This window comes from the organism of the source record quoted next, unplaced genomic scaffold (genome assembly GCF_019419815.1).
Source record: "Pyrus x bretschneideri cultivar Hongxiangsu unplaced genomic scaffold, Pyrus_bretschneideri_v1 Contig119, whole genome shotgun sequence".
Taxonomy (NCBI): domain Eukaryota; kingdom Viridiplantae; phylum Streptophyta; class Magnoliopsida; order Rosales; family Rosaceae; genus Pyrus; species Pyrus x bretschneideri.
The window spans coordinates 174,689-246,777 of record NW_025999412.1 but is presented as its reverse complement, the minus strand read 5'-3'; the positions used below and the strand labels follow the sequence as shown (position 1 = coordinate 246,777).

Genomic DNA, 72,089 nt, shown 5'->3' with positions numbered 1-72,089 from the left:
AGTCAACAACAAGAGCATTAGAAGATTAAAGTTACGCAAATCTGTTCACAATACAATATGGCCGACCTCTTCACCAAATCACTACTGAAGGTGACATTTCAAAAACTTGTTCAAGGAATTGGTATACGTAAACTTTCTGAGTTGTAACATTGCTAGTTCTTTTTGTGTCAAACTCAGGAGGAGTATCCTGAAGAATACTTACTTGATCGTAATGTTCTTTTCTCCCTACGATTAGGAGAATTTTTCCCACTGGGTTTTTGCTAGCTAACTTGGTCTTAATGAGGCACCCACCTTGGGTTGATCATATCCCTGATGACATCCTGTAGACGTTTCTTTTGACTTTGCATTGCTCAGACATTTTTCCTTAGACTATGAATTTTGTCCCTACTCGGGTTTTTTGCCATAGCCTTAGTTTTTTTTTTTTTTTTTTTTTTTTTGTGAGACTTACTTCTTTATGAAAGTTCCTACCTTATTAAGACTCCAAAATAATATAAGGAAAACTAATAAAAAAAGTTTCAATTATGAACTTTCCTAGTTTAAGTGTGATTGTGTAAATCATAGATTTGATTTGATTCTAGTTATTCTTTCCTATATGGACTTGTATTCCTTAGGGATGAAGGAATTCTTCTCCCTCTTATTACTATAAATAAAGGCACTACGTGAGAGGGAATAACACCCACATTCCCCTACAATTCTACAAACAAAATAATTTGTTGAGCTTCCAATTTTACCCTTAACATCGGTCAGGTTTGCTACTGCTAAGCTCTGCGCCCATGGAGGTCACCTCCACAGTCGGTGTGAATTCTATTCTCATTGAACTCTACGCCCTTCGAACTCCTGTCTCTTTTTCTCTCTCTTTCTTTCTCTCTCTTTCTCTCTCTCTCTCTCTCTCGCGTGTAAAAACTTCCCCCTTCTCATCTTCATCCTCCTCCATCTTCAAATCCTGAATCCTGGTGCTAGAATCGTCCTGGGTTTTCTCCACCTCCAGAATCCTGGCATGGAGGTGGGAAATTTCTTGATGGGCAGGGTCGATTTGGTAGAGTAGCCGTTTCTTCTCTTCTTGACAAGCGTTGTAGTGGCTGACGATTACCTCGACGACCCTGACGTTGGCTTTGGAGTCCTCTTTTAGCCAGGAAGTCAGGAAGCTAACCTGCTTTTCCACCAGCTATAGCTGCGCAGAGAGCTCACCCACTTGGCTAGCTATAGACCTCCTGGAAGTTGTCGGCAACTAAGGCCAGGAAAACGCCCAGGCTCAGGATATGGTAGGAGCATAATAGCTTCACCTTGAAATTTAGATTTTTATGAAAAAAAATGCAAGATATAAAAATTGCAAATGTCAAGAAATGATGGAATGTTCATTGGATTTGCCGTGATAGCCAAAGGTTGATGATGATAATAATAAAGGTACAAAATAGTAAAAGGCTTTGGTCAAATTTGGAGATTGGAAAATGATTAAGCCGCTATGGTTTCGTCTCAAATTTTGAAGTGGACACTTCATCTTCTTCATGGCACTTTCATCCTTTTCATGCCCTTCGTAACTAGAAATTTTTTATTCCGACAGGAACACGAGTGATAGACCTAGGCCTGGCAATTTCTGACACGACCTAATAACCCGACACGACACGACACGAAATTAATAGGTGTTTGGGTCGACACGATAACGAATCGGGTCGTTATCGAGTAACCCGATAAGCACCTGTTAAGATAACGGGTTGGTTCGGGTATACACGTGGGTAACACGATACACGATAAGCAGAATATTATTTTTATAATTTTATAACCCTAAAAAAATACTATAATAATTATATACATTAATTTTACAATTTTATACCCCTAAAAATTATAATAAATATATATATATATTAAATTAACTATAAAATTTATAATAATTATAATAATTATATATACTATAATAATTATACCCCCAAAATATTAAGTCTATCTATAATAATTATATATATATATATATATTAAATTTTATAAAAACTATAATAGTTATTAATTAATAATTTAATATGCATGATGCATTGCATGATTTTGCATCCATTGAAATTTGATGTGATTTCTTTCCATTCAAATTTCAATAATCAATTTCTTGCCGTTGCCAACTTGCCGCCCTTTTTGAAAAACAAAATGGAGGGAAAATGAAAATGTTAAGAAAAGTTGAAAATGAAACAAAAAAGTGAGGGAATTAGGGAAAGATGTTGGAGGGAAAAGTGAAAATGATAAGAAAAAATTGAAAAGGAAACAAAAAAGAGAGGGAAAAATGAAAATTAATAGAAGTGGTGAGAAATTTTTTTTTTTTTTAAGTTATTAACTTTTTATCAAACACATGACTGTCATGACATATCTCACTATTTTTGTAATGACACACGTGACACGTGATGTATGTACTATTCCGTGTACCAGTCAATTATAATTTATACGTACAAAATAAATAGATTTAAATCTACTTAATAAATATATATATATACACACACACACACACGGAACTTGATTGATGGCATACGAATTCTCCAAAACTAATTTCAACGATCCAAACCGTCAAAATTGTTTGTATATGCTTGGAGATCACATCAACAAAAAATCACAAAAAAAAAACATTCAGAGATCAAGTAACGGGACAAAGCTTTTCAACGGTTCTAAACGAAAAATCACGATTTAACGGTTATTTTAACTCCGATTTTGATGATTTTTTATAACTACACTCCTTGACCCTATATGAATACAATGAATGAATTCGATCTTCAATTTAAAATATTTACACAAGTGGATACCACAAAATCTTATGTTATACTTAATAAAAGTACAAATAAACTCTAAGTGTTAGTCAATCTATCGTTTTACGAATTCTCCAAAACTAATTTCAACGATCCAAACAGTCAAAATTGTTTGTATATGCCTGGAGATCACATCAGCAAAAAATCACAAAAAAAAAAACATTCAAAGATCAAGTAACGGGACAAAGCTTTTCAACGGTTATAAACGAAAAATCACAATTAACGGTTATTTTAACTCCGATTTTGATGATTTTTTATAACAACACTCCTTGACCCTATATGAATACAATGAATGAATTCGATCTTCAATTTAAAATATTTACACAAGTGGATACCACAAAATCTTATGTTATACTTAATGAAAGTATAAATAAACTCTAAGTGTTAGTCAATCTGTCGTTTTACGAATTCTCCAAAACTAATTTCAACGATCCAAACCGTCAAAATTGTTTGTATATGCTTGGAGATCATATCAGCAAAAAATCACAAAAAAAAAAAACATTCAGAGATCAAGTAACGGGACAAAGCTTTTCAACGGTTATAAACGAAAAATCACGATTTAACGGTTATTTTAACTCCGATTTTGATGATTTTTTATAACTACACTCCTTGACCCTATATGAATACAATGAATGAATTTGATCTTCAATTAAAATATTTACACAAGTGGATACCACAAAATCTTATGTTATACTTAATAAAAGTATAAATAAACTCTAAGTGTTAGTCAATCTATCGTTTTACGAATTCTCCAAAACTAATTTCAACGATCCAAACTGTCAAAATTGTTTGTATATGCTTGGAGATCACATCAGCAAAAAATCACAAAAAAAAAAACATTTAGAGATCAAGTAACGGGACAAAGCTTTTCAACGGTTATAAACGAAAAATCACGATTTAACGGTTATTTTAACTCCGATTTTGATGATTTTTTATAACTACACTCCTTGACCCTATATGAATACAATGAATGAATTCGATCTTCAATTTAAAATATTTACACAAGTGGATACCACAAAATCTTATGTTATACTTAATGAAAGTATAAATAAACTCTAAGTGTTAGTCAATCTATCGTTTTACGAATTCTCCAAAACTAATTTCAACGATCCAAACCGTCAAAATTGTTTGTATATGCTTGGAGATCACATCAGCAAAAAATCACAAAAAAAAAAACATTCAGAGATCAAGTAACGGGACAAAGCTTTTCAACGGTTATAGACGAAAAATCACGATTTAACGGTTATTTTAACTCAGATTTTGATGATTTTTTATAACTACACTCCTTGACCCTATATGAATACAATGAATAAATTTGATCTTCAATTTAAAATATTTACACAAGTGGATACCACAAAATCTTATGTTATACTTAATAAAAGTATAAATAAACTCTAAGTGTTAGTCAGTCTATCGTTTTACGAATTCTCCAAAACTAATTTCAACGATCCAAACCGTCATAATTGTTTGTATATGCTTGGAGATCACATCAGCAAAAAATCACAAAAAAAAAACATTCAGAGATCAAGTAAGGGGCAAAGCTTTTCAACGGTTATAAACGAAAAATCACGATTTAACGGTTATTTTAACTCCGATTTTGATGATTTTTTAGAACTACACTCCTTGACCCTATATGAATACAATGAATGAATTCGATCTTCAATTTAAAATATTTACACTAGTGGATGTGGATATCACAAAATCTTATGTTATAATTTATATACTTAATAAAAGTATGAATCAACTATAATAATAATAATTATATACATTAATTTAATAATTTTATATCCCTAAAAAGTAAAAACTATAATAATTATATAGATGCAGATGTAAATTGAATACAATTTCATGATGATCGATGTAAATTGAAGATTTTGTAAATGGAGGTGTAAACTTTTGAGAAAGACTTACAATCTTAAAAACAAAAACTCTTTATCCTTGCACATTTAATATTTGTAATATATTAGTAGTGTATGTATTATTTTTTTTATTAGGCTTTTATTTTGGAGTGTAGATATAGTACTTGAACGAGAAATGTTTTAATGTTTTGAAGTAATATTTATGTGGCAATGTGTGGTATGTGCAAATTTTTTAAAAATATATTTTTTTCTTAACGGGTCATAACGGGTCGACACAACCTGTTAAGGACCCGTTAAGATAACGGGTGTGACACGACACGACCCGTTAAGATAACAGGTGTTACACGAAAACGACACGAACACGATAGATACGACTCGTTTGCCAGGCCTAGATAGACCACGTATTTTTATAGAAGTGATGAAATTTTTTAATCTTTAAGTTATTAATTTTTTTAACACCCATATCACACTATTTATATAGTGACATGTAGTGTACCTTCCTGTGTAACGGTTAGGGGTGGGCAAAATACGAACTGTGGGTCGGGGCGGGTAATCAAGGTTTGGGACCGGTATTGGCCTGTTCCAAATGTTTAATAAGAGAAACAGGGCGAGGTGGGGTGGCGAGATGAAATTTTAAGGGTGGGCCAATTCCAGAAGTATAGAAAAACAGGTACCCAGACCGACCCATTTGTAACATTTTCCCATTCTTCTCTTATTTTCTCACACATTCTCGAAGACTCCCCTCTCCTCAGTCCTCCCTTTTGGATCTGTCGATTCTCAAACTCTTGCCTCACGATCTCTCTCCCCCCAGTCTCTCTCTCTCTTTCTCTTTCTGGACGCATTTGCTCCAATCTGCGCATCTTAGTCGGTTTTTGCTCCCTCCTGAACCAGAGATCACCCATAACATTGATAGCAGATATCAAGGATGGAGCAAAACCCAGGCCCTGTATTGAATTTCTGATGTATTTTTATATTATGTAACATTTACAAGGTTTAAGCAAGTATATATGAAAGGGACGGGAGCAGCTGGAAAACAACCTCTAATAAGTCCTTAAATCACTCCTACAAGGACTACCAACTATTTACAATAACAAGTAAACACAATCCCTTAATTCTAGGCTAAAGCAAGCTAGAAACAATATCTTGAATAAAACCCTAGCTTTTAGCCGAGAGTTCTACATTGAACAAAAGATGTGACTTGATTGATTTGTTGCAGTTGGACCACTAAGCCTTAGTTGCTCCCTGCTCCTTATTAGTCAATCTTCCAACACTCCCCCTCAAGCTGGATTAAAAGGGTTCCTTGAGCCAAGCTTGGACAGAATGCATAGAAACTGAACCGTAGGGTGAGACTTAGTAAAGATATCAGCCAATTGATCATGACTGCGAGTGTAATGGGTGGCGATCCTTGGATTGGACCTGGGATCAAACATAGTGACAGTCCACTTCAATATGCTTCGTTTTCTCATGGAAAACAGGATTAGAAGCAATATGCATGGCGGCTTGATTGTCACAGAACAAAGGCATGGGTGCATTGCTTGGAAACCTTAGATCAGAAAGAAGGCTTTTCAGCCAAACAAGTTCATAAGCAGTGGAAGCCATGGCACTATATTCATCTTCTGTGTTGGATCGAGCTACAACACTTTGCTTTTTGCTTCGCCATGTTACCAAATTGCCACCTACAAATGTGTAGAAGCCTATAGTTGACTTGCGATCAAGGGAATTTCCTGCCTAATCAGCATCTGTATAACCCATGATGGCAGTGCTATCATTCTTTTTCGTAAAGGGCCATCTACCAATAGACCTTTTAAGATACCGAAGAATTCTTTTCACAATATGCATGTGTCCTAATGTAAGAGCATGCATAAATTGACTGACAATACTCATAGCGTAAGAAATATCAGGACGCGTTATTATGAGGTAGATGAGTTTGCCTACCAACCTTTGATATTCAGTGACATTGCAAAGGAGCTTACTGTGATCATGGAGACAAAATTTACTATACAAAGGAGTGCGGGCAGGCTTGCAATCCAGTAAGTTAGATTCCTTCAAAAGATCAAGGATGTATTTCCTTTGATTGAGAAAGAGACCTTTCGATAATGTTGCAAGTTCAATACTGAGAAAATATTTGAGAGTTCCCAGGTCCTTGATTGCAAATTTGCTTTGAAGAGCAAACTTGAGAGAGTGAACTTCTTCAATATTGTCACCTGTCACTATAAGATCATGAACATAGATTAACACAATCAACTTCCTAACTAAACCAACACGGATAAAAAGTAAGGAATCAGCACTGCTCATTTGAAAACCAAATGCTTTAAGAACCGAGCTTAGTTTTGCATACCAAGCACGTGAAGATTGTTTCAATCCATAAATGGATTTGTGCAGTCTACAAACCATGTCAGGGTCATGAGATTGAGGGTGACCAGGTGGTAGTTTCATGTACACTTCCTCCTCTAACTCACCATGTAAGAAGGCGTTTTTCACATCCATTTGATACAGAGGCCAAGATTGGTTCACAGCAACTGATAATAGGACCCTTACAGTGTTCATTTTGGCAACTGGAGTAAAGGTTTCCTTGTAATCCAAGCCATATGTCTGAGTGAAGCCACGAGCTACGAAACAAGCCTTGTGTCTTTCAATGGTCCCATCTATGTTGAACTTGGTTTTGTACACCCAACGACTGCCCACAGCTTTCTTTCCCTTGGGAAGGCTAACAATGCTTTAGGTTTTATTGTCATGAAGTGCATGTAGTTCATCCCTCATTGCATCTTTCCAAGTTGCAAGTTCATTTGCTTCTTGAAATGTTTGAAGGTCATGAGTGTTGTCCAAGCTGCTAAGAAAAGAAGTATGAGATGGTGAAAAAAACTGATATGAGACAAAATCTGTGAGAGGATACCTAGAGGTGAAGGTGACATAGTCATGTAAGCGAAGTGGAGGTTGTCTATTGATGCGAGAATTATACGCACACAAATTAAACCCTCTTTTTGTCAATTGTAGTATAAGTATAAGTAGGGATCGTTCTGGACCGGGGATTAGGAGGGATTGTTAACCACTTGGATTTGACTTCAAAAACGTAAAAACAATATAAAACACTAAACTAGACTCAAAGAATGTGAAAGTAAACGTTAAAACACTAAGACAAACCAAAAGACTCAAAATGCTTTAAAAACACAAACTAAAATGATTTCTAACTAAATTGAACAATAAAGTAAAAGGGAATTGAGTTTTGGACGGAATTAAACTAAATGAACAAATTGCAATTAAAACATAATGTAAATATGAAATTGATGAAGTGGAATGAATGGATGCTAGCCAAGGGGTTCATCTCCACACATGTTACACTTGCATAATAAAAAGATTTGTAATTGCTTTTCAATAAACCATGAATTCTCAACGCCCCGGGTTAATTAGGTCCGCTTAAATTAACCGTCAAGTTTTCCTTAAGTTAATGAATTGGATGATTGCATACGACAACCCAAAGCATTCCTCACAAGTTCCCTACATGAATTGCATAATAGAGATACAAGCAAGAATCATTAAGCAACATGAAAACTATAAGTGTTGACGAGACATTCGTTACTATGATTGCATGAAACTTATGCCAAGAATTTGTTTAACGCGATTGTTTATAAGCAACCTCCACTACTTGTGAATATAAGTTCATAACTATTACGTGAAACTCACTTATATTCTAGCGTTAAATTCATGCATGAAAATTAAGCGTTCATTCTTAATAAACATACATAAATAGGATATCAATCAAATAGTTAAACAAATTGAATTCACAACTTATGAAACGTAATTAAAAGTAATCAAATCATATTGCAAGCATAAACATATATTTCGAATCACCCCCTAGCTAAGGGGGGTTTAGTTCCTCATAACTTTGAAATCAAAGAAACACCTAAACATTCCAACAACTCAAAACTTTGAATTGTATGAACGTTTAAGCACTCTTTTCTTCCATTTCTCATACGTACAAAACAAAGAGAATTAAAATGAAACTTTGAAATCAAAGAAACACCTAAACATTCCAACAACTCAAAACTTGAATTGTATGAACGTTTAGGCACTCTTCTCTTCCTCGTTGTTGTAGCACAAGGTTTAAGGATAGGTTGGTTGGGGGGATGGAAGTGTTGGGGAATTATGGAAATGGATGAGGATTGGTGGAAATGGAAGATGGTTTTTGGATTCTAAGGGAGAAAGGAATGTGTTTGTGGTGTGTTGTTGTGTTGTGAATGAGATGATTCTTGAATGAATGAATGCAAGGGTATTTATAGGAGGAGTGGAGATGTATATGGCTATTTGTTTAAGGTGTTTGTGGTTGCAATGATGAAGAATTGCATGTGGAAATAAAAGGGAAAATGTGATGAAATGATGAAGTAGGAAGGTGGAAATGCATGTGAGATGTTGGAAAGGAAATGGGAATATGAGTAGGCCATGGCATGGGAGTTGTTTTGTTGGTGTAAATGTGCCATGGTTGCAATGATGAAGAATAAAGGGTGCATGTGGGGTGGAATTGAATGAATGCAAAGTGAATGAATAATGAAATGAGTTAAAGAGGGAGAATGTGGTGAAATGATGAAGTAGGAAGGTGGAAATGCATGTGACTTGTTTGTGGAATAAAGAATGAATGGTGGAATGATGAAGAGTTGCATAAAGAATGCATGTAGGGTTAGCTAGGTTGGCTTTGTTTGGGTGCATGTGTGTTAATGGTGGTTTTGCATGTGAATTGATGGATTGTTTTTGATGGAATGGATGGTTCTTTGCATGGCTTTTGAAGTGATTGTGGGCTTTGGAATTGGAAGGAAATGCATGGCCTTGGGGTTGGTTTAAGAGAGAATGGGCTAGGCCCTTTGTTTTATGTCCAAAATGAATACAAGGCCTTCAAATTCGTCCAACACTTTGGCTCCAATCATGTGCTATCCATTCCAAGCCCAATTTTGCTCCAAAATGCTCCAAAATGCATCTTTTTGCTTCCTTAGCCATATGAACCTAAAAACACACGAAAATGGCTTAAACTACTAAAACAACTATGAATTAACAACATAGATGCACGAAAACAAGCTAAGTAAGTCGCCTAAATATGGTCCTATCAAACTCCCCCACACTTATCTTTTGCTAGTCCTCGAGCAAAACAGAATAAAAACAAATAAACAAAACGACACTAAACACGTAAAACACAACCTACACCTTCCGACAATCGTTTCAGGGATTTCCTATGCACATGACAAGTTAAAAATTATTATTCCCACAGAATTTAGCCATCTTTACCCTTAAGTACATTCTTAATCATAGTCACCACATACTAGTTCACAATTAAGCATTTAAAACCATGTTTTGAATGTAGTAACATGCCTTAGAGAATTTGCTCAATTCCTTACAAGATATGCACTCAATTTTCACTCAGATTTTCTAACTACACACCCTAATCTAGTCATATGTGAGAAGATTGATATAAACATGAAAACGAACACTCACATATATGTATCACAAAGAACGCAATTTTTGGAGTTAATAAGCATGTTTAGATTATGATCTCATGAATGGAATGCTACTACTTAGACGCGAGAACCAGTGACACCATATGCTCATACCAAATTCAAACTCCACAATTGAAATACATAACACTCAAGATTGAAGTCACGGGTTGTAATGGGGCTTGGGGCGTGTGGATAACAAAGAAAGAATATGGAAAACAAAGGTTCTTAAAGAAATAGTGAGCAAGGCAATTGAATCAACTTAGAATTTTCTTTTGAATGAAAACTCAACTTTGGAACAAAAAGGGAGACAATTTAGGGCCAGAATTGGTGTTTTGAGCCCTTACTTCAATCACTCATTCTTTCATTTTTTTCAAGCTCTTTTTTCTTTCTTTCTTTTCTTTTCTGTTTTTCTTTTCTTTTGAAACTCAAAACATACTTAAGAACAAGCATTCCTTCTCCCACACTCATTTTCTTGCATAATGTAACTCAAAATGAATTCATTTAAGTCATGCTCACTATCTTCTAAGAACAAAGGTGTGGATTGTCCTAAACTAGGCTAGGTGAGGATAATGTGGGTTGACAAAGAATAAAGGCTAAACAAAGCTCAACGGGGGTAAAACTTACAACATATACGAAATATGGGAAGTGAGGCTATTTGGCTATGGTGGCAACTACACAACTTCATCTTGGTATATGTTATGCAAATTAATAACATGCTTTGAATGAAATGGGCATGAGTTCTAGCATTTGGAACTATATGATGAAACGCCTTCTAAGTAGTAACCAAGCAAAGAATAATGAGATCATGCAACGACTTTAGAAAACAAGAAATCACAGATTATACTCTCCAAAGAACGTTATAGGCTCAAGTCTCTCAGGGTTGTAGCGTTTGTTTGAGTTCCTTCCTTCAAGCATGTTACATAACTAATTTTTTTCTTTTATAATTGCATGTGAAGTCATACATTATAACCATAACCAAGCATATACCAAGAGTACATCAAACTTTTCTCCATGTTTATAACTCTTTTCAACAGTCATGCAATTAGAAACCAAATCCTTATCATTGTGTTGGAAGGTGACCTACGACACAAAAACGACTCAAAACACTCTTTTTAGGCTTTTCAAAACATGTTTTTCAAATTTTTATGTGATTTTCGAATTTTTAAGTCAAAACACACTAAACAGTTTAAACACACTTAAAACAGCAAGAAACAACATTTGAAGTTATGGTGGATAAAACCCTACGAATTTGCATCAAAATACTTTAGTTACCCCCCCACACTTAAATCAAACATTGTCCTCAATGTTTCAAGCTTAAAACACACCAAACAAAAGTAAGCACATAAACAGCAACTAAACATACTAAACATAGCAGAATGTATCTAACAAAGAGAAGAGTTTAGAGATGCAAATCTGGAATTGGAGTGCTTTCTCGGGCTTCCTTTGTTGACCACAGGCTTACTCTTGAACTGAGCTGGAGATTCTTTTGGTTTCCTCCGATCGTTGATTTTCCTTTGTGCTACTTTTGAACTGGGTAGCAGGATTCTTTTGGTCTCCCCCGAAGGTCTGAGCTTACTCCTTTTATCTGTTTCTTTGTTCAATCTCTCCAATTCGTATTGAAGAGGGTTAGAGGATAGCTCAGCAAAGCTAGGTAAGCAACCAGGGAATAGAGTCCAGATAGACTCCAAGTGCCGGCTGATTGCTTCTTTCACTTTGCTATGCGATTAATAACAAAGACAAAGGAAAAGACAGGGAAAGAGCATGATATGAGATACTTTTGCTTTTGACCTTGATGATATGAGATACCTTTGCTTTTGAAGAAGCGGTGAATGAATCAGCACATGTATTTGTTGTGCTGCTTCCTCCCGGGTCATCTGTATTCCAGGCCTCTGGTATCATCTTTGGGGAAGAAGAAAGAATTGAGTGTTTCGAAAGGCTTTGCTGGGAGTGCGCCCTCAGAGGTGAGGAAGAGTTGGGCATTTTCTTCAGGTTTGCCTTACCATAAAAGATGAAAGTCGACAAATATAGGGATTTCCCAATAGCAAGTGGTGGTACTGTTCTCTTACCCTTGTCGACAAACGTTTTGATCCCGCAAATCCGGCCTTTTGAAATAGTGACGACTCTTCGATCTTTGAAGACGCCTCTTCGATAAAGCTGCACGCGCTTTCTGAAAAGCAGAGAAAGCGTCGCCGAACTTTGCGCTTGTCGGCTAAAGACGTGTAGCTGCGATGATGGCCTCCACGTGTTGAACGCGTTTTCTGAAAAGCTGAGGGAGCGTCGCCGAACTTTGCGCCTCAAATTCCGGCTTTTTGAATCGGTGGACGCGTTGCCTTGGCTTTTTATAGAGCTATCGATCACCGCCAACTTACACACTCTGAAGATTTCCCATTCTGAAAAAATTGTCTCCGGCCTTTTGAAAATTTACTCCGTCCACCCTTTCTCTTTGAACACTTTTGAAAAATGGCAAACCCATCGAACCTTAGCTTAGAATTGAGTCTCCGCAGTGATACGGGCGTGCCGCGTCAAGGTAACGTATGGCGCCCTTCTTTCTTATCTTCTAACGGTCCTCTTACAGGTGAAGACTCCGTGATGCAGGACGCCACAACAGCTACGATAGTAGCTCGGAACCTCCTCACTCCCAGAGATAGTCAGCTGCTTTCAGGACGGTCCGATGAGTTGGCCGTTCAAGAGTCCCTGGCTCTCAGCGTTCAGTGCGCAGGCTCTGTGTCCAACATGGGCCAACGCCTCCTTGCTCGCTCCCGTCAGGTTGAATCTTTGATGGCGGAGGTGGAGAACCTGAAACAAGAGATCAAACAACTTAAGTACGAGAATAGAACTTTGCATGTGCTTGCCAATAACTATTCGTCGGGCATGAAGAGGAAGCTTGATGAGATGCAAGAATCTCAAGGTCGGATGCAAAGTGACCGTCAACGGCTTGCGTCTTTCTTCCAGGGGCACCTCTTTCCTGGGTCATCCAGCGTTCCGCCAAGTATTGGGGCCTGGAATGCTCTATATCCTATGCCTCCCGCTCCTATGCCTCTTGCTCCGATGCCTCCTGCTTCGATGCCTCCTGCTTCGATGCCTTCCGCTTCTAGAGTTTTGCCTCGTGGTGGGTCTTCACGCAAACAAAAACAAAAACAACCTTTGTGAAGCTCCTTTTGTTAGATACATTTGTAATTTCTCGAAAATTAATGAAAAAGCTTTGTTTTATTCACTATATTGGGTTGCCTCCCAAGTAGCGCTTTCTTTTACGTCTTGTAGCCGGACGAAGAACACAATCATGCCTTAATGGAACCCACGGCATGGAGTTGATCATTGAATGGATGATGATACTTGAAATGTTCCGGCAATGGTTGAATTTCAAGAGTGGGTGCCCTAATCATTGACATCAACAACATATTAGTCAAAAACGACTTTGGATTTTGAGTTGGTGGCTTACCTACATGCTCCAATAAGAACTTAAGTACATCCTCCACGAAATGCTTCTCAAAACATTCAAGAATTGGATCTTTGTATGGAGTGGAATAGAGATCTGTCCTAAGATCCATGTAAACTCTTTCACCAAATTGGATTTGAGTAGGTGCCTGCAATGAAGAATGTAACACACGATTAATTGAAGTGGGAATTGGAATTTGAGTTGGTGGCTTACCTATGGGCTGCAATATTGGCTCTAAAGTCGCAGCACATTCAACAAATGCACAAGGGATGTTTTCATTCAGATTGAGCAGTAGCAATTCATCCATGGGCTCATCTTCAACCATTTGTTCTTGAATTTGTTCCATGCATTCTGCATTCTGCCTAAATTGACTGTTCCACTCAGCCAACTTTTTTGCTTGATAGAAATCCTCAATTGGTCGCCAAAATGCGTCTTGTTGAAATGGTTGAGCTTCCCTGCCCTGCTCCACAGAATTCAGTTGTTGAATAACTTCCTTATAATAATTTGATATACCTGAATTTGGATGTGAAGATTGAGGGGAAGGCTGTGGTGGTGCATATGAATCCTCATATGGTTGCCAATATGTTTCTTGGTGAGTCTCCTTAGCTTGATTTTGTGAACCCTGCACCAAAGAGTTTAATTCATTAAGAATTTGATTATAATCTATTGACGAACCTGAGTTTGGTTGGGCATATTGAATATGAGGTTGTGGTGGATGCATAGACGTTGAATAGAACTCCTCATAAGGCTGCCAATATCCTTCTTGTTGAATATGTTGAGGTTCCCACCATATAGAGCTTGAATGATCACTCCAATCGGAATTGTAAGTATTGGAAAACACGTCGTTCCTTGATTGATTATGATCAAATGTACCAACTCTTTGCGTTTGGTACTCTTCCATAAGCTGTGACAAAAGAGAAGCACTATCAAGTGCCATGTCTTGCTTCTAAAATCAATAAAACTAAAAATATATACACACAAACAAAAAATAAAACAATCCAAGAGATTAGCAAAGTTGCTAATCCCCGGCAACGGCGCCAAAATTTGATGCGAGAATTATACGCACACAAATTAAACCCTCTTTTTGTCAATTGTAGTATAAGTATAAGTAGGGATCGTTCTGGACCGGGGATTAGGAGGGATTGTTAACCACTTGGATTTGACTTCAAAAACGTAAAAACAATATAAAACACTAAACTAGACTCAAAGAATGTGAAAGTAAACGTTAAAACACTAAGACAAACCAAAAGACTCAAAATGCTTTAAAAACACAAACTAAAATGATTTCTAACTAAATTGAACAATAAAGTAAAAGGGAATTGAGTTTTGGACGGAATTAAACTAAATGAACAAATTGCAATTAAAACATAATGTAAATATGAAATTGATGAAGTGGAATGAATGGATGCTAGCCAAGGGGTTCATCTCCACACATGTTACACTTGCATAATAAAAAGATTTGTAATTGCTTTTCAATAAACCATGAATTCTCAACGCCCCGGGTTAATTAGGTCCGCTTAAATTAACCGTCAAGTTTTCCTTAAGTTAATGAATTGGATGATTGCATACGACAACCCAAAGCATTCCTCACAAGTTCCCTACATGAATTGCATAATAGAGATACAAGCAAGAATCATTAAGCAACATGAAAACTATAAGTGTTGACGAGACATTCGTTACTATGATTGCATGAAACTTATGCCAAGAATTTGTTTAACGCGATTGTTTATAAGCAACCTCCACTACTTGTGAATATAAGTTCATAACTATTACGTGAAACTCACTTATATTCTAGCGTTAAATTCATGCATGAAAATTAAGCGTTCATTCTTAATAAACATACATAAATAGGATATCAATCAAATAGTTAAACAAATTGAATTCACAACTTATGAAACGTAATTAAAAGTAATCAAATCATATTGCAAGCATAAACATATATTTCGAATCACCCCCTAGCTAAGGGGGGTTTAGTTCCTCATAACTTTGAAATCAAAGAAACACCTAAACATTCCAACAACTCAAAACTTTGAATTGTATGAACGTTTAAGCACTCTTTTCTTCCATTTCTCATACGTACAAAACAAAGAGAATTAAAATGAAACTTTGAAATCAAAGAAACACCTAAACATTCCAACAACTCAAAACTTGAATTGTATGAACGTTTAGGCACTCTTCTCTTCCTCGTTGTTGTAGCACAAGGTTTAAGGATAGGTTGGTTGGGGGGATGGAAGTGTTGGGGAATTATGGAAATGGATGAGGATTGGTGGAAATGGAAGATGGTTTTTGGATTCTAAGGGAGAAAGGAATGTGTTTGTGGTGTGTTGTTGTGTTGTGAATGAGATGATTCTTGAATGAATGAATGCAAGGGTATTTATAGGAGGAGTGGAGATGTATATGGCTATTTGTTTAAGGTGTTTGTGGTTGCAATGATGAAGAATTGCATGTGGAAATAAAAGGGAAAATGTGATGAAATGATGAAGTAGGAAGGTGGAAATGCATGTGAGATGTTGGAAAGGAAATGGGAATATGAGTAGGCCATGGCATGGGAGTTGTTTTGTTGGTGTAAATGTGCCATGGTTGCAATGATGAAGAATAAAGGGTGCATGTGGGGTGGAATTGAATGAATGCAAAGTGAATGAATAATGAAATGAGTTAAAGAGGGAGAATGTGGTGAAATGATGAAGTAGGAAGGTGGAAATGCATGTGACTTGTTTGTGGAATAAAGAATGAATGGTGGAATGATGAAGAGTTGCATAAAGAATGCATGTAGGGTTAGCTAGGTTGGCTTTGTTTGGGTGCATGTGTGTTAATGGTGGTTTTGCATGTGAATTGATGGATTGTTTTTGATGGAATGGATGGTTCTTTGCATGGCTTTTGAAGTGATTGTGGGCTTTGGAATTGGAAGGAAATGCATGGCCTTGGGGTTGGTTTAAGAGAGAATGGGCTAGGCCCTTTGTTTTATGTCCAAAATGAATACAAGGCCTTCAAATTCGTCCAACACTTTGGCTCCAATCATGTGCTATCCATTCCAAGCCCAATTTTGCTCCAAAATGCTCCAAAATGCATCTTTTTGCTTCCTTAGCCATATGAACCTAAAAACACACGAAAATGGCTTAAACTACTAAAACAACTATGAATTAACAACATAGATGCACGAAAACAAGCTAAGTAAGTCGCCTAAATATGCTCCTATCATCTATCTCTGGAAGGGTTTCGTCTAATTGGAATCTGAGGTTCAAGATTTGTAACTGGAAAGGGTGATAATTGTGGAGATATAGGTAAAGTGACATAAGGTGTGAGAGTCTCTTTATAGTGAGGAACACTGGGCAAAGGAACCAGATCACTTAAGAACTCCCCCTGACCTACATCACTCAGTTCCTTTGAAAAATAAGGAGTGTTTTCATCAAACCTCACATCCCTTGAGACCATAAGTTTTCTTGTGGTTGGATTGTAGCACTTGTAACCTTTCTGAGTAGATGAATAACCTATGACAAACACATTTAGTTGCTCTGGGATCGAGTTTGTCACGATGGAAAGGTTGGTTATGAACAAAACAAGTGGAACCAAAAACCTTCAAATGTGAGAGATCAATTTTTCTTTCCTTTAATACTTCATATGAAGACTTGAAAGCTAATACTTTACTAGGTAGTCTATTGATAAGATAAGTGGCAGTGAGCACTCCTTGTGACCAAAAATTTTTGGGCACATTCATATGAAACATGAGTGATCTTGTCTTCTCAATAAGGTCTTTAATTTTTCTCTCGGTAACCCCATTTTGTTGGGGTGTGCCAACACATGTGGTCTGATGCAAGATGTCATGAATACTTAAATATTGAGACATGCTATGGGACATATACTCAGTGCCATTGTCATATCTTAAGACATGAATTTTCGATGCAAATTGAGTACCAACTAGTTTATGAAAATCTTGAAAAACATTTGGAAGTTCACTCTTATATTTCAAAAGATACAACCAAGTTATCCTCGTAAAATCATCAACAAAGGTTACAAAGTACCTATATCCATCAAAGGACTCTAGTATTGGACCCCAAATATCTGAGTGAATGATTTCAAAAGGATGACTGGCTCTAGAGGTCGAGGAATCAAAAGGCAACCTAGCTGACTTAGACAAGTGACAAACATCACAGTGTAGCTTGTCTTTACATAGTTTTGGAAACAAAAAAGACATCACTTTCTCGGAGGGATGTGCCAAGCGTTGATGCCAAAGTTGTTGATCTTGAGAAACACTTGAACTGACTTGAAAAACCTTGGGATCCTTGGTGTCTTTAGCTAGGTAGTAGAGACCATTCAAATAGAAACCTTTACCAATCACTTTCTTGGTGGTGATATCCTGAAAGATAACATCGTGAGGAGAAAAAATGGCTAGGAAGTTTAGAGAATTGGTGATGGTTCGTACTGATAACAGTTTAAAAGGAAAAGAGGGAATATAAAGGGCTACTGACTCTATGTGATTTGAAAGTAGAGTGACTTTTCCCTCTCCTACAACTGAGGCACCTTTACCACTAGCTAAGGACACGTGAGCGGGTTTTGACAAGATTTTAAAATCATGCAAGTTGGTAATGTGATTTGTCATGTGATTTGTGGCTCCTGAGTCTATAATCCAATAGTCATGTTCATTACTGGCATCTAAGACAGTTAAGAAGGCACTTGAAATACCTGGAATATCTTTCTGCGAGACATGATCATGTTTTAGCTAAGAAGCTAGCAAATTTTCCAAGTAGGGATGTGCTCTTCTTCTCGTCAACGGCAGGAGCTTCATCTCCATGGTTATGGACTTGTTTGTTGTGGAGATATGTTGCAAATTCATTGATTAGTGCAGCAGGATTAGCTATGAAGTTCACCATCCCTTCGGTTGAAGAGGTAGCTGCATGATTTGCCTTGTATGCATTGTTGTTCAGGTTTCCTTGTGGACCCTTTATCTTTTTAAAGAACTTAGGCTTCAATTCTGGATGCAGTATCCAACACTTGTCTCTTGTGTGCCCAAGTGTGTCACAATAGCTGTACTCAGGTCTTTTTCCCTTATACACTTTGCCCTCTCGGTTGTTGCTGGAAACATAAGCCCTTGTTTCGAAGATAGTGGCTTTGGTTTCTTAACTCATGACCTTTTTTCTTACTTCTTCCCTTTGGATGATAGCACAAACACCAATGAAAAAGGGAAGCAGATCGTTCATTAAGATGTGGCTTCTGAGATCTTCATATTTTGGACCCAAGCTTACTAAGAGTTGAAAATCTTGTCTTCTTCAGCTCTCTTGGTCAACACAGTGGTGTTAGTGGTATGATGACGGTACACATCGAGCTCATTCCACATGCTTGTAAGACTGCCAAGGTGTTGCACAACGGTTTTTTCCCTTTGTTGAAGACTAGAGATATCTTTCTTGAGTTGAAAGACACGTGCAATATTGTTTTGATTTCCATACATCTTTTCAACTTGTTTCCAGAGATGCATAGATGACTCTTAGTAACTGAAGATCTCAGCAATCCCATGCTCCATGGAGTTGAGTAGCCAAGACATGACCAGCTGGTCTTTACTAACTGGTCTTTACATAGCCATGACGCATAGGTAGGGGAAGAAGCTGCAAGTGCAGAGATGGCGCCATTTACATAGCCTAGCTTTGATCTCCCTCCAAGTGCAAGTGAAACAACACGAGTCTAGGGAAGATAGTTGAACTCGTTCAATAGAACAGAACTTAGACGTTGATTAGGGTTAACTTTAACGTCTTGAAGCTAAAGCAGCCAGTGAGCTTTTACCTTCAGAAGAACTGTTTTCAGCCATCTTGGCTTAAAGCACAGGAAACTCAGCGGAAATTGAAGAAGCAAGAATTTAGGGTTCCTGCTCTGATACCATATTGAATTTCTGATGTATTTTTATATTATGTAACATTTACAAGGTTTAAGCAAGTATATATGAAAGGGACCGAAAGGAAAGGGAGTAGCTGAAAAACAACCTCTAATTAGTCCTTAAATCACTCCTACAAGGACTACCAACTATTTACAATAACAAGTAAACACAATCCCTTAATTCTAGGCTAAAGCAAACTAGAAACAATATCTTGAATAAAACCCTAGCTTTTAGTCGAGAGTTTTACATTGAACAAAAGATATGACTTGATTGATTTGCTGCAGTTCGACCACTAAGCCTTAGCTGCTCCCTGCTCCTTATCAATTAATCTTCCAACACCCTGCACACTTGTTGGAGCTTCCAAGTTGCTCAAAAATTGGTTACTATTGTTGGAGTGCGCTGTCATTGAAGCGTTCAAGTTCGATTGTCGCTTGACAGAATTTGCTATTTGCTCGCAATAACAGTGACGACGAGAGCAACAGTGGAATGGAATCGATGGGTGTTGCTGAGGAGATTCGCGGTTCGCTGTCGTCTCTATCGGGCTGTTCGACTCTTGGAATTGTTTTGTGACCGGGATAGATTAATGCAGCGTCCTTGGAAATCATTAGGGCTAGATTAGAAATTACCCTAGTGGCAAGAGCCAAATCACGGCGTAACAGAGCAAGTTCCTGCCAGATTTCTGCGAGTTTAGAATCCACAGCCTTGCAGATGTCTGTGAGTGTAGAATCCGGAACTACACTGAGATCAGCGCGCATTAAAGCTTCAAATGAGGTGATTGCAGCTGAGATGTGTGCATCCATGAAGGATGAGCAAGTTCGGAAGGGGAAGTGATCAAAATCAAAAAAAAAAAAAAAAAAAAAAAACAAAAACAAAAAAAGGAAAATTAAGAGGACCTGTGCACCCATCCCGAACGCGCTCGTTTGAAATGGGCTAGGTTAGGTCCAGTTCTAGTAATCAGATTTGCAATACTTGGCCCATCTCATTTCCTTTTTATGTAGGTCCGGTCCTTCCAAATTTAGGCCCGGCCCGTGCCCACCCCTAGTGACGGTTATAAAATCTCTTCTTTAGTGGCCACTTCATCTTCTTCGTGTGATAGGAGTAAGGGAGATACCTTTACTAGCAAAGTTACAAGACAATTTCATAAACATAATATAATTATGTAAGACTGGTGATACTAGGTTTAGTTTTATAAATAGTGTACTTCCCATGTTCAGTTTCAGAAATAGTCAGTTTACAAAATAGTGTTCAGTTTAATAACCGCCACTATTTCTGAAACTGAACCAAAACAACATACTATTTCTAGAATTACAATAAAATTACAAACTATTTATGCAAATAAACCTAAATAACTCATAGTATCTCTGGAATGGAAAAAAATAAACATTATTTCTGGAACTAAAGCAAAATAACTCACACTATTTCTAAAACATAACCAAAATAGCCCACATTATTTCTGGAATCACGGTAAAATAACCCGTACGAATTCTGAAACTGAACCAAAATAACTTACAATATTTCTGGAATTTCAACAAAATGAATGCTATTTCCAAAACTTAACCAAAATAACCTATAGTTATGGAATCACAGCAAAATAACCCACACTATTTCTGAAACTGAACCAAAATAACCTACACTATTTTTGAAATCACAACAAAATGAAGACTATTTATGGAATCACAACAAAATGAACACTATTTCTGAAACTGAACGAAAGTAACCCGTATTATTGTTGAAACTATAGCAAAATTACAAACTATTTCTAAAAGTTGAACCAAAATAAAATGGACACAACAAAGAAAAAAAAAATGCCACCAATAACACAAGGTAATGTGTAATTTGGTTGATAAGTCGCCATTTCCACTTAAGCCATAGCATCCTCACCAACAACCTGAGTACAAATATATCTTAGAATTCTCAGTATTAGTCGAGTAGAAATACATATGGATACAGTAATTAACACGTACGTTACGTACTATAATTCTCATCCTTTTTCAAATTGAAGGAGCAAAACCATATCCTTGAAGCATAAGTTTTTCCAGAGTACCATAAAACTTCTTAGGGTCTCTCCCAAGGCAAATTTACGTACCCGTAATCAGAATCAATTTATGGAATTGGATTCCGATTACGGAATACACCTTTATTTACGTAATCTTGAGGAATCAAAAGATATATGAGATCCACACACATTAAGGAATCCAACTCCTCATTTTAGAGGAATTGGACTCCCTAGATAAGGGAGGTAATTGAATTTCTGGGCTGGTGGGGAATCCGAAATCAGGAATTGACTTCTTTGATCAATTATGCCCTCACTTGGTTTTTATTATTCCAATACTGCCCTTCATCTCCTTCACCACCCATCTCACTCCCAACCATTCTCCATCTCCATCCCTCTTCTCCATCACCCTTCTTCATCATTACTGCTTAACCAATACCATGCCTAGGCCACAAAACATTTGCAACCCAAATTCGTCAAATCGCCTCACCCCCATTACCTGATATGACCATTGAATCATTTCGCCGAAAACCCACCAATTGATTCCATAACACAAAAACCTGAGAAAGAAATAGGCATGAGCAAACGAATTTCTTCGAATTTCTGGGTTCTTTCTTCTACGGCAGTTCTGACAGACGTTAAATAATGTAAGAACTTTCTTTCCTGTCTTGTATAATTAATACTTAGCCTACTGGACTGCACTTAGGCTACCTACGCTTTGAGTACTTATATTACTACCTTGAACACCTCTGCACACTTTTATAATTATCTTAGTGTAAATTAGTTAGTCTTGGCTTTTTTTTTTTTTTTTTTTTTTTTACTACTCACATTTTCATATCACTGTCACTTCTGCACTGCGCACATGGCTACGTCATCACCACGTGACGGCCAGCACGCCTTGATCTAGGTCAGGGTGTGTTAGTATCAGAGCCTAGGTTCCTGCATATTTTGTGAGTATTCTAATCATTTTGATGTCTTATGTCAGAACTATGCCGCCTCGTAAAAAGCCACGTACTTCATCTGAGTCTAATTTGCCTGATATTACCTAACTTGGTGAAGCCATTTCTAATGCCATTCAATCCTCACTTCGCCTTCCAGAGATGACTCCCTTAGAGACTATAGATAACCTAAAGTTGAATAATTTTGTTGGTACTGAGGGACACGAGGGAGCTGAGCGTTGGCTCAACCATGTCGAGAAAACTTATCAAGTGATGTAGCAACAGGGGAATTTCCTTGAGGATAGATGGGTCGAGATGATTACTTGGTTTTTGGTTGAGGAGGCTGCATCCTGGTGGAGGCAAGAATCTTTTCAGTTGTCACCAGAAAAAGCTGCAGATTGGGAGGTTTTTAAGCAATTATTCCAGAAAAGATTTGCACCCCGAGAGTATTTGGATCGTAAGAGGTAAGAATTCTCACATTTAAAGCAAAGGAGAATGTCAGCTATTGAGTATTATCGAAAGTTTACTGATTTATCCCATTATTGTCATGAGATTACTGCCAATCTTGCTAAGATGCTTCGACGTTTTAAGTGGGGTACTAGAAAGAAGTGGCGTTCTATGGCGACTACGACTCCCTGTTCTATATACCAAGAGTTTTATGAGGTCCTACTTCGAGTTGAGGATTCTGAAAATATGCCCAATGATAGCGAGGAATAGGAAGAAAAAGATATGACCAGAAGAAAAATAATAACAAAGATAAAGGCCAGTCATCATAGGGGCCTCGCAACATGCAAAGTTGTAATAGAATTGGTATTAGTTCTGGTTCTTCAAGTAGGGGTTCGAGTTCTAATGCGCTGCGGAGAGGCGACCGGTTTTCAGGGGGTTCCCGGTTCCAGAGACAGAGAGATTCTAGCAGCAAATGTTTCACTTATGGCCAGATGGGACATAGGGCTATTCATTGCCTGCAGAATCAGCAGAAGCCCCAGCCACCTGCCTTACCACCAACAGTTCCTATTCAGCAGGTCCTAGGATCTAGTTGTTATACCCAGACGGGTTATGGTGGTGCATATCATTATCAGGGTGATATAGCTCCATATTCTGGAGGACAATATCAGTACCCGCACGATCCGTATCACCAGGGTGGTTACGCTCAGTATCCAGGAGATTACACGCCATATCTGCCATATCTAGGTGGTGGACCACAATGGTATTCCATATGACAGTCCCAGAGTATAGAGGTTGCTTCTAGTACTGCAGGATCATTGAGGGAGCCTAATCAGCCTGGACAGGGACGTGGGTTGCAGGGACGTGGAAATCAAGCTAACAAAGGTCGTGGAGGACGATGGTAGACGCAGGGTCGTGTCCATCACATCACTCTGCAGGATGCACAAAACAATCCTGATCTGATTATGGGTATGTTGAATATTCTTGGCCATTTTGCTAGAGTATTAATTGATTCTGGTGTTACACACTCTGCTATTTCTCATATGTTTGTTCAAATGACGTAACCCTACCCCACACCTCTCAGGTATGAGTTAAAGTTTTCGATGCCTAGAGGTGAGATATGTTATGTTAGTTGGGTATATCAAGGATATCCTGTTCTGGTGGAGGATAACATCATGCCAGCTAATCTTGTTCCATTAGATATTGTTGACTTCGATGTTATTCTTGGCATGGATTGGTTACACTATAATCGTGCCAAGATGGATTGTTACGAGAAGATAGTTACTTTTAATCGGCCGGACTTGCATATGGTTGCATTTGTGGGTGTACATAGTGGATTGAAAAACGGCATCATTTCTGTTGTGAGGGCCAAGCGGCTATTGAATCTGTGTAGAAGATGTACGGGTCGTCAGACATTTCGCTGATGTTTTCCCTAACAATTTACCTGGATTACCACCAAATAGAGAAGTAGAGTTCACTATTGATTTACTTCCAGGTACAGATCCTATTTCCTTAACTCCTTACCGAATGGCTCCTGCGGAGTTGAGGGAATTGGTTAATAAGGGTTTCATTCAACCTAGTGCTTTATCTTGGGGAGCTCCAGTTTTATTTGTACAAAAGAAAGACGGGACTTTAAGGTTGTGTATCGATTATCGACAGCTGAATCAGATAACGATTAAAAACCATTATATGTTGCTGTGTATATATGATTTATTTGATCAGCTTCGAGGTGTCTGCATGTTTTCAAAGATTGATTTAAGGTCGGGGTATTATCAATTAAAGATCAGAAGTGAAGATGTTCCTAAGACGGCTTTTAGGACTCGATATGGTCATTATGAGTTCCTCATAATGCCATTCAGGTTAACTAATGCACCCGCAGCTTTTATGGACCTAATGAATCGAGAATTTAGACCATACCTCGACAGGTTCGTTATTGTCTTTATTGCTGATATCTTGGTGTATTCTAAGTCTAAGGCAAAGCATACTCAACATCTCACTCTGGTTTTAAAGAAATTGAGGGAACACCAATTATATGCTAAGTTTAGCAAATGCTAGTTTTGGTTACATCAAGTGGCATTTTTGGGGCATGTAATATTAGCTTAGGGTATTCAGGTGGACCCACAAAAAGTAGCTACAGTTGAAAATTGGGAACAGCCACGAACCGTCACCGAGGTACAGAGTTTCCTCGACCTAGCAAGTTATTACAGACGGTTTGTTAAAGATTTTTTAGCCATAGCATTACCACTTAAGGGGTTGACTAGAAAAGATGCTAAATTCGAGTGGGATGATGATTGTGAGCGGAGCTTCTAACAGCTAAAGTATTGTCTCACTCACGCACCTGTTTTGGCGCTTCCAGACGATAGTGGTAATTTTCAGATTTACAGTGATGCTTCTTTGCATGGTTTAGGTTGTGTGTTAATGTAGCATGGTAGGGTGATTGCTTATGCTTCGCAACAGTTAAAGCCTCATGAGATGAATTATCCTACGTATGACCTTGGGTTGGCGGCCATTGTTTTTGCCTTGAAGATTTGGAGACATTATCTTTATGGGGTAAAGTGTAAGATTTTCTTAAATCATAAAAGCCTCCAGTACATTTTCACCCAGAAAGATCTTAACCTTCGACAACGGATATGGATAGAATTACTTAGTGATTATGATTGCACAATTGAGTATCACCTTGGTCGTGCAAATATAGTGGCAGACTCGCTTAGCAGGAAATCATGTGGCCGACTTAATGCTTTATATGATTGCCATATCCCTCTTCTCACAGAATTAAGATCCATTGGAGTGAAGTTAGGGTGGAAGATCGGGAAGAAGCTTTACTTGCTAGTTTCCAGGTCAGACTGATTTTGATCAATCGCGTGTTTAAAGCTCGAGTGGAGGATCCAGAGTCTCAGGAATTAGCAGAGGCAGTGTCATGAGGGAAAAAGAAAGATCTCAGGATTCGGGAATCTGATGGCATGTTTATGCAGGAAAAACGAATGTACATGCCGAATATTACAGAACTAAAGAAAGATATTCTTGATGAGGTGCACGTTTCGGCCTATGCAATGCATCTTGAGAGTACTAAGATGTATCACATTATTCGACCTTTCTACTACTGGCCTGGCATGAAAAGGGAGATTGTTTGTTGAATATGTGAGTTGATGTGCGATTTGTCAGCAGGTCAAAGCTGAGAGGAAGAAGCCTTTTGGGTTAATGTAGCCACTTCCCGTTCCCCAGTGGAAATGGGAAAACATTACGATGGATTTCGTGTACAAGTTTCCTCATACGCGAAATGGTTACAATGGCATTTGGGTGCTAGTGGATCGGCTTATTAAGTCAGCACACTTTATACCAGTTCGAGAAAACTATTCTTTAAGCCGACTAGCTGAGCTATTTATATCCAAGATTGTTAAGTACCACGGGGTTCCAGTTAGTATTATTTCTGATCGGAATCCTAGGTTTACTTCTAAGTTTTGGGTAGCTTTCTAGGAAACTCTTGGTTCAAGATTGCTCTATAGTACGACGTATCATCCACAGACAGACAGACAATTTGAGCGAACTATTCAAACGCTGGAAGATTTGCTAAGATCTTCTGTATTGCAGTTTGGCGACGTTTGGCATAAGTGTTTGGATTTGATGGAGTTTGCCTACAATCGGTACGTCACCTTTCGAGGCACTCTATGGTAGATCTTTTCATGCTCCTCTATGTTGGTCCTAAGTTGGTGATAGGGTGTTAATGGGCCCTGAGATTGTTGATGAGACTACCCAAAATATTCAGGTAATTAAAGCTAATCAGAAAGTGGCCCAAGATTGACAGAAGAGCTTTGCCGATAAACACGCCATTGATAGGGTGTATAAAGTTAGAGATTGGGTATTTTTGAAACTATCTCCGTGGAAAGGTGTAGTATGGTTTAGTAAGAAAGGTAAGCTAAGCCCTCGCTACATTGGACCGTACCAGATCACCGAATGAATCGGCGAAGTCGCCTATAAACTTGAGTTACCCTCAGAGCTGTCAAAAGTGCACGATGTTTTTCACATTTCTATGCTTCATCATTATATCTTTGATTTATCACACGTGATACCTCCTCAGCCATTAGAAATTAATCCAGATTTGACATATGACAAGGAGCCAGTGACGATTCTAGATTGGAAGGATAAGGTTCTTAGGAACAAAACTATGCGCATGGTGAAAGTTTTGTGGAGGAATCATTCGGTAGAAGAGGCTACTTGGGAGACGAAGGATCGTATGCGAGATTTATATCCACGTTTGTTTTATGAGTACTGATATGTTGTGTGCTAGTGTAAAGAAATTTCGGGGACAAAATTTTCTTAAGGCGGTAGGTTGTAACGACCCATCCCGAATAAATATATATTTTCTCCTCGAATGTGTGAAAATGACGAGTATGCCCTCGAGACTTAGTGACGTGGATGTACGTATATAATTTTATATTATTTTTCTCGCTAACATAATTAAATTGTACTTGACGTCACAAGCGCGTTGACGTGAGTTAGGGTTGAATCGGAGTCGTAACAAGGAAGTTACAATTTGTAATGCGTGTAAACGAGTAAGTTATGACCACATATTTGGGCTCCTACCTCCTTGGGCCCAATCAGGTTTTATTTTCTTTCTTCTTTCTGCCAATCCTGTAACCCATACACACACACACACGTGCAACCATTTTCTCTCCTCTTTTCTCGAAAATTCCTTCCGTCCGTACAGTCGAGAGCACTTACCCTTAAACTAAACCAAAACTCAACGGATCGAGCTTGATGTTTCTAGATTCTTACTCATCTCGAGCTCTAGAATCTGGTGATACCTTTTGTTTAGTGATTTGACATCGAGAATCCGAGATTCCATAAACTCCGACGAAGAGCTAAACTACTTTGATGTGATCATGGGATTTATCTAAGGATTTAAGACTCATGGTAGTCCCCATACAACTTCCTTAGCATCTTGGAACAATTTTGGAGTGGTTTAAATGTCGAGACACTTGGGTTTATCGAGTTGCAGACTTAGCCAGAATATCGAAGGATTTTCTGACCATTTTCCGTCGATTTTAGGACCTCAAAGAGGTATGGTTATATTCTCCTAGTTGAGAGCTTCGATTCCATATAAAATTTGTGAATTTTGGTGTTGAAACAAAGTAGAAACTAAGGTTTTAAGAATTTCCAGTTTCCGGTGACGTAGCGGTGACCGACGACGAATTCCGGCGAGGCACCAGAGAAGAAAGGAGCATAATCCGTCAACTTTGACGAAACATACTGACGGCTTCAGGTAAAGTTAATGGTATATGCTACTATTTAACGGAATATTCCTTAACGCCGTTAGGGTTTCCGTCCAACGTGCCAGTCACATGCCCGTGGGTGGTCGACATGTATTGCCGTGCCTTGGCTGGCGCGTGGGACATCGAAAATTTTTCTAAAAATATGGGGATGCTCGTGGTGTTGAGTTGGCCACGATGGTATATTTAAACACTCCAATTGAGCAACGTATGAGAAGTTATTACATGGTTTTGGTTATGTACTTTCAAATTAACGTTGAAATAGTTGTTTCACATATAGGTGAGACGTTTCCGGATGACGAGCGTAGCCAGGCGAGACTCGGGGGTTACGACCTTGCTATATATCAGTGAGTGGGCTTTTGGTTTTCTATATATACGTAAATATGCTTTACGTTTTCCCAGAAATTGTTTTAAATGGATTTACGATTTTAAATGTCATGTCAATTGCATTATACTTTAGAATGTACACTAGTATAGATATGCACGTTGTTGCTTGACGCTGCGGACGCTCAGGTAAGCTTCAAGTGAGTATATATTGATGATAGTGGAATGCATTGTTTGTGATTATACATAGATGCATTTAGAGCTCATTATCCTGCACCCCGGTATTAATGCTCCCACCCGTGGCCAGGGCACAGTCCTTCACGTGATGTTCACTCCCGCAACGCATGCTCACCTTAGATCCAAGTTTGGTGCACAGCCCTATCGTACAGACCACAATAGGTGGTTCCAACTCGTAGGTGACCCACGATTTATCGCACAGTCTTCACGTGATTGTAGCACTTGAGCGTGCTTGTTTACACCCAGCCCTATCGTACAGACCACAATAGGTGGTTCCGACTCGTGTGCAGGCATACCTGATGAGCTATAGGTTCAGCCTTACAGGTCACGTTAGGTGACTCTGGCTAGTATATCATTTTACATTGATTTACTTCACCTGGCTTACTTATTTCCATGCTAAGATACTTGACATGGCATATATTTGGTTTTCACTATTCTCGAGCATGATTTCTATATACGTATGTATTATTATTTTCTGGGAAATTATATGGGTTTTATGGTGAGAGGTTATTATTTTTGGAAAGAGAAATGGTTTTAAAAATTTTGTTTTTGCCCACTCACGTTTTCTATTTTGCGCCTCTCTAGGTTCTAGGTAGACTTTTGTGTTGTTGGCTTACGAGGATTCTACGGCAATTCTGACAGACTTCAAATAATGTAGGAACTTTCTTTCCTGTCTTGTATAATTAATACTTAGCCTGCTGGACTGCACTTAGGCTACCTACGCTCTGAGTACTTGTATAACTACCTTGAACACCTCTGCACACTTTTGTAGTTATCTTAGTGTAAATTAGTTAGTCTTGTTTTTTTTTTTTTTCTTACTACTCACATTTTCATTTCACTGTCACTTCCGCACTGCACACATGGCTACGTCATCACCACGTGATGGCCAGCATGCCTCGCGGTGTGTCATATATATATATATATAAACAAATGACCACTCACTGATATGTTGAAGGGTCGTAACCCCCTAGCCTCACTTGTCCGCATTCGTCCTCAGGGTATGTCTCCCCTATATGCGAAACAACTACTTTTGGTTAATTAAATAGCACATACATAAGAATCTAGGCATAACTTCTAATAGTTTGCTCAAATGGAAGGTTTGAATATATGTCCAATCCACGGCCGTACGTGTGGCCATGCGCAGGCACGTGCATGGCATTTTCAACAGAAACCCTAACGGACGTTAGGGATATTCCGTCAGAATAGATGGAATATTCCGTTAAATAGTAATGGCGTTACCTGACGCTGTCAAAATATTCCGTCAACTTTGATGGAATATTCGCCTTCTTCTCTGATTAGATTTGTCGTCCGCAGTTGCCAGCACCATCGTCTGGTTCGCCGGATTCTAGGAAAATTTTGAAACCTTTATATCTAACTCATTTCTAGACCAAAATCCACAAAATTTATATGGATTTGAAGCTCTTGAGGAGTAGAACGAGTTCATACCTCTTGAGAATCCAAAATCAAACTGCAAATGGCCTGAAAATCCTTCAAAAGATTCAGCCAAAACTCTAACTTCTCGAAATAGGTTTGTTTCGCTACAAGGCGTCCTCAAACCTTCACTGCAGACCTCAGGAAGTTGAGTAGAGGTTTCCCCACGTCCTAAAACCTTGTAATCTCACCGGGATCACGACGATACCAACTTAACCGAGTCAAAGCGTCCGCATTGGCTAGTTAAAACTCGTTCGTTCAACAATCAAGTGGTACGACTGGGTTCGTGAGGTCAAGATGAACACGATGATGGTCTTTGCAGGTTCAATCTGTGAAGATTTAAAGTATGTGTATGGTGACGGTGGCTCGGGTACGAGAAGGAAGAAGAAGATACGAGAAAGAGAGAAAGAGTCACAGGTGTCTGATTGGGCAGAGGGAAGAGAGATATATAATCTGATTGGGTTAGAGAAAATAGGAAATAAAACAATTGGTGGATAAGGATGGGCATGAGTCAAAGTTTCAAAAAGAAAAAATAAAATAAAATTTCGCACGATGATAACAAGAAAAATAATTTAAACTGAGTAAGTACATCCACGTCATTTAGTCAACTAGGGCATAATCATCACTTTACATACTCAGAGAGAAAATTATATAAAAAATACGAACAGGTCATCACAATTAAAGTTGACGGAACTTTTAATTTTAAGCTTAAATTCTAACAGACTTTACAACACTTTTTCTTCCTTTTTCTTTCTTTCTTTCTTTCTAATCACACGGGCTATATTTTGACTATTCTATCACCTCAAGGGGTATTAATTCACGTAGGCCAAATTTCAAATTTCAAATTTTTAGTGAGGTGCAGGTAGAAATTGAGGTGAATTCAAATAGGAGGTGATGTTTAAATAGGAAAAATTCTGATCGGAAAATGCAATTTGTTATTTGTGAAATTTGCATTCGAGTTTTGACTCTTTTGAGAGTTTGAGGGAATAAGATTCTTTACCCTCCTATTTTCATCTCTTTCTCTCCTCTCTTCTCACAATTTCTTTTTGTCTTTCTCTCTAAAAAATTAATACAAAATGTTGACATGACTTAATCATAACTATTTAAATAGAAGAGAAATAAATGAAAGAGAGATTAGAAGGAGAGCAAATTCTCTTTCAAATTTGAGATAGATGTCCTAACTATAGGGGCTACGGGTCTACTGTATCCAAAATTTTGTGTGTCCAATCTGATTTTGTGACATGTTTAATCTTATTATTATTGCTGCCAATATAAAATTTAAAATCGTTAATGTTTTGTAAAGTTTAATAATACGTGTCATAAAATCAGATTGGACACACAAGGCATATGAGGTAGTACACCACGTGTTATTATATAAATTATGAGAAATGTGTGTTAAAAATTTTAACTTAAAAAATAAAAATTTTCATCACTTAAATAAAAACGTACTACTCGTATTCCTTTCACGATAAAATATTTCTCGACAGATACAGCAAACCCTGGCCAACTATAGACGGCCAAGAATAGAAACTAAATAATATATTATTATTCAATAATTAAATAAAATATTGTTGAATAAAGCTGGGAGCCACGTTATTCTTCTCCCATTGGCACTCTGGAAATTCAATTACAAACGCGCTTGGTAGAGAGGTAGAGAGAGACAAAAAGCAGAGAGAAAGATAGAGGGCGAAATGGATTCTCCGTCGACGTCGACGACGCGGATCACCGCGCGATCGTCGATGATCGACTCTTTCAGGGGCTGTACCCTATCGGGTATGACGATTGACAAGGAGGAGCTCAAGAAGAAGCTCTTGATGCCGCAGTACCTCCGCTTCGCTATGCGCGATTCTATACGGTTAAAGGACCCAAGAGCCGGCGAGAGCCGCCTTCCGGGAAGTCGAGACCTCGTCGCCACTGCCGCCGTGGAAAATGTGGAGGAAACGCCGCCGGAGTCGCCCATGGTTGTGTTTATAAATCCGCGAAGCGGTGGAAGATACGGGCCTATGCTCAAGGAGAGGCTCCAATTGCTGATGGGTGAAGAACAGGTACCCTTAATTTCCTTCAAGTTAATTCGATTGGCATTGACTGCACCCTTTGAATTTTGGTTTATTTTTCGTTTTTTTTGCTAGATTGATTTATTTTTCGTTTTTCTGCCGACCCATTTGAATTTTTTGGGTTTTCTGGCGACCGATTTCAGAATTTGATTTATAATTTAATTTTCTCAGGAACTGGAAAAAAATCCATTTATGATGTATGTGTGCGTGCATGAATTTACGTGTTTGTGTCTGTTTTCCTTACTGCTTACGTAGGATTATGGGGGATTTTTGGTTAAGTATGATAATTATTGTCCTTTTTTAAAAAAGAAAAAAAATTGGTTTTTGTGTGTGTATATTTTACCTTAAGGGGTGAGTTTTTTACTTCGATAGTATGTGTAATGTTATGAACATATTGTGGTTGTTCGAAGGAAGTGAAGGATTTATCAGGTTTGTTTTAAATAAAAGGAAGCAGAGGAAAGTGGCGTTGGATTGTTTTGCAATCTTTGCCAGTTAACCTTAGTTCTGTTTGACCGATACGACTATAATGAGGTTAGAAATGCTTTGATATATCACTGAACAGGGTTGGCTAAAATGGTGCCATCATCTTCTTAATCAGGTTTTAGATTCAATTAAAATTGAATTCCCCCTTGTGATTTCACTTGTTTGTTGAATCGAGTTCAGTAGACAAAGTGGTTACTGTCTACTGAAGAAACCCTTGTGATTTCGCTTGTTTGTTGAATCGAGTTCTGTATAGGGTTTCTTCATATTTGTCTTTAATCTGTGTAAACTATTGCTTGAATTGGAAATAATTTGTCATGCAGGTTTTTGACCTCTCAGATGTGAAGCCTCATGAATTTGTTCAGTATGGGTTGGGTTGTCTAGAGTTATTGGCTGATGTTGGTGACGTTTGTGCCAAAGAGTGTCGTCAAAAGATCAGGGTTATGGTACGACATTGCGGCACGTTTATTTAAAGCTCTATTATATGATCATTCTGAGTTTAGCATCTAGTGAAATCCTACAACATTTAAGTTTGACATGTAACATTTTGGAATTTTGGGCAGGTTGCAGGGGGTGATGGTACAGTCGGTTGGGTACTTGGTTGCCTATATGAACTCAACAGACAGGGTTTGGAACCAGTTCCTCCAGTAGGAGTTATTCCACTTGGCACGGGAAATGATCTTTCCAGGAGTTTTGGTTGGGTAAGTTTTGTAATGAATTTTTAGTTTGTGGACGATTTTTCTTGCATTATTGAGCAATGGGTACACATATTTTCACCAGGGTGGTTCATTCCCTTTTGCATGGAAATCAGCCATTAAAAAAACTCTATTCAGGGCTACTGCAGGTCCAATATGCCGTTTGGATAGGTAAGCTGTATTATTAGGTAATGGTTGTATGTCTTCAATTAGAAGGCTAGTAAAATGAAGCCTTTCTCTAATCATGTCCAGTACATGATTTTGCCTAGCTAGTGACTTAGTGGTCAGTGAATTTAGAAGTTGTGTGCAGCTATTGTACTGAAATTTAATTTGGTTGAGGATCTCTAGTCCTTCACTGTGAATGTTCATACCTACAATGTAAGATTAATTTTAACTGTTTGATGTGTTTTTGAATCTTGACTTCAATCAACTCTGCATTTCATCTTTGAGTGCATTCCATATCTGTGCATGTGTGTCACTCTCATTTGCTGGTTCAGTTTTGTTAGAGAGTTGATTGCATTTGAGATGTGGGTTCCTTCTTTCCCCTCTTTTCCTTTGCAAACTATGTTGTGGTTCCAAAACATAGGGAATTGAGTTTAAATCAATCTATTGCATTCTACTTGTAGATTTTAATCCCCCTTAGTTGATCTTATTTATTGATAGTCTCCGTTGTTATGCAAACTTATAAGATGATGCTTTGTGAGTATATGAACAATAAAATAGACACGCCACACTCAAACACAAAGAATTTAGCGAGGTTTGGTGAACTTTGCCTACTCCTCATGTGATCTCTCCTGAGAAATCACCTGCACTATGGAGAATAACAACTCGGTTACAAGAACGTATTGAAAACCCTTATGCTAAACCCTGAAGCCTTGCTTTAGATCTCTCTAATACTCTTTGCTTTCTACCTTGTATTCTCTGTGCTGTTTTTGTGAATAAACAGCCCCTAACAAGCTTAGTTCATAGACTGATGGTCACGTGCCTTGCAAGTATAGGCTTCTTGAATCCTTTTAGAATAGGGAAAACTAACTTAGTTCCTAATCCTAAACTGATTGGGATTACAAAGAAAACCTATTTCCCTATTTTTATGGGAAATAACCAGTGCACATTCCTTTACTTCTTTCCCTACACCAATTGGAAACCTAAACCTGGTTGGCCTTGGTATTTTGACGAGCCAAATCGCAACATTACTAACATCCTTTAAAATGTTTTTGATTTTCTTCTTTCCTTTATTTGGCCCCTTCTAAAGGAAGAGCGCAAAGACATTTTATTCTTCTGTACATTTTATTTTTCCTAAAAGGATCTTACATAATAAATCTTTTTACCTAATGGATATTTGGTATTATTTATTGGTCACTCAGGATTTCTGTTATGGTATAGGCAAGTTTAACGTTGTGCTTGTAACTAGGTTCAGAAAGAAAGTGATGAAAAATAAAGAAATATATATGAAGCTTATGGTAAGGTTCCTTTTGGTTTGCAAATATTGTTATAATGAATAATGAGAACCTACATAGTTTCTCAAATGTCTATTGAGTTTCATTTGTTATTCTCTCTCCCTCTCTAGTTTAATATGATATGGCCCATTATTTTGTGCATTTCTTGTATGTATATATTTTGGGATAAGGCATCATTATTAACCAACTCTGATGGTATTTAACAGTAACACTATTTTAGTTCTGGTTTGTTCCAGCCAGCAGTTTTATTTATATTTGCTTTTCTTATGGTGCAGTTGGCATATTGTGCTGTCAATGCCAGCCGGTACAGAAATGGAGCCACCCCATTCTTTGAAGCTTACTGAAGAATGCGCTCTTGATGAGACTGTAAGTCTAGTTACTCTTGACGAGCTACTCTTATTGGGTAACCTTTTGAATTCTTAATTTCTACAAGTAATAGTTTTATTCAGATGTCAAATACTGTGAAAATACGTGTTCTTATTTTTGAGTTACTTTACTGGGTAAAATGAATGTTTATGTTGCTCAATTCTTGTGAACTGATGACATTATCTTTTCTAAATAAGATAATCTATTGGAAACTAAAAAAAAACTCTTTCTGGCAAAGCAATTTATAATATTATTTTGAAAAATTGAATATTAAGTTCTGATGAAAGGCGGCCTTCATATCTCCATCATCACTTTTACCTCTTTTTCTCTTTGTGTAATCTTTATATCGTTAACTTCTTTGCACTCAATGAATCTTTATACGATTAAATTTTATTCTAATTTCTTAAGTTTCTGACCTGACAAGCTTACTAGAATCACCTACATCACATGCCAAAGGATACCATGATTTTATACCATATGTTTGACACATTTTATTACCGCAGGGTTTGGAAAAAGGGGATTTGCCTGAGAAATCTACTTGCCACGAAGGAGTGTTTTATAATTACTTCAGCATAGGTATGTTGACTTCATTGGTTTAGGGTTTTATTAGAACACATATTCTAAAGGGTGTTCGTACTAAGCATTTTAGTAGAATGTTAAACTAGAATTATCATTGTATTGAACGCATATACTCTTGTGTTCATGCCATGTTTTTTTCTTTTCCAGTAAGGAATTTCACTTCTAGAGATCACCCTATTGTATTCACAATGGATTTAGTTGGGTAGAGTTGCATATTCTACATATATTGTTCGGGTGTCAAGATGTCCCTTGCGTCTATATCTTTGAACAAATTTCTAGATGTCTTGAGTAAAGAATGTTTTACATCTAAATCTAGGCCTGTTCCCTAAACCCCTTTACTTCTGTTTGCAAAGATATTCTTATCAGAGAAAGATGATTTTTACAATAAAAATATGTTTATTAGGTTATTGTTCTCCTTTACATGATCCTGTTTTCGTCATTTGGTTATACAGGAATGGATGCCCAAGTTGCTTATGGATTCCACCATTTACGAAACGAAAAACCGTATCTTGCACAAGGTCCAATTTCAAATAAGGTCTGGTTGAATGTCTTTTTTCTTTTATATATGATTTGAATATCCATTGGGGTGCAGTTTTATCAATGATTTAATTTGCATGGCATTGTCGGAATATTAGAGTTGAGAACACTGTCCATTTAAGCAATGTGTATAATATTTTCCTTTTTGAACAGAAGAAAACATTGTTAGAAGCTTGTCTGCCTTTTTTTTTTTTCTTCTTATAAGAATGCTAGGAATATTATAATGTGAATTGCACGTTTTCATTCATTTTTACATCCAATCGAATCTTTGTATTAAATGATGAACCAAAGAATATTAATCTGTTTTTTGTTAATGAAATGCGGCTTTATTTGATAATGAACAGGCTTTATATTTTGACTGATCTATGTGTTATTGCAGTTGGTTTACTCAGGTTATAGTTGCACTCAAGGTTGGTTCTTCACACCTTGCACTAGTGATCCTGGTTTAAGGTTTGATATCTTTAAACTGAAGCAGTATTTATTTGCTTTGACGGTTGCTCTTGTTGTTATTTTTTATGCTAACAATTATCTACATTGATTAAAAGAGATTTCTCTTTTGATTTGACTCTAATTTCTTTTTTATTTTCTAATATGACTTTATTAAAATTGGATTTTGTTTTAGGTTCACTTGTAGTTCTGCTTCCTGTTGAAAGAACATAAAAAAGTTGTCCCATAATTGAGAATTATACATCCTTGAGTTTGTGCAGGAGGGTAAATGCAAACCCCTCCCCTTAAAAAAAAAAAAAAATGTTTTCACGCCAGAGGGGAGCAGTGTGCTATGCAATCTACGGTTCTGGACAATTTTTTGCCTTATTCATTGTGTTTGCATCCTGTTTTGTTCTTTTGTTGAATCACATAAGCAGCAAGAGTGTAAATTATCAATTCTACATGTGGAGGCTAACTTTTACATGCAGAGGCTAATTTTTACATAATGTAAAATTATCCAATAGTTTTAGTGCTCTCTGCCTCTTCTGATGTGTATCCAATTATTTTTCTGGTTGTAGGGGGCTAAAGAACATCTTAAGGATGCATGTCAAAAAGGTAAATTGCTCAGAGTGGGAGCAGATTTCAGTGCCTTCAAGGTACACTTTTTTGTTTCTTAAATCTTTTAGGGGTACAGTTCTGGAACATAGTTTTCTTTGCACATATAGTAGCTCTTGGTAATCTCTTTGGTTTTTCTAAGCATGCCACTTTTTCTTTTTCACCTTTTTATTTTAAACAAGTCATGTATCACTTGAACCCAGGAAAAGTATACTATATATCACTCGTAGTCATCTATATCTGTCCACATGTGCGTATTTGTTCCTTTATTTTTTATTTTTCCCTGAACGTAGAATAATTTAGAATAAAATGCTTGCAGACATGGAGTACTTTGAGCAAATTTTGTCCGTTATTTGCAATAGCTTATGTTGTTATTTTATCTTCTTTCAGCGTACGGGCAATTGTTGCTCTAAATCTTCATAACTATGGGAGTGGAAGAAATCCGTGGGGTAATCTGAAGCCAGAGTACTTGGAAAAGGTATTATATAGTTTATATACGAAATTGTGTGGTGTTTGCCCACAGCATTATGTATATATACACTTCAGCAATGAGCTGAGTAATAACTTAAGCCTTGAATAATATCTAACAGTGGCTAACTAGTCATAGCAAATCTAGTCAAACAGTTTTGACTACGAGCTAGCGGACTCTGTTGTACTAGGATAGGCTTTCAACACAAACATGTTTTGTTTTGTTGTTTGTGTTTTAAAGGTGTGAACTTTACTTGTGCAAATTTGTGTCTTGCATTTGTATTTTGTTAAATGCCGGGAAGTCTAGTTCATGTTTGTATACAAGTTACTTGGTTTTCATTAATTTTGTTTACACCGGATATATGTTAGTAGAATTTAAAGTTTTGATTATTATGCAACTTTTATTCAGTGTGCTCATTAAATCATGCTTATCGAGTGACTGCTGAGTTCCAAGCTAATAATAGTTATCTTAAAACTTTATTGTTTCAGAGAGGCTTCGTGGAGGCCCATGCTGATGATGGCCTTCTTGAAATTTTTGGCCTGAAACAAGGATGGCATGCATCTTTTGTAATGGTGGAACTCATCTCTGCAAAACACATTGCTCAGGTACAGCAACAGTGTCTTTCTTCATCCTATCATGTCAAGTTTTTACTCTTTAGCATGCAAAAAGTTTATGCGTTTTAGCATTTTCTTTTTTTTTTTTTTGAACGATGTTATCTACACTAAGGGAGGAGGAGGGGTTGAGCTAAGGCTCACAATGGGCTAGCAATAATGTAGTTTAAATTTACCTTTGGCGATAATCGAACCTAAGACCTCAAAGTGAAGAGGAATACCAATAGACCGTTGGTACTAAGTGGCGCGTTTTAGCATATTAATAGCACCAGAATATTATTGTAAAAATATATGAATTTTTTGTGATGCGTTTTTGAACTATTGAATAATGACATTTGCTTTAGTGTTATCTTCTGCGGATTAAATTTTCTTCTACCTAATGAATTTATAGGTGATGCATGAAATTTTAGTCGAATATACCCCTGTGATGCAGGAAAATATTGATTCGTCTCATGAGCTTGCCTAAAAAACAAGATTATGATGCAAGTTGTTTATTTCGTTGTGTACATGCATATAGAGGGTTTACTTGAGCGAGAAAAAAAAAAAAAAAAAAAGGAAAAAGAAATAAAATAGTTGCAAGTGTGTATTTGTCCTAGTTGGGAATGCTGCAGCTGTTTCCTCTGGGTCACAGCAACGAGAGATCAAAAAATATATCAATTGTCTAAAGAACTTCAAAATGCAGGACAAAACGTGTGACAGATAAGGAATTTCCATCTAATAAGCCCTGCACCATGATTGTACCACACTAACAATATAGTTTTTTTGATGCAGGACTTATTAGATTGAATTTCCTTATCTGTCACACGTTTTGTGTTGCATTTTGAAGTTCTTTAGACAATTCTCGAGATATATATATATATATATATATATATCTCTTTGTGAAGTAGTTGTACCTCTGGTTTTGCATGTTCCTTTCTGCAGATTGATTGCCATTGTAGATTTTCAATGCTCTATACTGTACACATGCATCATGATATGAACTTAAAAACTTGTTGGTGATTAGGCGGCTGCAATTCGGTTGGAAGTTAGAGGTGGGGAATGGAGAAATGCATATATGCAGATGGATGGGGAACCATGGAAGCAGCCAATGCACGAGGAGTATTCAACGTTGGTGGAAATTACGAGGGTTCCGTTTCAGTCACTGATGATTCATGGAGACAATCACTGAGATGATTAAGGAAGAAGACTCAGCTCTTCTAAAGCTGGGCTTGTACTTGGGTTGGGTGCGATCCTCACCTGAGAGTTTGTAAATTGTAATTTATTGGTATATGATTCTCTATTGCGGGTCGAAATCTTCGTCAGTTTTTCTGTTCAGCTGCGATATAAGTAGTTTACATTATCTAGTGGGGATTAGTGGGTCAAAACGTTGTTAAGCGAAAAATGTGTTGTGTAGGATTCCTCTGTTGTTGTTATGACTTATAGATTTCACATTTTTTCTGGTTTCGGTTAATATATTTCTGTTTTGATGGGCATTTAAACAGTGTTTAAAATTTCTTAGATATGATCGATATTTCCATGAAAATATTCAAAAAATCAGAGAAAGATATGGAAATGGGGGGTTGAAGTCTAAACTTCACCTTATATCGGAGAAACTCTTAAGTTTAAGCCAAAATCGACAAATATCGTCCATATTTTTTACAAATCTATTAAGTACCAGAAAAACTCTTTATTTTTTGTTCAAACCAATGCTTGACAATTTCTAAAGTTTCATTTTAAACTTCCATCATTTCCATCAAAGGCAACTGATATCGATATTTGATATTTTCGTCGATAATTCCACAAATTCGCATATCAATATTTCTAACGATATCAATATTTTAAGAGGAAAAATAATAAAAAGAACTTTAAAAGTTTTAGTTTTAATAAAAAAAAAAAACCATGTTATAAGTTTTGTTTCATGATTAGTACAAGGCCCATATTAAACTAGTTCAACTAAAAATGGCCCAACTATAATAAATTATGATTTGTCGATTTTACCCCTAACTTTTTTAGGTTGAGTTTCAGATTTTCGTTGTTAATAAAGTTCATCGTTGTTTTGCAGACCTTCTTCTTTTTCTTTGAAACAAAAATATAGATCCTCATGCTACTTAATTTATATTAGGAAGTATTATTGGCACTCTAAAAATCTCATTCTACACTCCTCACAAGTGTATTTTTCTTTCTAAATATAGAAAGTTTGGAGTGTAGAATGAGAATTTTGGAGTACCAATAACAATTCCCTTTATATTTTGTATTATTTCGTTGAAATGTGATCGTTGTTATTATTCATAGTGTATTGAGATACTGTTTTTAAATTTTTCTTCGTCAGTGGAGTTCATCGTTTGTTTCTCAAGAAAATAAATTTGAGATCTGCATGCTATTCAATAATAACGACGAGTCACTGTTTTTGAACTGTAAAAATAAACTGTCTCTGGATTTTAAGTAACACTGTTTCTGGAATCTAAGTTACTATTTCTAGAATCTAAGTCACTGTTTCTGAAACCTAAGTTACTGTTTCTGGAATCTAAGTTACTGTTTATGGATCCAAATGAAATAGACACATTGTTTCTTAAATGTAAGATATAAAAGAAATAGTGAAATTTATTGCATTTGGATTCAAAGCAAATTAAGCATCATGTTTCTTAAATATAATCAACTTATGCACGAAAGAAAAGAAATAGTCAAAGGTTAAAACATAGACTGTTTCTGGAATTTAAGTCACTGTTTCTAGATTTTGGTTATTTTCTTTCCAGATACAATGTTTGTTTGTGCACAAACAAAATGAACACTGTATTTGATTTTTTTTTTCTAGAAACAATGTTATGTTTTTGGTTCTCCAGAAACAGTTTTATGTTTTGGTTCTTTTTTCTGCCTAGTTCAACAGTGTTAAGGGATGAATGACTCAACAAATTGCACCAAGTGGGAAACCAAGAAAATAGAAATTTCAAGTCCAACCTCGCAATTCTGGGAGTCGAAACAATTTCATGCTAAAAAAGTCAACAAACAAAGCCCAGTTAATAGGTAGAAGAAAAAGTCCTCTATAATAAAGGAGCTATTGTCCTCTGTAGATTGCATCCATCCTATGATTCTACAATCCAACCCCTTAATGAAGTATCCCACATTTCTTCTTCCAAATTCCAAATTTCAAATCCTGCGTGCTTGGTTTGGGCGATGAGCCTCTAGAATCTCCGCCATGGCCAAACCCAAAGCTCCGAGGTGAACGATCGACTCCCACACCGTCAAACCCATTAACAAAACCGTCAGAAAAAGTCAACAAACAAACCCTGCAGTGCTTGAAGCTTTAGACGTAAGGGAGTTGATGTCCAAACCAACATGGTTGTCATCAGGATCCTGGAACTCTTGATTTTCGAAGACATCAAACTCGACACCGAAGATGTTGTTGTTGGGATCGCCGTTGTTGGAGAAGTTGAAAAAACCCAAGTGCTGCGCGAAGCTTGCACCGCTTAAGCTAGAGAAGGGTGAGAAGAGGATGGTTTTTTATTAAACTTTGAGCCCTTTTGGTTAAATAACATTTTGGGATGATTTTTGGTTAAATATTTGTTGGCCTAAGCCCTTTTCATTAAAGCTCCCTATTTAAAACACTGTTTAAATGTAAATTGAGGGGTATGTATTTTGTTCTTCCATTTCTTAAGTCATATTCTCATACCCTTCGTTCCCCTTTGCTCAAAGCTTTCCAAACCTTAAGCTTCTCGCTTTTTTCAAAAGAGAGATTTTCACATCTTTTTCAGCTTCTCACGCACTCCTCGTTACCTTTTCCTCTCGGATTGAAGAAATCAAACTCAAACAACGAATAAGATTAAATAGAAGTTTGTGAGAAGTTAAAAATAATGTGTTTATCATTTCTCGTTATTTTATGAGCTCGGTTGAGAGTGTTTTTAAAATGACTAAAAGTGCTTTTGGGGAAAATATTTTTAGAACCAATCTTTAGTAAAAATACAAGTAAATCTTAGAAAAGCTTTTAAATTGTATTGTGGAAGAAGCACATAAGTGGTGCTTCTTCCATAAAGCACTTCAAGTGCTTTTAAAACTCAAACCCATTTTTATTAAAACGTTTTCAATTATTGTAAAAACATTTCCAAATAAGCTATATTTCTCCAGACCTCATGTTTATTGCCTATGAAAAAAGAAATGGGCTTGACTTTTGGACTTGTAATATAAGGCTGTTGGCAAAAGTGCTTATGAAAAATATTGAGATTTCAATATAAAGGGCGGGTCGGTCATTAGACTGCCGACTCTCTGTTATTAGTAGCAAATACTCGGCACTCGCTAGGGTTTCAATTTCAGAAGTCCCCCGTCCACTAAAACTCTTTCTCAACCCTAAGCCCCAACGAATTTCGCAGCCATGGCGAGCGCTAAAGTCCAGAGGATTATGACCCAACCCATTGTACGTTTCCATCTTCACCTTCCCTTTCTCTGGTTTGTTCTACGTTTTTGTGGTTTTTTTAATAATTCACTGACAAATTTTCTTCTTTTTTCAATTTTTTATTTTGAATTTCGGGGGTTTCGCTGCAGAACTTGATTTTCAGGTTCCTTCAAAGTGTAAGTCATCTCTTCCACTCTAATTTGTTGATTTTTTCATCTGGGTTTCTTTGAAAGTTCGCCTCTTGGGGGTTTTGACTTTTTATTTCTACTTTTTGGAAAATTTCTGTTGCAGAAAGCTCGCATCCAGATTTGGCTCTTTGAGCAGAAGGACCTCAGGATTGAAGGCCGAATTATTGTAAGTTTGTTTTTTATTTTTATTTTTTCCGCAAACAAAATTTCAATTAGGCTTAACTTTGGTTTTATAGTTTTTTCTGTTGACGTTGCTGCACTCGTCATGACCTCTTTATCTTTGATTTTCGGCATATGGATAATTTTTAACTGCTCCAGTTGCGAATTCATGTCTTGTTCTTCCATATGATATGTTTCAGTGAATTTTTTTTTAATTTCAGTAATAGTTGTGGTCAATTTAACTGTTTCATTGAGTTGTTCTGATTGTTGTCCCTTTCGGATATGTTTTTTTTATTTCAATTTCTTATTTGCTCATAATTTAGTATGTGCTGTAATTGATAATATTGTACATTTGAGTTGGTAAATATTTGGGGTTTTTTCAGTCATATTAATTTTAAAGACATAATTATCTCCTATGATGGGGGAGGCTCCGGGCCCGAAGAAACAAAATTTTAAAGACATAATTTGGGGGAGAGGGTGCATTGTGAGTGACTAAATTATGCATTTAATATAACTGAGTTAAACATCTATATATATCACGATTATTTGTTAGATGATATATCTTAGGAGTACTGCAGGGTCTTTTTAGGAGTCATTTGTATTTTGTGTAATGAAGGTGCAGAAGTAAGATCTTCTGTGGCAAACCATTATTGTGCTCGAGTAAAACATAATTTTTCGGATTTTGGAGATTACTAGTTTTCCACATATTCTATTTATCATTGAACAGTTAGTCTCAGTTTGTAAAACATGTTTCCCTTGTTGAGACATGCTTTTATGCTGTACTGGTAAGGACTTTGGCAGGACTCACCATAATAATATTATGGAGTCCTTGTTTGAAGCTGCAACCGTACTTTTGGGGAACCATTACAGCTTCAATTTATTTTTTTTATTTTTTTAACTATGTTAAGCATCAAAATATTTTGTCTACAATATAGATCATAAGATAGTACTACAGGGAATAGATTTCTATAGCGCTGTTAGCATCAGCTGCTAGCACCACCGCTCACACACTCAATATTAAGACGAAAAGTGGCATGTAGTTTTTCTCTTTAAAAAAATGAGTTTTACTTGGCCAACTTAAAACCCTTACTGTTATAGTTATTTACATACTGCCATTCTCATCCTCCCTTCTTCCTTTCCTCCCACTGCCCCATTACCTGTTGCCTCATTCTCAACATCTCCACCTTCTTCCACTGTTGCCCTCGTCCACTCCCTTTGTCTTCCTTGTCTGACAAACCCTAAATTAATATGCATTGGTTTTAGCTTTCAAATTGAAAACATTTAGCCTTCTTTTGACTTTGTTTATGGGTCTGAACAGATTAACCAGCCCAAGATATTCCTATTTACATACATAGAAGAACAGGAAATTTGGAAGCCAGGCCAATAATATTCTTTTTTCTGTTCTTTAACTTTCTCAGTCGCCAAACATAACCAAGGAGGAAGACAACGGGTTGGGGTTGAAGGGATTTGGAGGAATAGAAATACTGACCAAAATTTATTAAAAGGCAAAAAGAAAATTGCACATTAAGGGAAGAGAAAAGGGAGGGGTCCGAGTGGAGGTGTTGAGAATGTGGAGCGGAGACCACAGGGAAACAAGCCGGTGGGACGAAAGGGGGATAGGATGGACAATGGCAGTGTGTAAATAACTGTAACAGAAGGGGCTTCAAGTTGCTGAGTTATGTTCAATTTTTAAAGAGCAATACCACATGCCACGTGCCGCCTTAATATTGACAGAGTGAGTGAGCGATGTTGCTAGTAGCTGGTGCTTCATTGCTCTAGACTTCTAAGTCTTGATTTCATATAGGGCCGTTGGTACTTTTCCTATTTCTATTTTGTACTAACACCTTCATATAAGAGCGCGTTGGCAATAATATGGTTGCAGAAATGTATAGAATAGCTGGAGCTGTGTTTTAGCTATTGATAATTCAACTTGATTTATGCTCTTTTGAATTTTAATTGATCCAAATTGACGAAATTAATCATACATGTCCTCAAGTTGTGGGTCTAAAGTGTTTGAAATGTAATTGATCCAAATTGATGAAATTAATTATACATGTCTTCAACTTGACTGCCATAATTGAGAAGGCGACATAGAAATGTATGAATTTTCGTTCTCATACATGCATATTCTCAGCGTATATTATGCTATCTGACCAGATTGTCTTTCTTTCGTTGGTGGTGATCTGTATTTACAGGGTTTTGATGAGTACATGAATTTGGTTCTGGATGAAGCTGAAGAAGTCAGCATCAAGAAAAAGACCAGAAAGTCATTAGGTGAGTCTCTTCGTCTTGTGATCTTCTGCTACTTTGTTCTTCTGCAGTCTCTAAATTATTTCTGTTTTCTTTTAATCTTTTCAGGAAGGATTCTTCTCAAAGGAGATAACATTACTCTGATGATGAGCACGTAAGTTGAATCTGTGTGTTTGCATTAAGATACATATCTTGCCCTCTCTCTCTACCCGTGTATACAAATTTATTAATGTACATATCACCATCCCTCCTCCCCTATTGTCTAATAATTTGTTTTCAAATCCCAGGGGGAAATGATGGCCAACGCTGCAAGGGCTTAAAATGAAGGTTACAGTGCTTTTTGAATGCGATGGGGGCCGAGCGATTTTAGATTTACTGCTGTTGTAAGACGTGTATTTGGATCAGTAGTGGTATGTATTAGTATTTGCAAGTGGTATCATTAAACCTTGCGTATTGATTGCTGACCTCTATTTTTACCATGCCGAATTGTTTATGCTTAGAGCTTACATTTGATTGCACTTGTTAGCCTATTTTCATTAAACCTTGTGTATTGATTGCTGGGGGGATATGGGTAATGCCTACATCTTTGAGTAACCGCTTTAAACGGGAAACAAGTCGTTTGTATTTGTCTTCCCTGCTTGACGCAAATCAAGGTTGGTTGTGTTGAAAAAACGAAAGAAACTGAAGGTTCCGTTATTGCATCAACTAGACTCTTGAATGAAACATTTGTTTTCGTTTGCTTATTCTTATTAGTCGGGGCCGATATTCTTGTTTGCTTTGTTTTTAATGGATTTTGATGTCCAGATCATTTCCTTACTGTTCGTTTCATGCTTTGAATTGTTTGTTCAATTAAGGTTGTCATTTTTGCTGTATTGACACAAGGTTGATGGGTTGTTTCTTTTCCTGTCTAGTCTAGTTGGAGAACAACCTTTCCTCTTTTTTACTCATGTTTCTACTTTTGAAACCAATGGATAATATGATGCATTTGATAATTGATACGACGCGAGAGCGAACGTGCGGCCTGGTGCGATTGGTTAAAAATGGTCAAATTATTTGTCCATTGTTAATTAAATTGAGGATATTTATGATTATTTTGGTCTTTATTTATCAAGAATTTTCACAAAATGATTAAAATGAGTGATGGTGAACAAATTTAGGGACAATTCTCTATCGATTTCAAATCTTAGGAATCAAATTGCGGAGTTTGCCAATTTCAGGGATCATTTTGGCTAAAAAGCTGTTTCATTAAGTTGTTTAAATCTTAAGAATTAAAATGAGGAGTTATGTCAATCTTATAAATCATTTTGGCTAAAAAAACCGTTTCATTGAGCCGGCTGGAGGTGGAGGGATAAAGTGCCCTTTGTGGGGCGATTAAGCCCTCCAATCCCATTAGCAATAATAATAACCAGGATGCCGTCTTTGGTTTAGTGGAATTCGGTTTCTACATTGTTGGAACAAATCCTTCAAATTCCTAGTTGGTTGTTTTTGGTTTTCGCGCTCAAGCTTGTATTCTCACAGGTGTTGAGATCGAGCGAGCTTAAAAACTTCAAACTCAATATTGAGCTCAAGTTGTTTCAACTTATTTATTACCCTAATAGGATTGCAGTCAAAGGTTGAAAGCAAGCCAATTTTGTATCGATGAGGAGATTATTATTTAACAGAGGCGTAGCTATAGTAATTATTTCTGACTAAGTTCTATCTATAAAAAGTAGTACAATAATAGTGGAAAAAAAAAAAGAAACATCTCGTCTTAAATAGCTAGTTCATATACGTATGGTTGGAAAAATACGTAGAAGAGTCAATTTGAAGGTCTTGGTGACAATTATCACTACGTGGGGGCAAGTTTTTTAAGACAAGACTGACCTTTCAAATTGAAGATAGTCAATCTATTAAGGAAAACAAAAAAACCAGAATTCAATCTCAAAAATGACATTTCATTCCAAGCAAACTTCGTGAAAATAATCTAGTTTGAGCTAGCTGTCTCATGAAAAAAGAGCTGCTCATGAGTTTTACAAACTGAAATACTAATGTTTAAGATCAACTTGTTTCCTATGAGGTCAAACGTAGGCTAGGCTTGTTTTTTTTTTTCCAAACTTTGACGATTTAAACACAAACTGAACCTAGTGCAAACTTTAACTGTTTCAAGCCGATTTACAACACTCCAGAGTTCAAATTTCTTGAAACAAGTTCGTTGGCTTGGAAGAAAAAAACAAGAAATGACGATAAATTTGAAATAAGGTATCAAAAGTCTCTTGGCTATTAACAGAGATTGGTACTAAAAGTGGAGTCGTGTTGTTTAAGGAAACTGATGAGTAAGAAAATACGGTGGACGTTTACCCAAAAAAAAAAAAAAACAAACCGGTGGACGTTGATGGCTGAGCTAAAACCTTCCACAAGGAAAATTCCCACCATTGTTAAGCAAATCCTTTTACTTGTGGTTGATATAGCAACCATACAACTTAGTTTAATGTTACTTTGTAGAAATCTTACCTACTAAAATAACTGGCTCAAATTCTCCTTGCACTATAATCTAATTTTCTGACACTTAATACTACGGTCTAGTGATTTATCTCTTCACTTGTAAATGAGAGGTTTTAGGTTTGATACTCGTCAAAGGCAAATTTGAATCACATTATTACTAGCCCATTGTGAAGTTGAGCTTACCCCCTTTCCCTCTTAGTGTAGATAAATATTGTTTGTTAAAAAAAATTAAAAAAAAACCCAATTTTCTCAATTACCAAACAAAAGCAAAAGAGCTAGTATTCCTCTTCACTTGTAAGTGACAGATATTGCTAGCCCATTGTAAAGTTGAGCTTACTCCCTTCCTTCTTAATATAGATAATAACGTTTGTTAAAAAAAGAAATAAAATAAAATATAAAAACAACCCAATTTTCTCTGGAACCAAACAAAAGCAAAAGAAAAGAACAGTTATCCTCTGGCTAGGGCTCCAGGGGCACTAGGTTTAAAGGGGCCCTAGAGGAAAAGAGGAAGTGGGATATAACTTTGTTGGGATTGGGCCAGGGTGTGGGATGAAAGCGACAGATTGTAGCCCATGGGCCGTGGTGCACCTTACGTCGTATAGCTACCAATCTGGTGCCATGTGTCTACCCTTCAGGAAGCAAAGTGCTGTGGATACCTTTGTCTTTTTAAGTCACTAGGGTTGCTGGTTACTGACTCATCCTCCACGAAATGTATGTCACATCTAAAATCTAACCACTCCCTTCCTCTTCCACTCTACTACAAATGCAATTCAAGGATTTCTAGATTTGTGTTTCCCCTTCAACATTCTAATTCATTTGGATAATGAGGAAAACCTCCACCATATATTTTCTCTTTCGAGTACAAACAAGGGTTTAAAGTAAATTCTAAATGTAGAAATTGATTATTTTTTAATCTAAGTTCTTGAAATTCATTTAAGTAGCTGGGTGGCTCAGAAAATGAATTAGACTTAGATTAGGTCAAAAGATTAAGCTTTTTGTGAATGACCAACGTTGAATTCCATGAATGACCAATACTGATATTCTTAGTATATATACATCATCAATATCAATATACCAAGAGTATTCTGAATATTTCTTGATGCACGCGTATATGTATACCATGATTATATTGATGTTCATGATGAGTTAAAACACATACTTATTTGATACGTATGATTTGTTACCGACTCATTGCATAGATTTTGAGTTTTTACCTAAAATATATTGTACGTACTCGATAGAGGATAAGTTCCATAGATTTCTCCATGTTACCCAGAAAGAAAGCAAGATGAGACACCAGGATCTTAGAGACTCGTAGACAACAAGAGGTTACCATAGTGCAGCCACCTCAGACACATATTTCAGGGTTCTGATGCTACCTTATCATATTCGAAGCAAGATGGGTAAAGTGCTGTCCTACTTGTACCTTGCCTACCTTATAAGCACCTCCTATTGGTTTTTCCACGAACCAACTCACAAAGCCTAGCCACTAATTAGTTTAATAAAACAATTCATCGTTTGGTACATCTTATCTTGGATCTTGATTAGTTTATAGCTCGCCAATAGGAGTAAGAAATTTGTTAATCAAGACTTGGTGAGGAAGGGAGTTGACAACCATTTTCAAGTAAATATATAATTACAAGAGCAGAAGGAGTAAGTGGGATTGGGCGACACATTGTCATGTGAAGTAAGAACATTATTTCAAATCGATGATTTTGACATGGCCATGGCGTTAGGTCGACGTAATATGCTGCAAATGATTCTTGGACGAAAGTATAAAGAGTGGGAGGCCACCATTATCATGCATAAGTAGTGCCCTTTGGTTGATTTTAACTATTCTTCTTCTGATTGCACTGTTGGATATCACTCTCCAAATCACTCCACTCCATTAATTGGATATATATGTGGATATGTAGGATGCACCAAAATCGACTTTGCAAGCACGTACACACACTTAACAAGTTTGTAAGGCTCCTAACTTTGGTAATACTGCACTTATCGACTCTAATGTTAGAGTTCGACTCATACAATTAGAGAGAAATATCATTTGGTGTGTACGGTTGTACCTTAGTGGTTGTTGGAGCCTGCTGCTTCATCTTTATACTCTTGATTTGTTTGCCTTGTTTGGTTTTTAGTGTAGATCAACTTTTGTTCCTTTTAATCTCTTTAGAGGGTCAAAAGGCATAAGGAAATCAATATATAGGGGCATTTGGACCACATCATAACCTTTACTTGACCAAGATGTTCTGGTGTCAGGTATAACAAAAGCTGGCCTGCTCGATCCAACACCATATGCATCTCTCTTATAACTAAATCATTGCCTTAAAGTAAATATAGCGAGTCAGATCACGTTGTAAGCAAAATCAAGTTTACCTGATAAATAAAAATTTGTTAACTGATGTCATCATTTAACTCCTTTCATGGTCCGTCCGTTCCTTTCCGCCGCATGATGATTTAGGCAATTACCTAGCTCTCATTCCCTACAATGACAATGACAGTCACTAATAGATCTCATTGCATAGATCGATATTAACACTCAGTTAATCATATTTGATTAGTTATAGATGAAGGAATTGGGGTTCCACCATAAAACTAATTGGTAATATAGGAAATAGTCAAACCTATTATAAGCCCTTGCAAGGTTTCTCTATTTACCTATATGAGATTTTTTTTTACCTTCATATCCTCACACCCCTCCTCATGTGTTGCGATTTTTAGGCAAACACAGACAACTTGAATTGGATGGTGTGGAGCACATGCGACCGTTGGGCTTCACAACACGAGAGTCAACCAGCTTTGCTACAATGAAAGAATTGAGATTCCACCATAAAACCAATTAGTATTATGGAGAGTAGCTTAACCTCTAATAAGCCCTTGCAAAATTTCTTCATTCACCATATTAATTAGCTTCACATTTTCACAATAGTGTCTTAAATTAATTTATGCTTTAAAATTGCGAACGTCAAATGTTTATGAAGATTACCAACTATTATCTTATCGTTGGGAAATCACTGAACAGCGCAAGGCTATTTTAAAATTGAATTAATTGGAATATCACCTGCTCAACTTTGAATTGTAAATTAGTAATTATTAAGCATTTAACTTGTTAATTAACACTTCAAATATTTCTATAGCGTCTTACAATTATTGTGTTTCTTTAAAGAGGCAGCTTTGTCATCTTTGGAGTCCCTTAAGGATTTGTACGTGGCTATCTTATCTTTTCTTTATTTTATGGGTTTATATATTGTAATCACGTCTGGTTTTAGCTTGCTGATGAATTTATCTTATTATTACGTACGTACGTAGGCTGCATGATGAATTTGTCATAGATGTATGATCGATGCTCATATAATAACTTATGTGCCTTCTCAAACAGTCTCTCTCACATACGTGACTTATGTATAGTTTAAGTCTACCACGTATTCCATGCATGCATGCATATATATTACACACCTCTATTTGATTCAGGCATCATTTATTCTTTTTGATTTATTCAATTCAATAGTAGAAATAAAAAAAAAGTGCGTGAGAAGTTAAAAATGATGTGTGAAAATCAATTCCCTTTTTTGATTTGATACTGAAACTAAACTCCACGATATGCCATGTCATATGTGCCATTTATCACACTTGAATTATGAATCTAATTATAAAGTTGCATATTTTAACTTTTTATTATATGACGAGCTTTAGAGGAAAAAAAAAAACAAAAAAAAAAAAAGAAAAAAAACAAAAACAAGAAAGGGCCTCAGTTGATGATGATGTGAAATCCCATTCCTGGATTTCACTATTTAAAATTACGTATTTTTGTATTATTAATTTCAACGTATTTATATTTACGACGTATATTTTTTTGATAAGTAAAAAGAACGAAAACGCCCTTAATGAACTAAATGGAATTCTACGTGGTCGTATTTTATTCCTACATATTCTTTCAAATTTCTTTACATTTTTGGGTGGTACGTGTCGATACGAATGCGTGAGCGCAAATGGAATGGAATTTGGAGTTATAAACAAACAAAGGTAGGGGCAAAATAGTCATTTTGCTATGAATCTGGAAGGTTCCAGATTTGTGGGAGCCTTGTCTTGGTGAAAGGAAGCCATGTGAGTGGCTGGGAAAAGGGAGACCAACCAGAGAAAGGAGGGGAAGAGGAGAGAGGAAGAAGGCAGCCCAATGGGAAGAGAAAGAAAGAAGGGAAAGGGAGAGAGTGAGAAGCACTAGATTCTCCATCCTCGCTTGTTTCTCCTTGCGACCCAAATGCAACCCGATGGGTTGCATGGTTTCTGATGAGATTTTCGTCGATTTCTCCTGTGAAAATCAGCAAACCACCACCACCAAATACCTTAGCGCCGTCCCTGTTTCCAATTTCATCCAAACCTGATTGGGTTTGACCCCAGTTTCAAGAAGAACTGCACCGATGGGTGCCACAGACATCGACGACAATCCACCCTTTTCGGAAACGCTTACCTTCGATCACCACCATCAAAACATTCATCTGGAGGCCATGAACAAAGCCCAAGCAATGGTGGAGGCGTTGGAGCGCGTATGGAGGTCAAATCGAAGTACACCCAAAACTAGGGTCCTGGAAATTCATGGGAAAATTCAGGCATTTCCCGACCGATTTGGACTTCGCCTCAGGTATGAAACTTGCTCCACTAATTGAGATCTACATTTCTATGAAATTTGGTAATTTTTTGAATTAGTTGAATTTTCTGCCAAGCTGGGGTGGCCGGCCGCCGAGTGCGGCGGCGTGTGGGCCGAGACCCCACCTACCCTTCCTAGACTAATTTGGATACCCTAATTCTATATGTGACGTCCGATTGATGAAATCTTGTCGTATGACTATAGTTTTAATAGAGACCGCCACTTGGCCATTAGATGAATTGACAATCCAACCATTGGATCGTTACCAACTTTAATACATAATAGTACATAATATTTGAGGACAATAGGAACTTACGGATCTGGAATCCCATGTATGGATCTTCCCGAATTGGATTTCTAAGTTTGTAAAATCAAACGTTGACTGCCACTTGAATTTGCGATTGGTAGACATCTAACTGTTGGATCGTAATGAAGTTTTAGTATGTTGTTCTAGAAGCATAATGTGGACTTTCAGAAGATATGGATCAGAAATCTAATAAGTGGATCTTTCGGTTTGGATTTCTAGGGTTGTGGACCCTACCCTCGACCTTGATCAACGATTGACTTTTTAATCAACTAGCCTGAGTTCTTCTGGTGTGTTGCTAATCTTAGAGTGTTGTTGAGATTCTATGGAGCTTATTGTGCTCAACATGATGATGTGTCTTTCTCGATTAACGTGCACCTTGATTTACGTACTGATGGCATCACATTGTGATATTCTTGTTTATTTTATGTGATTTGACTTGTGTATTGAACTTGTTGTGGAGTGTGGTTGATTTGTATGTTTGGCCTGATGTGATAAAATGTGAGGGCTACGAGTGGACCATGAACCCATTGTCATGGGGTTTGTTGCTTCGAGACTTGTTTCACATATCATATCATTATTCCATTTCTTGTTTCGTTGAGCTTTTGTATTTTGAGTACTTGTTTCATGTCTTCTTCTTCGGGCATTGCTATATTTCTTGGACTTCTGCTCGGTTCCGTTGAGTGATCCAGAATTGGGTTCTACTGGGCTTTCGTTGAGTGGTCTGATTCCCTGCTCAGTTTGGATTCCGTTGAGAGGTCCAGAATCCCTCATGGTCAGCAATTCCATTGAGTGGTTCAGAATCATATCCAGCTGAATTTCATTGAGTGGTTTGATATGCATTGTACTCCGCGATTCCGTTGAGTGGCTCAGAATCGTATCCACTCGGATTCTGTTAAGAGGTCCGAAATCCCTTATACTCCACGATTCCGTTGAGTGGTTCGAAATCTCGTTTGGTACTTTGATTCCGTCGAGTGGTTCAGAATCTGATGTTGATGGATTTCGTTGAGTGGTCTGAAATCGCATCATTGGATTTGTTGGTTCCTTGGATTGATTTCAGCTTCAGAGGTGTAGGCTTCGGCCGAACTGTGTCGCTCTAGCCTTGCATTTTGGTGTATGGTATGTGTTATTCATTGATTTGATTGTGGAATGATGTTGGTTGTGATTGTTGTCATTATGATTGGACTCGTTGACCAATATGGCTAGAGATTTATGTTGCGCTTCGTCGAATGTTCCTCGTGTTGCATACCTGTTGTGTGGTATTATGTTGAGACATAGTGATTTATGCGATGATTGTTTGAGTGTAGTGAAGGGTGAACTACAAATGACTTGATCCATTTTTAAGGTACGTAGTTAGTCTAACGAGGAGGTTAGATGCAACCATTAAGTATACGAAAATTTTTACGCAATTTGAACCTTGAATTATGCTTTGTACATATTCCGGAGGCGGGGTATGTTAGATATATTGATACTTGGTGATATCATGTATCGATCCTGGACGTATGTGAGGATCGGGACGTGATAGATGTTGTTTTAATTCTTTTGATTTAAGAAAGAAAATAACGAGAGTCGAATTCTTATCACGCGAAAGTAAAATATTCTCTCGTCATTGTACCTAAGTGAAGTTGGTATATATGCTACGAGTGGCTTCTTCAAATAGGTATAATAAGATTTAGGATAAATCTCAGTTTACTACCCTCAAGTTTTGTGGTTTTCAACATTTAGTACATGAAGTTGTTTTCGTCCCAGAGTCATACCTAAAGTGTTAATTCTGAAATAGTCTCATATATCTGTTAGTTTGGCTATTAAGTCTCCCCATTACCTGGTGATGTGGCGCCCATATGGACAATGACTAGGCACCACATGTCATTAAGAGGTCCACATGAAAATTAAAAATTCAAAAAAAAATTTCTCGCCCAGATTTAAAATATTAAAATAATTAATTAAATAAAAGTATTAAAAAAATATAAAAATAAAAACCCAGAACCCCCATCGTCTTCCCCACCTGACACCCCTCCATCCTCTCCACCCCTCACCCACAGACACCCTTCCTCTTCCCTAATACCCACCCTTACCGCCAAGCCTTTTCTCCTTCCCCAAAAACATAGCCCCTTTCCTTCCCCCAAAACCCCAAAAGAAGCAACATTTAAGTGTACCTAGAGCTACTACTCTTGAACTGGTGAACATGGGCATCATCCGTTTTGAAGTCTACAATTGGTTGTTCTCTGTGCAAACAAAAAAAAAGAAAATCATGCACTCCTTAAAAGTATCCGTAGCAAACCATGAGCACCACACAAATCAATCCAGCCAGTCCAATCCAATCTCAAAGACAAAAAGATAGTGAAAAGAAAGATCCTATATTCTTACAGAGCTCTGGTGAGATTATTGAGAAGCTTCTTAGAATCTTCAAAGAAAAGAGACACCACTTCAACAACAAAATATGGGTTGCTCTCATCCTGCAGCTGTTCGAGCTGCAAAAATTGACCATCCAGAAACCCCTTTTCTCACCCAACGAATAAAAAAAATCCCAAAAAAAAAAAAAAGCATCAGGAACCAAACAAGCAAAAACAACAAAATCAAAACAACCCCATATGTGATTTATGATTAAATTTCACATTTTTTCTGTTGCTTTTACCTCCAGGAACAAGGATTTGTGTCGTCAACCCACTGTCTCTGCATCTGCCCCACCTCCATGTCTTTGGTCTTGTTCCTCTCCACACAGACAAAGTAAGAGAAAGAGAGCCAGCAGAGAAAAGCTTGTGCCTTGAATTGCAGATCTTGAGGAATTATTGCACAAATTAGTGACTATAATGTTATAAAATTTTGGGAAGGCCAGAAAAAGGGTTTGGTGAATTCAATGTGAAAAAACAAAATCCAAAAGCTGCTTGCTTTGGGGTATTTAACCCATTTGGATGTGTGTTTGGTGGTAGGGTTTTTGGGGAAGGAGTAAAGGCTTGGTTGTAGGGGTGGGTATCAGGGAAGGGGAAGGGTGTAGGTGGGTGAAGGGTGGAAGGGTGGAGCTGTGGAGGGGATGGAGGGGTGTCGGGTGGGGAAGATGTGACAGCCCGTCCCGGAGTTTTCGTACCGTAGGGGTGAAATGACGGTTTTGCCCCTAGTATGGTTGTTTCGTTGTGTGGTTGTTTTTGGGTGTTGCTTGGCTGGTTTTGGACCACACACACACCACACTCACTCACCCTCTCTCTCTGCCCTGTCCCGAGCACACTCTCTCTCTCTCCCATTCCTATTCTTCTTGTACGGACGACAACCAAAACCCTTGAAACCTTCACAGATCGAGGAAACAAATTACATATTCGTGCTCGTGAGGTCCTTAGGAGTTCAACCATACCCATTTCAGGTAAAGATACCTTCATTTACACGTCGAACTCGAGATCCCCCGATTTGGTCACTGTTTATGCACTTGTTAATTCTTGTGTTTTTGGGAATTTAAAGCTTGTAGGAAGCTTGGTGAAGTCCTTAGGAGGTTCGGGGTGGTTCGTTTGAAGGTTTTGGACGTCGGGATCGTGAGTTACAAGGTTGGCCGGAGTTGGTGGGGTTTTCCTGGCTAGATTCCGTGGGTTTTAGTGCTTGAAAGTGGTATGGATTTGTTCCTCTTGTTGTAAGCTTCATGTTGGTACCAATTTTGTGAAATTTGGTTGAAAAACGAGTGAGATACAAGGTTTTGAAAATTTCCCGGTTTTCTGGTGCCGGAGTTTGGCCGAAGAAGATGACGGAATATTTCGTCAGTTTGGACGGAATATTCCTAACGGCGTTAACGGAATCCGTCAGAGTTAATGAAATATTCCTGACGGCGTTAACTGACGCCATCAGTGTGCCAGGCACGTGCCTGCGCGTGGGCGGTGCATGTGGCCGTGTCTTGGTTGGCGTGTGGGGGTGCGTGCGGCGTCGAAAAATTATTTTAAAAATATGGGGATGTTCTTGAGGTTAAGTAGATCACGTTGGTGTATTCATATACCTCATTTAAGCATTGTATGAGAAGTTATTTCGTAAGGTTGGTTATATGCTTTAAAATTAACGTTTTTATAGTTGTTTCGCATATAGGTGAGACCTATCCTGAGGACGAGCGCGGTCACTCGAGGCAAGGGGGTTACAACCCTTCTACATACCAGTGAGTGGGCTTTTGGTTTTCTGTATACACCTATATACTTATGTTTTTCCCAGAAAGTGAATTGAAACGTTTATACACTTATATGCCATGCATTATGTTTGCCGTTTGTTTATGCATTATTATTAGCATATATATATATTTGTATGTTGGTGTTGCGGGCGCACAGGTAAGTACCAGGTGAGTATGGTTTATGCTTATAGTCAGTAGTGGTTTGAGATGCATAGAGAGCTCATAACCTGCACCTCCGGTGTTAGTGCTCCCACCTAGAGTTGGGCATAGTCCTTCACGTGATGTTCACCTCCCGCACCACACGCTCATCTTGGATCCAAGTTTGGTGCACAGTCCTGTCGTAGAGACCACTTTAGGTGGTTCCAACTCGTAGGTGACCCGCGATTATTCGCCCAGCCTTCACGTGATCGTAGCACTTGAGTGTACTTATATTACACCCAGTCCTGTCGTACAGACCACTGTAGGTGGTTCCGACTCATGTGCAGGTATAGTTAGTGAGATGGAGATTTGAGCTCTAGATTCAGCTGTACATGTCACATTAGGTGACTCCGGCTGAAAGATTACATGGCATTGATTTGACATTTCCTGAGCACTTGCATTCTATTTAGAGGCATTTGACATGGCATATTTCTGAGCATGGTATATATATATATATGTATATTTTATTTTCTGGGAAGTATACAGGTTTTACGGCGAAGGGTTAGAACTTTGTTTGTGAAATGGTTTTTGAAATGCTTTGTTTTTGCCCACTCACGCTTTCTGTTTTGCGCCCCTCCAGGTTCTAGTTGGCTAACACTTTTGGTGGCTCCCCAGAGGATTTTCCTGGCATATCTGACAGATTACCACCAATGTAGGACCACCTTTGGGTGTGTTTATGTAGTGTTGTTTCTCCCGGACTGCATTAGGTCTTCGCGCTCTGAACTTTGTTTTCACACTTACGCTTGCACATGTATGTTCTTACGTTGTCTATAGCTGGTTTTTATTTATTCGTACTTTTATTATTATTTTATTAGCTTCCGCACTGTGCACATGGTTACGTCACTTCCACGTGATGGCCAACATGCCTTTATCTCGGTCGGGCTGTGTCAGAAGACGAAGGGGGTTATGGGTTTTTTTTTTATATTTATTTTAAATACTTTTATTTAATTAATTATTTTAATATTTTAAATTTGGGCGAGAAATTTTTTTTCGAATTTTTAATTTTCACGTGGACCTCTTAATGACACGTGACATCCAATCATTGTCCACATGAATGTCACATCATCAGTTAACGGAAGGGTAGTAAATTGAGATCTACCCTAAAATTTAAGTATATTTTTAGCATCATTTTTCTTCTTTAAACTTAGTTGATCCTCTGATCAAGCACCCAATTGGGGCCGGGTTAGTTAGGAGTATTGTGGGAGAGGAGCCGACCAGTTATATATTGTGACTATAGATTCCGGCATTTTTCCACTCAATTTTTATTATATATTATGACCAAGGATAGATTACTACTACCTGACTAGCCTTTGATTAAAATTTAGAGGCTTAATCAAAAGCAAGTACGTAATTATATCTTTAAACCTCCTCACTCAAGTGCCTTATCCACCACCATATACTTCTTAATTAAAATTTTGATTCTGAAACTATATATAATACTGTGATTACGTTCCTATTCCCTCATTTTGTTATTAAAGAATTAGTAGCGTTATTTTAAGAGAGAGAATTTATTTAAAACAAAGTAAATAGTTAAAGCTGCATTGATAAACGAGGGCAGTTAAGTAGAAAAGTAACCCATGTTTAAAAATAATTTCTGAAAGAGTAAACAAAAATTAATCATGGTGGTGGAAATCCCACTTCAATGGAGTATTAAATTTATCTCATACGAAGTCCCAAACATCGACACGTAAACGGAATGGATTCTTATAATTTGGATTCAAGTGTATTGTCATGTATAGCTTTAGCTTTCATTAAAATCTTATCCTCGTGCCAACGTGAGTTAACTGAGAAGATACGTTACTCACTCAACGTGGAATTTTCTGAGACGAAAATTTTCAAAGGTTGAACCTTTAATTAATAAATTGATTGATGAAATCAGATTTGAATCTTCTGTTCGCACGTAATGATTTGATCTTTGTATGAGAAATGCTAAAGAAATTTTCTCAAAAGTGAGATTTTCTACTACCTCATGTTTTTTATATAGTGTTTTAAAATGTCGGCGTATAAATTGACGTTAAGTTGTGATGTGACAAAGGATCATTCAAAGTCCTACTTTTAATTAAAAGAGTGCCTTAGTATTTCACTAATATATATCTCTTAACTGAATGAATAATTCGACCTCTAAAACTTTTGCAATTGAAAATGATTGCTTTGACCAAAAATTGTGGATCAGGCATGTTTAGAGCATTTTTATCATACAACTCCACCCTTATGAGTTTGTATTCTTTAGACATGTTAAAACCTCAAACGCTAATGATTTATATTTTCGCTTTAATTTTCCTTCCGGATAAGATTTTTTTTGTTTAAAATTCCCTTATGGGGAAATGCTACTTTATTCCACTTTTTACATTTCTTTTTATTGATTTCAAGTTCATTCGTCATCATCAATGTGGTTTGATGGTTTGAAATTGCCTCATCTTTACAAAAAATTAACCAAAGTGAAAATCGTATGGTGACATTTACATTAAGAGAATTGAAGAATAAACTGTTTGTGAACCCGTCATTTTTGTGATTTGTGACATTTGAACTACAAAAGTTCTCTAATAAAGTGAAAACTTAATGTTACTAAACTAAATATTCATAGGTTTTGTTTAATATTGGGCATAGTGGGCATATTGTGGAAGACGCCAAGATATGGCTCCCCACAATCACTGAAGACGCATATACTCATGTCCGCCGGCAAGCCAACGGAATTGCCCACCGTCTTGCTCGTTTCAGCTTAAGTATTGGGGGCCACTTTGCCCACCTTCTTTTATCATTGACCTCCTCATTGAGGATGGCGTGTAATATGTTCTTGGGGCTGGTCCTCTGCTTGTGTAACTTTTTGACTCAGGTTCCCGATCTTTGAATGAAAGGCATAGTTCAAACCATATACCTCAAATGAGTAAATGAAATTCCTTAAAATATAGCTAAGCAAATACAATATCAACACATAAAATAAACAGCGCCGACATAATATTTCTTCAGCAAATTTTGGGATGTGATAGAGTTTGAACTCTAAATTAAGAGCCCGCAGCAACCCTACATTCGAACTCAAAGAGGGAAGCATGCTATTAACATACAACAAAAGAACTTAATGAGATAAAGCACAAGTTTAACCAATTACAAGAAAGATAGTGAGATGCGTAGGTTTAGTATACTTTTTATTTTTTTACTGCAACCATAGATTTTCATTGATGAAAGAGAAATACACTGAACAATACAAAGCAGTGCCGAAGGAATAGAACATCAGCCTTTGCATTGTTCCATTAAAAGATCGAGAATTAGATTAGGGGGTTTTTCAAACCATGATCGATCACAAGGTGAATGGAGACTAGATAGAGTTAGACGATGGGCAATTACTTCGGTTTCTTAGTGGCGCACGAGGACAAGAAAAGCTCCAGCGATATTCGACTTCAAAATTTTACCATCCTCGACTATGTGTCCAATTAGAGACAAATTTATGGATTGATTTAACATTATTTAATAAAAATGGTACATATGGGCCCAATCCCAACATTTTGATTATGATCATCACTTCTGGAATGGGATCTGATTCGGATTAGTTCGTAACTCCATCCCAATTATTTTCTATTAATCTCTTTATTAACATAACCAAGTATTAAGATAATATTTACTCTTAATGGAAGAGACTATTAATAATATTGAAGGGCTGAATAAAGCATGGGACGTATCGCTTTGGGAGGAATATCCTATTGTCCTTGACGTGTACGTTGGGTGGTAGAAGGTGGCGACGGAAGGGACTAGGATTCTCTTTCCTCATTTTTTCATCATCTTCCATTCCCTTATCTCACATTCTCTATTTTGTTTTTACTTTTCATAAAAAATTAATATTGGATGTTGATGTGGCTTAACTGTGACCGTTCAAATAGAAGAGGAAAGGGAAGGGAAAAAAAGAAAGAAGATAATCCTACTCCTAACAGAAGGTCTAATGGTGGGACCCTGACCACTCATCTTCCTACATTGTCGAGTGAGAGTAAGTTTTTGTTATACAAGACTACTATTTACCATTTTTTATTTTTTGTCAATAGTTAGGTGAGATTTTGAGAGGAAAGGAAAATCGGAGTTGGAAAGCCTCGAATTTGTGCGAGAATGGCCACATGGGTGCATAATTTCCACTATGACACTAGCACTTGTTGTTTTATTTATTCAAGTTATAACATATGTATTTATTTATTTTTATTAAACAATCTCTTTTATGTTTGTGACATATCAGTTATGTTGTTGACCTATATTAGTGGAATGATGCATATATTTGTTTTTATTAATATAAGAGTGAAATGTAACAAGTATATGTGTAATCTGCTTATATTATAGTACGTAGAATGATAACACTATTAGACAAAGGGTAAGGGTAGTGTTTATGTGTTGGTGTATATGTTGCACATCTTTGGCTTCGGCTAGCACTAATGCAATGCCTAGTTGCAAACAAAAGACTTGCCACTAGCAGGGAAAACATAATATAGTGGGAAAAATAATGGAGTAGTAATAGGAGTAGTCGGTTTATTGTTGGGTCCCGGACTCTGTAATTGGTTTAGTTGTTTACATATGGCCAAGAGAACCATTTGAGTCATGCTGATATTCATCGCATATATGTATTTTATGTGCAATTAAGGAGGATAAAATACTCAAAAGGCATGCAACTCAAAATTTGGATAACATAAGCTACATTACATACTTGTGTCATCTTTTTATATATGCATACCCAAAGAATACGTAAATGACACGGAAGTAAGAAAAAGAATTGTCATTTTCTAAAGCTTTAACTTAAAAGTATTGGGGCTGAGGAAAACTGAACAAAGCCAGAAAAAAGAGACAGAAAAAAGAAGAGGGGGAAGTGCCAATTGCGTGTGAGAAAATACTGGAATCAACTTAAAGCAGTAACACTACATGCATCAGCCAAAAACCGTTTCCCTATTTATTACAATTATTATCCATTGAAAAAGAAACGGCTTCTTGTTTTTTTCAGAACTACTACTGCTTTGGTGCATGCCCCTTGCTAAAGCTCATCCTCTGTTTAGCAATTTTCTTTTGTTTTTTTGCAGTAGATATATATAGGCAATGTACGTAGCTTTGCTTTGGGTAGCTTGCAATTTGCAAAGCCTTTGAAGCTGTTTCAGTAACCTCACTGTAGCAAAAGTATAATTCTATAGCAAGGATATCGATTGAGTTATTTTCATATGCATGCGCCGGCACCGCATATTGTTTCCATTTCCAATTGCATGGTGTACATTTGATCTTTACACATGAATTAGTGGAGGTATATATCGATATGTCATCTTTCTTTCTAATAAGACTCTAACCCTCTATGTATATTATCGAAGGTCTATGATGTCATGCTGTGGTTGTACCATGCACTTATTTAATATCAACTAGTCTACCATGATGTCTGAATAACGGATTAGGATTCTCTCACCTTCTATTCGTATCTCCTATCTCCTTCTCTTCCCTCTTCTCACATTTTATATTTTGTCTTATTGTCTTTATAAAAAAAAATCAATATAAAATGTTGATGTAACTCAACCATAACCACATTCAAGTAGGAGGGGAGGAGAGGGAAGGGAAGAGAGATTAGGAGGGGAGATAATCCTCCTCCCTGAAGAACTCAATCCTAGAAAAATATTGGTTGGCTTGGCTATACATCGAAATCATCTCATTTATTGCAATTAATGTCCCAATTGAGTGATATTGTTTAGAGTATTAAGATTGTGTTTGCGTCCAAAATAATTATTCTGATGTTTGGAGTTTTGGGTTGAAGATTTAGTATGGAGGACATATAATAAAAGAACTCTTATCAATAGATGGAATATTATATTGGTATAGAATAGTAAGGACAATATCATTTTAGAAATGAAAACGCTTCTTTCATTGCATCATTGGCTTTGTCATAATGGATTCAACTTGGTTGACAAGATGATGCATGCGATCATATGTTTGTTTTTTTTTTTCTTTCAATTATAATCACCTGGGAATAAGGAGGACCCTACAGATTAAATACACCAACATAATTGATCCAATCTAGCTTCCTCTACTTGTCTTAATATACATAGTTTTTTAAGGTTAAATTAAGAATTTCGTCTATAAATCTGGAAAACTTGAAGAGTTCGTCACGCAAAAGGTAGCATTCTACGTGCCAATTTTTTCCTTGGCATGAAAACTTTGCCCGACGTATTAAAGTTTGTCCATTGAACGTTATTTATCAGGCAAAGGGTTCTGAAAACTTAAAATGTTGACCATTTTTGCCTGACAAACTGTTTTATTACGTTGGATTAAGTTACTTTGACCGACAAAGTTGATTCGTCCAACAAACGTTCCTTGGGCAAATGATCTTTTCTGGTAGTGATTGTATTCTTCAATGCTTGACACTCACACCAACACACACCCTTCCTTCCCATCAACCCAGCTACAAAATGGCTACAAACTGTACTGCACATAACTCTTGCTCATATTTTTCATTTCTCAGGCAAAAGATATGAGGACTAATGCCAAGAGAGACTGATGTCTGTCGTACACGTGCATCTTTCGGCACCTTTCACTTGCATCAATAGTTGATAGTCATCTACGCTCGTACAACGATTGTGATTGGTAAAGCTACTCTATATACATAGTTATAATTAATCTACATGATGTGCCGTAATTGTTCAGTTGGATAACGTAAATATGTGCAAACCCTTTAGGAGAAGGGATTTCTATTTTTTTTTTTTCAAAAAATGGGGATTAGTTGTGGTATCCACTTCACATCGAAATTCAACGATACGAACCACCTATTTTGTAAGTCTCGATTCATAGATCATTCTTACAAAAATTCAATTCAATCGGAAAACAATTGCCTATTTAATTTTCGTGATGAAATTTCAACATTTCTTAGAACATAGTGTTCTTCAATTTTTTTAAATTCAATTAAACGTTTTAAATATTTTTGATTTGGCTAATATTTTGCAAGGATGTGTGGGCCTACAAGTAATTCCTATTTTTTTTTTTTAAAAAGGGGATAATACTCTGTGTGTGTGTGTGTATTTTTTTAATTTGTTCCATATTCGTTAACACACACGGAGCACACAGGTATCAGAATAAATAACTTTTCCTTTTCATGTGTTTTCTTTTCGTTTTCTTTGTTGCCAAGCGTTCCATAATTAGAGCATTTTTAAAAGAGTTAGTAAATTTTTTCTTTAAAATTGTTTTTTGCTAACAAATTTGACATTTTTATGCTATTTTAAAAATTCATCATTCCAACTCACTCTTCAACCAACCCTTCAAATTTTATCTTTCACTTTAAAATATAAAAATCTTAACTTTATCGTATCTTGTCGAGTCCAATTTTTATTTTCAAAACTCTTTACCAAACAATATTTCTGAACAAAATATTGTGCACCATATGACGCTTTACTGCAGTAGTAGAAAGTAATTATTCATATGCACTCTAGTGTGGGTTTGACGCTGACTGAATACTCTCCCTTAACACTTAACAACTAATAATTTAGCCTACGAACTTTATAGTTTGTCAAAAAAAAAAAAACAAAAAGATTAAAATATATTGCGGACATAATTTGCTAACTTGAAGAATAGCAACTGACCTTATAAATATACAAAACCAATTTCTAATTCTTTAATTTGCTAATTGAGTTGCTACTCTGCTAGAGATGCATTTTTCTTACATAGTTTACCAAATCTAATTTTACCACAAATACCACCTCCTTCGAGACGCCCTTACATTCTCTAATGAAAAATTGGTCCAAATACCAAATCTACCCCTGAGTGCATTTTTACTGTACTCATAGGTGAATGAAATATCCCATCAAAGAACAAAGGGGGACCCAGCTTTGCCCCACCTTCCTCATGCAAAATGACGACATTATTCTCGAAAACAAAAACATAAACAAAATAAAAAAGCTCAACTCCTACAGATTAAACCACCCTAGCTCTGTGCCTATATATAACACCCACTACCATCACTTCTCAACCCACAACACCCGCAACCATCTCATTATCTGTTCTATCTTTTGCTTGATTTGCTTCTCTTGCAAACATATTGTTAGCTGAAAATAACCTCATCAAAAGTTCAAAACACGGACGTTTGATTCAATTAATATGGCAGGGAAAGAGCCTTTTAACGTGACAGCCAGAACATCGGGGATCACGACGACACAGAGTTCACCGTGGCATTCCCCGGTGCCCTACTTGTTCGGTGGGCTGGCAGCCATGTTGGGTCTAATTGCGTTTGCGCTTCTGATCTTAGCATGCTCCTACTGGAAACTCTCTGGCTACCTCGAAAACAACGAAAACGGATCAGAGCAGGACCTGGAAGCTGGAGAAGGCGGAAAAGGCAACGAGTCCGCCCAGAAGCTCCCGAAGGTTTTCGAAGAGAAAATCTTGGTGATCATGGCCGGAGACGCCAAGCCAACTTTCTTGGCCACACCCATGTCAAGTAGGTCTTCATCTTTTGGCGACAATACTAACAGCTCTTGTAGCTGTAGCCAAAAGACTGATAAGTTAGTGGAAATGAGTGAGACGACTGCTGACAATAAGCAAGGAAGTAGTGATGGCAGCGATCAGCATCAGGTACAAGTCACCGATGAGAACAGGGACAGTACCCATGGGGCCTCAGATCACTCAGGTCAGAGAGCCAGTAATTAAGTAATTAACTTAATTACTTGTGATTTTGGTAATTAAGTAATTTTCTGGATGGGGTTGATTTGGTTGAGACTGAAGGTGTGGGTTTTTTTTTTTTGGTTTTGTACTTTCCTTTTTCACGGGAGCTGTATATGAAATTGAGATGAAATGGAAGAATTCCCCATTCTCCTTACAGTTTTGCCCTTCCATCTGTTATTTATGCTCTCATCAATTTGTTAGCCTACACTCCAAATTTAATATTTTATTTCTTAATTAAATACTCACGCTTAAACTAATGCAACAGCACAAGTTAAAGAGTGGGAATGACTTTACTTTTTATTTTTATTTTTTTGTTTAAATTTGTTATCATAAGGTTTCGATGTTCGTTAATTATATATGAGTGGTACATACATTTTGGGGGTGGTTTTGACAAACCCAGAAACCAGTTATATATGGAAAAAGAAGAAGATGGAGATGGATGTGTCCGGAATTTTGTACTGGATGCCGAGTAGAAGAATCAAGGGGTACGTGGTGGGCTGAGACGGTAGAAAAAGGCACGTCTAGGTAGCTAGGTCTCAGGTGTTGTCTAATGAGGTGAAACTGCTACGATTTTAATTTAATTTCTTAAATATTAATGATTATATATAACACATTATTGTGTTGGTGAGTGGAATTCAGTGCAATGCGCATTAATCCAGCTTTCTTTGTGTTTGTGTTTGAATGAAGGGTACAATATATTGTACATTTTTTGTATTTGGCGAATATGCAGATACAATATTTGGGTGGTGACACCGGAGTTGTGTGGTGGATATTATTTATATGGATATCGAAAATGATATTGGCAAGCACCCATGATTGGAAATACTGATCATATGTACATTTATGCGTTAAATAGTAAGCCACTAAATTTTCAAAATGCCCCACAAAAAGGAAACCACAATATAAACTTTTTTAGGCTATGTTTTCAAGTCATGAGAGTGGAAACCAAAGTATAAAGAAAATGATCGCAAAATATTGGATAGGAGAGGTTAGGAAATGCATTCTAGAGGATTAAAAAGATATAAAAGAGAGATTTGTAGCCACTTAGTACTACATTATAGTGGTATTTCTTTTCACTTATAAATAAGAGGTCTTAGGTTCAACTCTCGCCAAAGGCGAATTTGAACCACATTATTACTAACACATTGTGAGGTTAAGCCCACCCCCTCTCCTTTAGTGTAGATAATATCATTTGTTAAAAAAAGGAAAAAATAAGAAAGAGAGAGGTTTGTAAATGACACGTTTCAATTAGATACTAGCCAATCCGATCGTATATGCCTTTGTAATGCTCATTGTGGAGCAAAAAATAATCACAAAAATCCAGAAGATGACACGTGGCATTTTTCCCAAAGAAGATGAGAATGCATTCATTAAATGGGCAAGACTCTCAAATATTCTCATGTGTAGCTCAACATCTCTGGAGGCTCAAGCAGCTACCTAGGCCACCATCAAGCTCATCTCCTCGGGTGATGCAGGGTGCAGCAGCTAGAAAAAAAAAAACCGAAAAAAGAAAACTAATAGATAGGGTCCACTATCTCCTAATGCGAGGAAAGACCTGAAAACCCCAAAGCCCCGTCTCTAGTACTAGCCTACAACATATACAACTAGAAGAACAAAGCAAAACAATCTCACAAAGAGAAAGGCACAAGCTGAGAAACTTCTTTGAATATTTCAATCAGTAATAAAAATGTTCAACTCCCTAACCTTCCATCAAGAAGTGGGTTTTATCACTAATTTGAAACTTACATTCATAATTCAAAAGGGCCTTAAACATAATAACACTGAAAATTGAAAATTACATGAAGAAAGGCTATTATCAGCCATAAAAACGGCCTGGCTGTTATGAGCAGCCAAAAAAAACGCCCTAAGCTATTATTGAGTTTATTAAGTCCTACTTAATATTGTTAAGCATTCAATTTATCCCAATGATCCATAAATGAACTAGCCATCATATCTGTATCATCCTTTCCAGGTTGGAGAAAATTCGCCCCCAAATTTGCAGTTCCAATATCCTCACTGTCCCTTTTGAATGGAATGAGATGTTTCACATTGAACACATTAGAAGTATGAATATGGCTAGGTAACTTCAGGCGATAATCATTATGGTTAATCTTTTCAAGAATTTCATATGGCCCAATCTTCCTTGCAGACAGTTTATTGTATTCTCCAGCTGAAAAACGATCATTTGTCAAAATTGGCCAAACAAAATCTCCCACATCAAACTCCACCATTCGCCTTTTGGAATTTGCATGATCTTTATATTTTTGACTTGTTTCTTGAAGGTACTTGTGCGTCATGCTATAGATTTGCTAGACATTGTCAACGAAACTTTCTGCTTTGCCACTAATTCTTTTCACGTTGGGAACAGGAGCAAGACCAACTGGTGCTCGAGGAATTAAGCCAAACATAATATATAAAGGACACATTCCAGTGCTGCGATTGACGGAACGATTGTAGGTGAACTCTGCAATACATAACTTTTGGTCCCATGACTTTAGATGCTCACCAACTAAGCATCGCAAAAGATCCCCTAATGAGCGATTCACAACTTCCGTTTGCCCATCAGTTTGAGGATGATAGACACTGCTGAAATTCAATTGTGAATTAGCTAATTTCCACAGGCTCCTCCAAAAATGACAAAGAAATTTGGTGTCCCGATTAGAAACAATTGAACTTGGTAACCCATGAATTCGGTATACATCACGAAAGCATCCGTTGTCTTCTTGTTGGCAATAAAGTGAACCATTTTAGAAAATCGATCCACCACAACAAAAATGGAGTCTACACCACAGTGAGTACGAGGCAAACCTGAAAAGCTCTTATTTATCTATATTTTATATCAAATTCACTTGTATTTTCTTAGTTAGTTCCTTATATTTTTGAGTTATTTACTTTGTTTTAGTGTTTTGTAGGATTAGTCAAGCAAAGAAAAGAAAAATAGCACAAGTGGGATTTTAAGTAACAAATTCGTCAAAACTGCCTATGCAGGTCAGCTGACTTTGGAAGCAAGTTACAGACAGCTCAGAATGAATTAGAGAATGAGCCTTATATTCTTGGAAAGCTACAGATGTCTATTTTCGGGAGCATTTTGCGGATTGTCAATATCATTTTTCTAGAAGAAGTTATGGCCATTTTAACACTAAAAGGTTCCTAAGAGGCTGAGCAGTTTGTAACTGACAAGAAAGCATTGAAAGCAATAAATTCAATAAATCTAGTAGCCAAAACTGATGCAGTCAAGAACAAACCAGCTGGCACCTATTCAAATATCAGAGGAAATGGAATTAAAGATGAGGATTAAGAGGGAGTGATTGGCATAAAGGCTACCCAAGGAGTTACAATTGTTTTACCATTTCCTCTCACTGATTGTCATCACTAAATGGCTATTAGTAGGTGAGTTAAGGAGAAGAAAATGATGTAGCAAGAATTGGTTTAAAAGTAGCATTGGGGAAGGAAGGAAAGAGGAGGCCTCAGTCGATTTCTTTTGGTTCTATTTTCTCAAACTCATGTCTATCTTTTGTTTTAATTTAAGGATTGTGTAACTAAATTTTTAGTAGTTAGGGGCTGTTTTGAAGCCCCAAATATGATTGCAAGTTTGTTATGACATTTCGTTTGAATTACTTTTATGAATGGATGAAAATTGGTTCACTACTTGTCTCATTGATGAATTCTTTATGTGTTTTCTACGGATGCATACTTAGTAAGCATATCTAGGATTCTAATGCTATGAATATGTGTGTGCCTGCCCTTGTCGAATGAGGACCTACATATGTTCTAGAGTAGTACTTGTTAATTGCGATTAACATGTGAATCAATTTCTAGGATAAGTACGACAACGCTAGTACTGACGATGCCTTGTGATGACTCAAACTCTTTTCGTTCTTAATGATTTATACTTGTTAAATCTATGAACACACCATTCCAGATTGCATGCTAGGGACTAAGTTAAGTTGAAAACGCCATTCTCTTAATATACTACATAAGAAAGAGTAATAGGTTGAGTTCTAACATTGAGCCAACTTGAGCATTTTCATCCGGAAATAAAAGGAATTTGAATGAAACAAAACATGTTTGCATGATTATTTGTTGGTGGATAACAGTTCCCCTAACTCGTTTTTCTTAATTTGTGAACTATTTAAAATCTGTTTTTGCCCTGCTTTTGTTCGATTTAATTTAATTAGCAAATCAACTACAAAAGTCCCAAAAATTTGTGTGAGTGTAGCTCTGTGTGTCTAGTGTTTTCATATAAAATTTCATAGACTTAGATAAGTACAAGTTAGTCTAATAATTATTTTTCGGTAGTTGGTCAGTAGGGACAGTAACCCAGTTTTTGTGACATTTTAAGTAGTTGGATAAAACAATCTTCTGCAGGAAAGACCCTTATTTTCATATGCTACAATTGACAAATCTTAGTGTTAATAAGGAAAATCAATAGGACATTTGTGTGCTACTTTGTGGTGTTCTTTTAATCCTATCAAAATCCAAAACAGAATCCATGCTTATATCCACCCATGGTTGTGATGGAATAGGTAATGGCATGTACAATCCAGCGTTGGTCGCCTTGCCCTTGGAAACTTGACAGATTCGACATCGTTCCACAAAACGATATACTTCTTTCCGCATGGTAGGTCAGATATAAGAGAGAAACAAGCTCAAAGGTCTTGTCCCTTCCAACGTGGCCTTCATTATGTAACTCTTGTATGATCCTCAATCTCAAACTAGACTCTAGGATGCAAAGTTGATTTCCTTTAAAGAGAAACCCTTCATGCAAAACATAATATGTTCTAGTTCCATCCTCAACATTTTCGACAATTGTAGAGAAGAAAGGATCAATTTTCAATAAATCCTTCGAAGAGTCAAACCCTAATACTTGAATTCTCATCGAACCAAGTAAATATCTCCTTCGACTTAAGGCATCTGCAACTTGATTTTGCACACCGACTTTGTGCTTTAAGACAAATATAAATTCTTGTAAGTATGCTGCCCACTTAACATGCCTCGCTGACAATTTTTCCTGACTGTTTATATGCTTCAGAGAGTCATGATTAGAGAACATAACAAACTCTTTGTAGATTAGATAGTGCTTCCAATATTTCAATGCTTAAACAATAGCGTTGAATTCTAAGTCATATGTGGAATAATTCAATCTTGAACTACTCAGTTTTTCACTGAAATAATCAATAGGCTTCCCTTCTTGACTTAGAATAGCTCCAATCCCAATCTTGGATGCATCGCAAGATAGCTCAAAAACTTTTGAGAAGTCAGGTAAGACAAGCAACGGAGCCAAACTCAACTTTTTCTTGATTTGATTGAAGGCAACTACTGCTTCTCCATTCTAAGAGAACTTTCCACCATTAATACAATCGGTGATCAAAGCGCCATAATGGTGCTAAAGTGTGGAATAAACCTCTTGTAAAATGAGGCAAATCCATGAAAACTTTAAACATCATGTATGGATTATGGCGTAGGCCATGTGGTGACTGCTTCAACCTGTTTATTATCCATAAGTATTCTATTTTTAGATACAACATATCGAAGGAACAGCACGTGATCAGTCATATATGTACACTTCTTTAAATTTGCATAAAATTTCTCCTTTCACAATGCAAACAACACCTCCCGTAAGTGCTGAACATGTAAGGCAGGACATGTGCTGTAGACAAGAATGTCATCAAAATATACCACCACATAAGTTCCAATAAAAGGCTGAAGTACTTGATTCATAACTCGCATAAAAGTAATCGGAGCATTAGTCAACCCGAATGGCATGACCAACGATTCATATAAGCCTTATGGGGCCTTAAAAGCTGTTTTCCATTCATCACCCTCTCTGATGTGTATCTGATGATACCCACTTTTCAAATCAATTTTACTGAGTACGATGGCACCACACAGTTGGTAAAGAAGATCATTAAATCTTGGCATCGAAAATCGATACTTAATTGTGATTTTGTTGATCGCTCGACTATCAGTGAGCATCATCCATGTCTTATCAATCTTTGGCACCAACAAGGCAGGAACCACACAAGGGCTTAAGCTTTCCCGAATAAAACCCTTTGTGAGAAACTCCTCCACTTGTTGTCTCAACTCCTCCACTTGTCGTCAACTCCTCATGTTCAGTAGGGCTCATCCGGTAGTGTGCTTTGTTTGGAAGGCTTGATCTGGGTACCAAGTCAATTGGGTGCTAAATGGTTCGCAATGGAGGCAAACCATCTAGAATATTTTCTTGAAACACATATGCGAATTCTTCTAACAATGGCTTAGCCAATTTTGGAATTGGATTATCAATCTGCCCATTCTTTTTGCCAACCAGCACATAAACCACATCACTTTGCTTCATTTCAGTTATGAACTTATGATAAGTAAGGAAATTAGAACCCTC

The 72,089-nt window shown here is 37.0% G+C and overlaps 3 protein-coding genes and 1 pseudogene across 3 annotated transcripts; 3 read left to right on the top strand and 1 right to left on the bottom strand.

Annotated features, from left to right (window-relative positions):
- Nucleotides 1-31,648: 31,648 nt before the first annotated feature.
- Nucleotides 31,649-39,813, top strand: LOC125474078 (diacylglycerol kinase 7-like). The gene is made up of 12 exons (XM_048577506.1): nt 31,649-32,097; nt 32,910-33,032; nt 33,150-33,287; nt 33,367-33,452; nt 35,014-35,104; nt 35,608-35,680; nt 36,136-36,218; nt 36,600-36,670; nt 37,225-37,302; nt 37,652-37,739; nt 38,219-38,335; nt 39,345-39,813. Exons 1-12 carry the CDS (start codon nt 31,744-31,746, stop codon nt 39,507-39,509), a joined length of 1,467 nt encoding a protein of 488 aa, XP_048433463.1. The 5' UTR covers nt 31,649-31,743; the 3' UTR covers nt 39,510-39,813.
- Nucleotides 39,814-42,565: 2,752 nt separating this feature from the next.
- LOC125474077 (small nuclear ribonucleoprotein E-like) lies at nt 42,566-45,819 on the top strand. The gene is made up of 6 exons (XM_048577505.1): nt 42,566-42,725; nt 42,854-42,880; nt 42,996-43,058; nt 45,247-45,325; nt 45,410-45,455; nt 45,589-45,819. Exons 1-6 carry the CDS (start codon nt 42,684-42,686, stop codon nt 45,596-45,598), a joined length of 267 nt encoding a protein of 88 aa, XP_048433462.1. The 5' UTR covers nt 42,566-42,683; the 3' UTR covers nt 45,599-45,819.
- Nucleotides 45,820-54,874: 9,055 nt separating this feature from the next.
- Nucleotides 54,875-55,677, bottom strand: LOC125474083 (annotated as a pseudogene).
- Nucleotides 55,678-65,008: 9,331 nt separating this feature from the next.
- Nucleotides 65,009-65,866, top strand: LOC125474075 (protein GLUTAMINE DUMPER 3-like). The gene has a single exon (XM_048577503.1). It carries the CDS (start codon nt 65,150-65,152, stop codon nt 65,693-65,695), a length of 546 nt encoding a protein of 181 aa, XP_048433460.1. The 5' UTR covers nt 65,009-65,149; the 3' UTR covers nt 65,696-65,866.
- The last annotated feature ends 6,223 nt before the right edge of the window (nt 65,867-72,089 follow it).

Coding starts and splice junctions, on each gene's coding strand:
- LOC125474078 (XM_048577506.1), top strand. CDS start 31,744: ATGGATTCTCCGTCGACGTCGACGACGCGGATCACCGCGCGATCGTCG. Junction 32,098..32,909: donor TGCTGATGGGTGAAGAACAG/GTACCCTTAATT, acceptor TTTGTCATGCAG/GTTTTTGACCTCTCAGATGT. Junction 38,336..39,344: donor CTGCAAAACACATTGCTCAG/GTACAGCAACAG, acceptor GTTGGTGATTAG/GCGGCTGCAATTCGGTTGGA.
- LOC125474077 (XM_048577505.1), top strand. CDS start 42,684: ATGGCGAGCGCTAAAGTCCAGAGGATTATGACCCAACCCATT. Junction 42,726..42,853: donor GGATTATGACCCAACCCATT/GTACGTTTCCAT, acceptor GTTTCGCTGCAG/AACTTGATTTTCAGGTTCCT. Junction 42,881..42,995: donor TTTTCAGGTTCCTTCAAAGT/GTAAGTCATCTC, acceptor TTTCTGTTGCAG/AAAGCTCGCATCCAGATTTG.
- LOC125474075 (XM_048577503.1), top strand. CDS start 65,150: ATGGCAGGGAAAGAGCCTTTTAACGTGACAGCCAGAACATCGGGGATC.